The sequence below is a fragment of the Salvelinus alpinus genome, chromosome 1 (genome assembly GCF_045679555.1).
Source record: "Salvelinus alpinus chromosome 1, SLU_Salpinus.1, whole genome shotgun sequence".
Lineage (NCBI taxonomy): Eukaryota > Metazoa > Chordata > Actinopteri > Salmoniformes > Salmonidae > Salvelinus > Salvelinus alpinus.
This window is the reverse complement of record NC_092086.1, coordinates 496,330-557,847: the sequence shown is the minus strand read 5'-3', so window position 1 is coordinate 557,847 and position 61,518 is coordinate 496,330. Positions and strand designations below refer to the sequence as shown.

Sequence of the window (61,518 nt, the reverse complement as noted above, 5' to 3'; positions counted from 1 at the left end):
CACACACACACACACACACACACACAGAGAGAGAGGACGGGGTTACTACAGCAGTATGACTGTATGGTGTGTGATTGTAGAGGACAGGGTTACTACAGCAGTATGACTGTGTGTGATTGTAGGGGACAGGGTTACTACAGCAGTATGACTGTATGGTGTGATTGTAGGGGACAGGGTTACTACAGCAGTATGACTGTATGGTGTGTGATTGTAGAGGACAGGGTTACTACAGCAGTATGACTGTATGGTGTGTGATTGAGAGGACAGGGTTACTACAGCAGTATGACTGTATGGTGTGTGATTGTAGAGGACAGGGTTACTACAGCAGTATGACTGTGTGTGATTGTAGAGGACAGGGTTACTACAGCAGTATGACTGTATGGTGTGTGATTGTAGAGGACAGGGTTACTACAGCAGTATGCCTGTATGGTGTGTGATTGTAGAGGACAGGGTTACTACAGCAGTATGACTGTATGGTGTGATTGTAGAGGACAGGGTTACTACAGCAGTATGACTGTATGGTGTGTGATTGTAGAGGACAGGGTTACTACAGCAGTATGACTGTATGGTGTGTGATTGTAGGGGACAGGGTTACTACAGCAGTATGACTGTGTGATTGTAGAGGACAGGGTTACTACAGCAGTATGACTGTGTGTGATTGTAGAGGACAGGGTTACTACAGCAGTATGACTGTGTGTGATTGTAGGGGACAGGGTTACTACAGCAGTATGACTGTGTGTGATTGTAGGGGACAGGGTTACTACAGCAGTATGACTGTATGGTGTGTGATTGTAGAGGACAGGGTTACTACAGCAGTATGACTGTGTGTGATTGTAGAGGACAGGGTTACTACAGCAGTATGACTGTATGGTGTGTGATTGTAGGGGACAGGGTTACTACAGCAGTATGACTGTGTGTGTGATTGTAGAGGACAGGGTTACTACAGCAGTATGACTGTATGGTGTGTGATTGTAGAGGACAGGGTTACTACAGCAGTATGACTGTATGGTGTGTGATTGTAGGTGACAGGGTTACTACAGCAGTATGACTGTATGGTGTGTGATTGTAGGGGACAGGGTTACTACAGCAGTATGACTGTGTGTGATTGTAGAGGACAGGGTTACTACAGCAGTATGACTGTATGGTGTGTGATTGTAGAGGACATGATATATATATAGTATAGTATGACTGTATGGTTAGGGTTAGGGTGGTGGTGGTGTAGGGGTAGAGGGTTATAAGTTGATTGATATGATATATATATAGTATAGTATGACTGTATGGTGTAGAGGGTTAGGGTGGTGTCGGGGTAGAGGGTTATAGGTTGATTGATATGATATATATATAGTATAGTATGACTGTATGGTGTAGAGGGTTAGGGTGGTGTAGGGGTAGAGGGTTATAGGTTGATTGTAGGTGACAGGTTGAAGCTCACTGCTTTCTGTAGCTCTGTGTCTGTTCTCTTCAGCGCCTCTGAAACAGAAGAAAACAGTCTTTACAACACACAGGGACACATTGGGATTTCATACTGCGGTCACTCTGTTCAACGAGGCAGTAGTGTAGGGGTTAGGGTGTAAGGTACATACTGCGGTCACTCTGTTCTACGAGGCAGTAGTGTAGGGGTTAGGGTGTAGGGTACATACTGCGGTCACTCTGTTCAACGAGGCAGTAGTGTAGGGGTTAGGGTGTAGGGTACATACTGCGGTCACTCTGTTCTACGAGGCAGTAGTGTAGGGGTTAGGGTGTAGGGTACATACTGCGGTCACTCTGTTCAACGAGGCAGTAGTGTAGGGGTTAGGGTGTAGGGTACATACTGCGGTCACTCTGTTCTACGAGGCAGTAGTGTAGGGGTTAGGGTACATACTGCGGTCACTCTGTTTAACGAGGCAGTAGTGTAGGGGTTAGGGTGTAGGGTACATACTGCGGTCACTCTGTTCTATGAGGCAGTAGTGTAGGGGTTAGGGTGTAGGGTACATACTGCGGTCACTCTGTTCAACGAGACAGTAGTGTAGGGGTTAGGGTGTAGGGTACATACTGCGGTCACTCTGTTCTATGAGGCAGTAGTGTAGGGGTTAGGGTGTAGGGTACATACTGCGGTCACTCTGTTCTACGAGGCAGTAGTGTAGGGGTTAGGGTGTAGGGTACATACTGCGGTCACTCTGTTCTACGAGGCAGTAGTGTAGGGGTTAGGGTGTAGGGTACATACTGCGGTCACTCTGTTCTACGAGGCAGTAGTGTAGGGGTTAGGGTGTAGGGTACATACTGCGGTCACTCTGTTCTACGAGGCAGTAGTGTAGGGGTTAGGGTGTAGGGTACATACTGCGGTCACTCTGTTCTATGAGGCAGTAGTGTAGGGGTTAGGGTGTAGGGTACATACTGCGGTCACTCTGTTCTATGAGGCAGTAGTGTAGGGGTTAGGGTGTAGGGTACATACTGCGGTCACTCTGTTCTATGAGGCAGTAGTGTAGGGGTTAGGGTGTAGGGTACATACTGCGGTCACTCTGTTCTATGAGGCAGTAGTGTAGGGGTTAGGGTGTAGGGTACATACTGCGGTCACTCTGTTCTATGAGGCAGTAGTGTAGGGGTTAGGGTGTAGGGTACATACTGCGGTCACTCTGTTCTATGAGGCAGTAGTGTAGGGGTTAGGGTGTAGGGTACATACTGCGGTCACTCTGTTCTATGAGGCAGTAGTGTAGAGGTTAGGGTGTAGGGGACATACTGCGGTCACTCTGTTCTATGAGGCAGTAGTGTAGGGGTTAGGGTGTAGGGGACATACTGCGGTCACTCTGTTCTATGAGGCAGTAGTGTAGGGGTTAGGGTACATACTGCGGTCACTCTGTTCTATGAGGCAGTAGTGTAGGGGTTAGGGTGTAGGGTACATACTGCGGTCACTCTGTTCTATGAGGCAGTAGTGTAGGGGTTAGGGTGTAGGGGACATACTGCGGTCACTCTGTTCTATGAGGCAGTAGTGTAGGGGTTAGGGTGTAGGGTACATACTGCGGTCACTCTGTTCTACGAGACAGTAGTGTAGGGGTTAGGGTACATACTGCGGTCACTCTGTTCTATGAGGCAGTAGTGTAGGGGTTAGGGTGTAGGGTACATACTGCGGTCACTCTGTTCTATGAGGCAGTAGTGTAGGGGTTAGGGTGTAGGGGACATACTGCGGTCACTCTGTTCTATGTGGCAGTAGTGTAGGGGTTAGGGTACATACTGCGGTCACTCTGTTCTATGAGGCAGTAGTGTAGGGGTTAGGGTGTAGGGTACATACTGCGGTCACTCTGTTCTATGAGGCAGTAGTGTAGGGGTTAGGGTGTAGGGGACATACTGCGGTCACTCTGTTCTATGAGGCAGTAGTGTAGGGGTTAGGGTGTAGGGTACATACTGCGGTCACTCTGTTCTACGAGACAGTAGTGTAGGGGTTAGGGTACATACTGCGGTCACTCTGTTCTATGAGGCAGTAGTGTAGGGGTTAGGGTGTAGGGTACATACTGCGGTCACTCTGTTCTATGAGGCAGTAGTGTAGGGGTTAGGGTGTAGGGTACATACTGCGGTCACTCTGTTCTATGAGGCAGTAGTGTAGGGGTTAGGGTGTAGGGTACATACTGCGGTCACTCTGTTCTATGAGGCAGTAGTGTAGGGGTTAGGGTGTAGGGTACATACTGCGGTCACTCTGTTCTATGAGGCAGTAGTGTAGGGGTTAGGGTGTAGGGTACATACTGCGGTCACTCTGTTCTATGAGGCAGTAGTGTAGGGGTTAGGGTGTAGGGTACATACTGCGGTCACTCTGTTCTATGAGGCGTTGGCAGTACTGGAAACTCTTCTCTCTCAGACGTTCTTTAGGAGGAAGGAGTCTGCTGGAGGAGGACGTGGCTGAAACCATGGAAACCACAGAGCCGTCCACCTCCGACCTGTCATCTGGGAGAGAGGTCAAGGGTTAGAGGTCAGGGGTGGACTGGACTGACCAGTTAAAGCAACACACTGTAAGATGAGCGTAATGAAACAATTCCATGACATGTTTAATAGTTGAAGAGTCAGGTAGGCTGAAGGTCTGATCTAATAGACAGTCAGGTAGGAGGAAGGTCTGATCTAATAGACAGACAGCCAGGTAGGCTGAAGGTCTGATCTAATAGACAGTCAGTCAGGTAGGCTGAAGGTCTGATCTAATAGACAGTCAGTCAGGTAGGCTGAAGGTCTGATCTAATAGACAGTCAGTCAGGTAGGCTGAAGGTCTGATCTAATAGACAGTCAGTCAGGTAGGCTGAAGGTCTGATCTAATAGACAGTCAGTCAGGTAGGCTGAAGGTCTGATCTAATAGACAGTCAGTCAGGTAGGCTGAAGGTCTGATCTAATAGACAGTCAGTCAGGTAGGCTGAAGGTCTGATCTAATAGACAGTCAGTCAGGTAGGCTGAAGGTCTGATCTAATAGACAGTCAGTCAGGTAGGCTGAAGGTCTGATCTAATAGACAGACAGTCAGGTAGGCTGAAGGTCTGAGCCATCTAATAGACAGTCAGTCAGGTAGGCTGAAGGTCTGATCTAATAGACAGTCAGTCAGGTAGGCTGAAGGTCTGATCTAATAAACAGTCAGTCAGGTAGGCTGAAGGTCTAATCTAATAGACAGTCAGTCAGGTAGGCTGAAGGTCTAATCTAATAGACAGTCAGTCAGGTAGGCTGAAGGTCTGATCTAATAGACAGTCAGTCAGGTAGGCTGAAGGTCTGATCTAATAGACAGTCAGTCAGGTAGGCTGAAGGTCTGATCTAATAGACAGTCAGTCAGGTAGGCTGAAGGTCTGATCTAATAGACAGTCAGTCAGGTAGGCTGAAGGTCTGATCTAATAGACAGTCAGTCAGGTAGGCTGAAGGTCTGATCTAATAGACAGTCAGTCAGGTAGGCTGAAGGTCTGATCTAATAGACAGTCAGTCAGGTAGGCTGAAGGTCTGAGCCATCTAATAGACAGTCAGTCAGGTAGGCTGAAGGTCTGATCTAATAGACAGTCAGTCAGGTAGGCTGAAGGTCTGATCTAATAGACAGTCAGTCAGGTAGGCTGAAGGTCTGATCTAATAGACAGTCAGTCAGGTAGGCTGAAGGTCTGATCTAATAGACAGTCAGTCAGGTAGGAGGAAGGTCTGATCTAATAGACAGTCAGGTCAGGTAGGAGGAAGGTCTGATCTAATAGACAGTCAGGTAGGAGGAAGGTCTGATCTAATAGACAGTCAGCCAGGTAGGAGGAAGGTCTGATCTAATAGACAGTCAGTCAGGTAGGAGGAAGGTCTGATCTAATAGACAGTCAGGTAGGAGGAAGGTCTGATCTAATAGACAGTCAGTCAGGTAGGCTGAAGGTCTGATCTAATAGACAGTCAGTCAGGTAGGCTGAAGGTCTGATCTAATAGACAGTCAGTCAGGTAGGCTGAAGGTCTGATCTAATAGACAGTCAGTCAGGTAGGCTGAAGGTCTGATCTAATAGACAGTCAGTCAGGTAGGAGGAAGGTCTGATCTAATAGACAGTCAGTCAGGTAGGAGGAAGGTCTGATCTAATAGACAGTCAGGTAGGAGGAAGGTCTGATCTAATAGACAGTCAGCCAGGTAGGAGGAAGGTCTGATCTAATAGACAGTCAGTCAGGTAGGAGGAAGGTCTGATCTAATAGACAGTCAGCCAGGTAGGCTGAAGGTCTGATCTAATAGACAGTCAGTCAGGTAGGAGGAAGGTCTGATCTAATAGACAGTCAGTCAGGTAGGCTGAAGGTCTGATCTAATAGACAGTCAGTCAGGTAGGCTGAAGGTCTGATCTAATAGACAGTCAGTCAGGTAGGCTGAAGGTCTGATCTAATAGACAGTCAGCCAGGTAGGCTGAAGGTCTGATCTAATAGACAGTCAGCCAGGTAGGCTGAAGGTCTGATATAATAGACAGTCAGTCAGGTAGGCTGAAGGTCTGATCTAATAGACAGTCAGTCAGGTAGGCTGAAGGTCTGATCTAATAGACAGTCAGTCAGGTAGGCTGAAGGTCTGATCTAATAGACAGTCAGTCAGGTAGGCTGAAGGTCTGATCTAATAGACAGTCAGTCAGGTAGGCTGAAGGTCTGATCTAATAGACAGTCAGTCAGGTACGCTGAAGGTCTAATCTAATAGACAGTCAGTCAGGTAGGCTGAAGGTCTGATCTAATAGACAGTCAGTCAGGTAGGCTGAAGGTCTGATCTAATAGACAGTCAGTCAGGTAGGCTGAAGGTCTGATCTAATAGACAGTCAGTCAGGTAGGCTGAAGGTCTAATCTAATAGACAGTCAGTCAGGTAGGCTGAAGGTCTAATCTAATAGACAGTCAGTCAGGTAGGCTGAAGGTCTAATCTAATAGACAGTCAGTCAGGTAGGCTGAAGGTCTGAGCCATCTAATAGACAGTCAGTCAGGTAGGCTGAAGGTCTGAGCCATCTAATAGACAGTCAGTCAGGTAGGCTGAAGGTCTGAGCCATCTAATAGACAGTCAGTCAGGTAGGCTGAAGGTCTGATCTAATAGACAGTCAGTCAGGTAGGCTGAAGGTCTGATCTAATAGACAGTCAGTCAGGTAGGCTGAAGGTCTGAGCCATCTAATAGACAGTCAGTCAGGTAGGCTGAAGGTCTGAGCCATCTAATAGACAGTCAGTCAGGTAGGCTGAAGGTCTGAGCCATCTAATAGACAGTCAGCCAGCCAGCCAGTAGTCAGCCAGCCAGTAGTCAGCCAGCCAGCCAATGAAAGTCAGCCAGTGAAAGTCAGCCAGCCAGTCAGCCAGTACAGTCAGCCAGTACAGTCAGTAGTCAGCCAGCCAGTACAGCCAGCCAGTCAGCCAGTACAGTCAGCCAGTACAGTCAGCTGGCCAGCCAGTAGTCAGCCAGCAGCCAGCCAGTACAGTCAGCCAGCCAGCAGTCAGCCAGCCAGCCAGCCAGTCAGCCAGTACAGTCAGCCAGCCAGCCAGTAGTCAGCCAGTACAGTCAGTCAGCCAGCCAGCCAGTAGTCAGCCAGCCAGTACAGTCAGCCAGCCAGTACAGTCAGCCAGCCAGTCAGCCAGTACAGTCAGCCAGCCAGCCAGTAGTCAGCCAGCCAGCCAGCCAGCCAGTAGTCAGCCAGCCAGCCAGTAGTCAGCCAGCCAGTACAGTCAGCCAGCCAGTCAGTAGTCAGCCAGCCAGTAGTCAGCCAGACAGCCAGTAGTCAGCCAGCCAATAGTCAGCCAGCCAGCCAATAGTCAGCCAGCCAGCCAATAGTCAGCCAGTAGTCAGCCAGCCAGCCAGCCAGTACAGTCAGCCAGCCAGCCAGTACAGTCAGCCAGCCAGCCAGCCAGCCAGTACAGTCAGCCAGCAGTCAGCCAGCCAGTACAGTCAGCCAGTACAGTCAGTCAGTACAGTCAGCCAGTACAGTCAGCCAGCCAGCAGCCAGCCAGTACAGCCAGCCAGTACAGTCAGTCAGCCAGTACAGTCAGCCAGCCAGCCAGCAGCCAGCCAGCCAGCCAGTACAGTCAGCCAGCCAGCAGTCAGCCAGTCAGCCAGTACAGTCAACCAGCCAGCCAGCCAGTAGTCAGCCAGTCAGCCAGCCAGTACTGTCAGCCAGCCGTCAGCCAGCCAGCCAGTAGTCAGCCAGTACAGTCAGCCAGCCAACCAGTACAGTCAGCCAGCCAGCCAGTAGTCAGCCAGCCAGTAGTCAGCCAGTACAGTCAGCCAGCCAGTACAGTCAGCCAGCCAGTCAGCCAGCCAGCCAGTAGTCAGCCAGACAGTAGTCAGCCAGACAGCCAGTAGTTAGTTAGTCAGCCTGCCAGTAGTCAGCCAGTCAGCCAGTACAGTCAGCCAGCCAGCCAGTAGTCAGCCAGCCAGTACAGTCAGCCAGCCAGCCAGTCAGTCAGTAGCCAGCCAGTAGTCAGCCAGTACAGTCAGTAGTCAGCCAGTACAGCCAGCCAGTACAGTCAGCCAGCCAGTAGTCAGTCAGCCAGCAGTTAGTCAGTCAGCCAGCCAGCACAGTCAGCCAGCCAGTAGTCAGTCAGTCAGCCAGCCAGTAGTCAGCCAGCCAGTAGTCAGTCAGCCAGCAGTTAGTCAGTCAGCCAGCCAGCACAGTCAGCCAGCCAGCACAGTCAGCCAGCCAGCCAGTAGTCAGTCAGTCAGCCAGCCAGCACAGTCAACCAGCCAGTACAGTCAGCCAATCAGTCAGTTAGCCAATCAGTCAGCTAGACAGCCAATCAGTCAGCTAGGCAGCCAGTCAGTCAGCTAGCCAGTCAGTCAGCTAGCCAGCCAGTCAGCCAATCAGTCAGCCAGCTAGACAGCCAGCCAATCAGCCACCTAGACAGTCAATCAGCCAATCAGTCAGCTAGACAGCCAGTCAGCCAATCAGTCAGCCAGACAGCCAGCTAGACAGCCAGCCAGTCAGCCAATCAGTCACCTAGACAGCCAGTCAGCCAATCAGTCAGCTAGACAGCCAGTCAGCCAATCAGTCAGCCAGCTAGACAGCCAGCCAGTCAGCCACCTAGACAGCCAGCTAGACAGCCAGTCAGCCAGCAAGTCAACGAGACAGCCAGCTAGACAGCCAATCAGCCAGCTAGACAGCCAGTCAGTCAGCCAGAATAGACCAGCCAGTCAGTTATTCCACCCAGTCAGTCAGAACAGCCCAGCCAGTCAGTTATTCCACCCAGTCAGAACAGCCCAGCCAGCCAACCAACCAGAATAGACCAGCCAGTGTAGTAGTAACATAAGACACATGGATAACATATAAAGACATAAGACAGCTGAACATTAAAGTAACGAACCACATGTTCACGTTGATCATGAGACTGTGGTAATGGAGATATACTAAGGGACGTTCTGGCCCTCTTATTTTCTCCATTGTGCTGACAGACTGACCAGACACATGGGCACCTAAAACAATTGGACACACTAGACTTATAGTCTACACATTCCACTAAAAGCACACATACCAGAGAAATATGCCTAAGGCAACTGGACACTAATGATAAGAAGAGACATAGAGTCTGCCAATTCCAATAAGGACATACCAGAGAACATGCTGGGGCATTGAATTAAATACAGGGTTGAGTCATAGGCCTAGAGTATAGAGGGACATATATTATTTTTAAGACAAGCATGGGTCTGGCCACTATTATAATTTAACTGAAAGCAGATAATGGGCGTTAGTAGGCGTGAACAAGCAGGAAGCCTGAACTAAAAAGATAAGGATGGCAGGAAGAATTAGGGGAAGTATGCTTATTTGCATATGGGGTGGACCCATATGCTATTTATGTATAAATGTTGGAACTGGGGGTGTTCCGCGGGGTGTGTTCCGCGGGGACATGCCAGTTGGCTGTACAGTTGTAATAAAGAGCATGTTTGAATTTACAAGTTCTGATAAGCGTTGTATTTGAAATGATTTTCCACGACATAATTGGCGAGCTAGCCAGGAGCTGATAGGGACTGGGACGTTCTTGGCTGATGATGGGTTCTTTGGACAATCTAACAAACAGAGGTGGCCGCCCAACTAGACGGTAAGCAAGTTCTTACAATAGTTGAAATGTTTGTGTAAGATTGCTTCAGAGATACTGTCTCAGCGAGAGGAGCGCCACGTAAGTCTCTCTTTCAAATTTCCTAAAATGAAACCAGTAAATACAAAAGAACTTTTAAATTCAATGAATTTGCATGTATGTGTAATTTGGGGAATGGTATTAAATATAAATGTATGCGCATGTATAGAGAATGAGTGAATAGGTTTATTTGAACTGGAACTGTGAACTTTGCTTGTGTCGGGTGTTTGGCTGGGGGGAGCGGGCATTTGTTCTGGTTGGACTGCTCGAGACAGGTTCATGTGTCTGGTTTGATTGGGGGAGTTGTTCCGTCTGATTCTGCTTGGCCGGGTTCGACCGTATCAGGATCTGTTTTGGGATGTGCGTAAACACACCTCAGTCAACCTGAGCGGGCGACTCGTGTCGGGTGTGTGTGATTCGGACTGCCCCTCTCGTCGGACCATTCATTTTGAGCAGCCTTGTGTGGGCTGATCGGCGCAACTGTTTGTACTCTCTAGTTGAGCGGCTGGGCTCAGGCGCAGGGCTACAACTAGTAGCTGATACGGTCAAAGCATAAATCAGTAGGTTGTAGGAAAACGTTGGCCCGATTGTGCGGCGTTCAACTGCAAAAGTAGCTTATACGGTCAAAGCATAAATCAGTAGGTTGTAGGAAAACGTTGGCCCGATTGTGCGGCGTTCAACTGCAAAAGTAGCTTATACGGTCAAAGCATAAATCAGTAGGTTGTAGGAAAACGTTGGCCCGATTGTGCGGCGTTCAACTGCAAAAGTAACTTATACGGTCAAAACATAAATCAGTAGTTAAATAAATATTCATAGTTTCCGCTCTGAAAGGAGGACTGTATGGGTGAAGTAGTAGGTGCAGGAAAAACGTTGGCCCGATTGTGCGGCGTTCAAATGCAAAAGAAATCCTGCGAATAAAAAACCGCTCTGTCTAGCTACCAGGGTTTGGTAATTCAGTAGGTCACGCCACAATACTACTCTAATAATAGAAGAAAAGATAAGTATTGGGGGTTGAATAGGATATGAAGACAAGCTGATCCGATTAGACAGTAGTCTCGTCATATTGTAGAAGTCTAGGCTTATGTAGGAGGAAGTGAATTAAGTCAATAAAGAAAGACTAAGTTGTTTTGAGGTAAAAACAAAGGGATTGAATGAACCGGTGAAAAATAAAAAGGATGAATGAGAATGTTGTAAGAAATGAGTGGATCTGTGTAAAAATAGAACATTAGGAAAGACAAGTTGTGTGTGTGTAGGCAGAACGTCCAGAAGAGGGAGCTCGCAGCCTTCCTGTGAATAGAGTAGAACGTTGAGGAAGGGTGCTGTTAACTGCTATTAGGCAGAGGGAACGAAATTAAGAAACATCGAAGTAAAATAAGTTGTAATCAAGGATAAAAACACTGATGTGATAAAGTAATAAGCGACCATAGTAGAATTACTAAAAAAGGTGTCAAAACAAAGAATAAATAAAAATACTTAAAAAGGCGTTAACCGAATAGTATAAATACGGATAGAAAAGTGTGAAACAAAACAGAAAGTAGGAGCGCCAATAAATTGAAATTATACTATAAAGTTAAAAATGAATCTAGGTTGGTTAAGATAAATAGTGGAATCCAGGACACATTAAGAATTCGCGTACGGTGAAACAAAGAAGGAGGAAAAAACAGGCCGTCAGACACTCTGTGTCTACAGAAGCTACGGTCTAAAAATAGCCTGCAGGGTAGACAGCGGTGCAAAATGGAGTGGCCAGGATAAAAAGGAGAACAGGGGTGGCTTGACTCACTAGTAAATTGACCATAGGATCAAACAATAAGAATATGGAGAAGAGGTAAGAAAGTATAGACAAAATAAATAAATAAAGGTAAAAGTAAGACGTTAGATAGAGATCTTAATGGAACGGGCAGTGGACCTGTGTGGTTCAGTTGGTAGAGCATGGTGCTTGCAACGCCTGGGTTGAGGGTTCAATTCCCACGGGGGGACCAGGATGAATATGTATGAACTTTCCAATTTGTAAGTCGCTCTGGATAAGAGAGTCTGCTAAATGACTTAAATGTAATGTAAATGTAATCATAAAATTGATTAGAGCTATAAGAATAGAATAAACCAAACGGATAAAATGAATTAATAATGATATCCGTAAAGGGAAAAACACAGTGATATTTGAAGTACTGTACTAGAATAAGACATTAAGTCTTCTGTAGTATTCAGAAATAATGTCTGTACTATAAAGAGTAGGCTTTGATAAGAGAAATTAAGTGATGTGACAAATGAATTATTAATTGGAAAGGAGATTAGCTCTACCTCGGAAAAATAATAAATAAAAGGTGTATGGGAGTATTTAGGAAAAATAAATGAATAAATAGTGGCATGAAAACAAAAATGATTGTTTCTCCCTAGCATAGAGTTTTTTTTTGTTTTTTTTAATTTTTTTAAAAGCCATGGAGTCACTGAATGACGCGCACATTAGTTCTACCGACTTCGGATTGAATATGAAAAAACTGGATAATGGGGGACGCCATTACCCGGTAACATTCTATCTTCAGAAAATACATTACTATAAAAGGCTAATGTGGTTCCACTCGTCCTCGCAGACGTGCGGGTGATTAGTAGAACTATTGACAATATCTAAAAACAAATAAGAAAATAGCTCCCTGTTTTGAATATGGATATAGCGGGTTATGGGGAAAATTAGTGTAAGGTGACACTAGAACTTAGTGTGGTAGCAGGAAATGCCGATATACGAGAGTTTATTTCCTTGTCAAAATAACAAACAACTAATCGGTTTGAGGTTAGTGTGAATGGAATTTTTACTTGGCGGTGTATTGTCTCTGAGCGAACAATGAGTGGTTCATAGAGATTACAGTTTATATGTGGTCAAGACGAAGTATTAGATCACGTTTGACTTGACATATAGTAGAGTACAGATGGAATTTTAATTGTTAGACATTCTATACCGTCATTCTCTGAAAAATGTTAAGATGTTTATGGAATAAAAACTATTTGCAGATTAAAAGCTGACGTTGTGAAATTAACGATATGTATACTTTCTTTTCCAGAAAAAAAGGGTTTAATCTTCTCTGGTCAAAATATCATTGGAGTCTGCATTACTGTGGAAAGCAGTTAATTAAAGTCAGACGCTTTAAAAATAAAAATATCTGGATAAGGCTAATAAATGGAGTTCTGGATAAGTGAGTCCAGTCCCTGTGTGCTATTGGCTATGGTTTACTAGTAAGTGCACCGTGTACTGGGAATGAATATACATTAGTAGATTTATTGGAAGGGCTTTTTCCACTTCAGTTTCAATTTGGGTATGCAGAATGATGGAATTATTTTTTGAAAAATGTATTTAAGTTGCTCCTAAAGAAAGGGGGAGTGGAAACATATTAATGGTCTCAAAATGCCCTGAATCCTAGGAATTTCTTGTGAAAGACTGATCACCTTTTACTAGAAATTGTTGGAACAGGTGGGATATACTTATAAAATGTTTAAGACACCAGACTCTATTCAAACTGTATAATTACTTTGAAAATCTATTATGTCCCTGGGAAAATTATGAAGAGTTGTACCCTTAAATTGAATAAGTTATTCGAATAGGTTTATTTTAATTTTTATTTTCGATATAACATGGGTTCATAGGTAAAACTATCAGTTCTTTGGGGTTATGGTCTTTGGGGGTATACACAAATGTGTTTTGTTCATTATGCATATAAAAAGTGTTGAAAGTTATTCTAAAAGGGTTTATTGGAGTGTGGGTTTCTGTAAGGGTTTTGTTGATAAAAACATCATCTATAATTCATCTGAGAGAACACTGGTGGAATAAGGGAGTTATCATAAGAAGGTGACGTCAGAATGCTTTAAGGCATGGGAGAGAATATCACCACAAGTGGGTGTGGAGATCAAACCCACCCTAACCGACTGAACAGTGAGGGACAACTGTGTCTGATGACCTGTGAACTGTATCTAAAAAAAAGACATGCTGAAATGACATTATATTTGTTGGGAGAATAATGACTTAAAGTTATTGGGGTACTGGTAATTAAAGTGTATAGTATAAATGTTAGTTATTAAAGGGATGTTGTGTATTGAATAGATAAGGTCAAATTTGAGTTAAAGTAAACACTAAGGACTGTTATCCTGAATATTGGGTTGGAAAATGTATTTAAGAAATAACTGTTTAGTTATTTAGATATAGAACTGTTTAAATTTAATAGGCCTAGGGAAGCTCTGGAAACTAATCCTGAGACAAGGTGGTTGACAAAACTTACAGAATATTAGATTACAGTTTTTTTTTTTGTGTTTCTTTTGTTTTATGATGCCATTGGAATTGTAATGATAAAATGTAATAATATAAGTAATTGAATAAAAAGGTAGTCTGTTGTGCGATGATACCCAAGAATGAAGAAGAAAGAGACCAATAATAACATGGGCATAGAATGAAACAGATGGACGTTTTCTCCAGGTTTAATTACATTACGAATAGTGGAAATTTATTGCAAATGTGCAATTATTATAATTTTTTTTATTTTATTTTTATTTTTAATTTTTTATATATATATATATTTTTTTTTTCTTCTCTTTTTCTCGTTTGGTCACTTTATTTTTGTTTTGAGGAACATAATGTTGTGTATATGTTCCTGAGGAGGGACTGATACTGATATAAATGATATATAAATTGACTTAAGGATGTTTTAAGTATGTATCAAATAATGGCTGTTATGGGTTAGGGGACTCATAAATGAAGGTAATGGTAGTGAAGGGGTGTTATTTCTAGAAACTATGTATAATAATAGAGATAATTCACAGAAAAGGAAAGACAGCTGGCTGTGTAAAATATAGGGACAATTCTAAAGTAAATAGAACAATTCACATATCTAAAGATATGGTAAAAAGAATAAGTGGTGGCATTTTGAACACTAGAGCAAAAGTTTAAGAAACTTATTACTTAGTTTTGATAGGATTGGATATTAATCCAACTGGAAGACATTTGACTGATTACATGTTATTGTACAGCAGTTGATGTAGGAAACATCATTTGATTATCATTGAATATTTCTGTGGCAGGAGGCCAGGTATTTGAGGCAGAATGGTTACATAGGGCTGTTATTAAAAATTAAGATTTAGTGATCTTGCTAATGTTGTCAGGAAATAACCCATGTGTTAGTGTGTATGTCCTCAGGAAAAAACAGCCAGAAATGGAAGGGCTTGGGCTGCATTCTGGAGACTGAGTGTACATCAAGATACACCAGGCTGGTGGTATACTTCTTACAACACTGCAGTGGTAAAGTTCTTTATGTCTCTCTTTGGTGGGTGCATAAGTCTCACGAGAAGTAAGGTCCAGCTGAATAATGGGTGAGCTTGAAAACACCATGACAGAGGATGTGGAATCAGAGAGAGAAAGAGAGAGAGATTAGATTCCACTATAGACATACTGGGTTGAGTTTGGAGGCTACTTGTTTTATTTTTAATACATCATGTGAAAGAGAATGGATGATAGGATATTATACTCTAAACAAACATGTTAAAGGGATTGATATGAAAGCATATACAGTGTTGAATTAATTCAAGAAGAGAGAATGTTAATTGTAGGTTATGCACATGATTATCAGTTGAAATGGAGTAGATGGGAAACTAAGTAAAAATGACATGATTTGGGAACACCTCTCAGAACCTGTGGCCGAAAGGGGAAGACTGGGTGGAAGCATGAGGAAGCTTTTTAGGGCTTTTATTTTTGTGGAGTCCAGCAGAAAAGTATCCTGGAGGCATAGAGTCAGGTAAAGAGAGAGTGGGAATTGTCATGGTCTCAGATTTCAGTTTGCATGAATATATTTATGCATAACACATAACATTGTCAATGCTGTTATGTTTTGTCTGTTGTTTTCCAAGTCTTATGTTTAGGAAACCAGAAGGAGAGGGGTTCGCCAGCTTCAGCTGGAATGTCTGTTTGTTGTGTGATGAGTGATGGAAGTAAGAGGATGTATGGTGCAATCTTAGAACAGAGGCCATAAGTCTCTAAGTATGAATGCTTCACAGAAAGTAGGCAGAAACCTGAACCAGGATGAGAGGTTCTGCATCTGATGATCCAAGGGGACCAGAAGGACCTCTCTCAGTGGTACCAGGAGATCTAGTCCACGTTGGAGGGATCCGGAGGAAGTGGGATCAACCGAGGAGAGATGGACCCTATGAGGTGGCCAAAGCAACAAGAACGGCCGTCCAAGTGAAAAAGAAGCCAGACGTGGTACCATCTGAACCACTGCAGCTGAGTCCCAACAGAGAGAAGGACACAACCACATAGAGATGAGGACACAGAGGATGCTGATTCACCAGGAGGGAGCCTGGGGGGAGCAGGAGCAGCGGAAACGATTGAGATGCCGGGGAGGAGCCAAGAAAACAGCAAATCAAGTGAAAACCAAAATATGACACGTGCACCGACTAATGCACCCAGAAAAGGAGGAGAGGCCTCACAAGGAACAGAATAAGAACGTTTCTTCCCTAAAATTGAAACCCTTCCAGATGGAAGCTAAGTCCGGCCTGAGGAGGGAGCCTCAGGTGAAGAAAGAGGAGGAAAAGTCCCGCAAGCTGAAGAAAATGGGGATTACCCCACAATTGACTTTTAAACTTTTGAATGGCCTCCTTTACAGACAATTGATGTTAGAACAACAAAAGAATAATGACATTGACATAACAGAAGTAACAGTGAATGCTAGTATAGAAACAACAGACTAATGCACAATCAAGATGTATGGTGGGAGCAGGAAGAGAAGAATGGAATCAGCCGAACAATCCAAAAAGACTGACAAGGTTAGAATCTATGTTCCACCTCAACTTATAACAGAAGCAGGAGAACTGAAGTCTATCTCAATCATAAGGATCAAACCCTTACCGGAGATGGCACTCTGTGGATGGACACATCACCAAACAAAGGGACAAGTCGTTTGGGATCCGAAAGGATGTGACCTGACATTAATCAAAGAAAAAGACGAGAGGGTGCTCATCATGAATCAGATTGAACCAGTTGAAGGTGAAGAATTAATAGTTGAAATAACAAGAACAACAGTGACCGAAGGGAGTAGCACCACGGTCATTAAGATTGATCCCACCCCTGCACCTGAACAGGAAGAACCTGTGACAACAACAAGGGTGGCGGCTGCTGTGACGACCACAGTAGTTACCACTAGATGACATCGACTGCCCTTACCAAGCAGACCACCGTGCCAACAAAGCAACCTGAGACATCAGTCAGGAGAATTTTTACTGATATTTGAAACTTTCTGATAAACTCTAATGATCTACCTCAAAATAAGAACATTGAAAAAGCAACAGAATTAGATATATCAGAATCAGAAGCACTCAAGGACACCACACGAGAAGAAGTAGTGAAGAAGAAGTGATACGAATGGGCTAAGAATATGGCAAACAGACACAGAATGGACAATTGTATTTTGTGAAGAAAATCACCTTTGTCTGATCTTTTAATAGTCTCTGAACCAGCATCATTTAAAAACTGTGTAAGTTGGAAAAATGACTATTGTACCAATAGAAAGTATTCTATTCCCTTGTGTGACATAAAATGTAGGATTGCTCTGGGTAGGCACTAGGGGTAAAACTATGTTGAATGAAACCATGCTGGGAGACAATGATTGTGCTGCCTATAACATTAGAACTGAATTAAATGTACCTCAATTAGACAGAGGTACCGTGGTTAATGGAAAATATGAATGATTTTACAGACACCACACCGAAGGAATTGATGTAGGAAACACCACTGTAGAATGTGATACTATTTGGGTGTTAGAGAATGCGGGAGTTCGTAAAAGTAATGATAAAGGGTTGATTATGAATAGAAAAGGGTTGTGTAGTTACATAACTCAGGTTGCGCCATCTCTTACTATGTTGAAAAATCAAGACAGAGGTATTGCTGATAGTTTCTGGATGTGTGGAAAAAAACTAACTGTTGAATGTATTGCCTGATGGATGGATTGGTCCTTGTGCCTTAGTTAGAGCAATTAAATAGGTTACTATTATTGAATCACTCCATGATGACTATGTTAAACCTAGAGTTAAAATGGCTTATGATAAGGATCCTGAGGTATACCTTAATGCAATTGGACTGCTTAGAGGTCTACCTAGGGATTTCAAGGCCAGAGATGAGGTTAAATCAGGATTTGAATCTATATTTTTGTGGATAACACCAAATATGAACGTAGAATGGATTAATTATATATGCTATAATCAACAGGGATTCATTAACTATACTTAATTGGCTCTTAGTGGAGAAGGGTGGAGTTTGTGTCATGTTTGGGGATGACTGTTGCACCTTTATTCCCAATATTGCTATGGACAAACTCAAAGGATTATGAGCAGAAGTAAAGGCTAATACTGGTTTAGACTCCCTTATATGGGATTGGTTAGTCCTAGCGTTAGGAAAGTGGGGAGCCATGTTTGCTAGGATGGCCATCGTGTTGGAAGGAGGGTTATTGACTCTGGGTATTGTAGTTTGTTGTGTTATACCCCTGGTAAAGTTAATTGTGGTTCAGACAACAGTTAAACAGATGTCTGTAATGAGAGATGACTCTCCTGTGGTGATTAATTTTGTACCAGGAAGCCCAGGCAATTATACCAATAAGTATGGAAAGCCTAGCAATGCGGTTGGAGGACCTCTTGACTGCCCCTTTGGTAACCTTAACTGTCTCTATGAAGTGATTGGGGGGTTGGTCATGCGTGTCACGATTTTCGTAAGGATGATTTCCATGTATATGTTCAATTACCCAGTTCAGATATATGTTTACTTATACATGTCCACAAAAAGTGTCATTTGCGTCACTATTGCAAGTGGTGTACAAAATTTCATGAGGATGGTCATAACCATCACCCAGAACCTTTTTTCTGTGCCAAGTGTTAAAGAGGAGATTGTCTTATTTGTAAGGATGTTGTTGAAATGTTTGGTCTCGTTAGGTTTTCTTTAATGTTTCTGATTGGATCTTTTACTCTTATGAATATTGGAGATGTTTGGTCTAGTTGGTTTATATGCTTCACTTTGTTTTTATTTTTTGTATTTTCTTGTTTATCATAGGTATTTTCATTTACTATCCCAAAGTCTTATTTGTATCATTTATGTGGCTAAATAGCCCCAGAGGGGGGATTGTAGTAGTAACATAAGACACATGGATAACATATAAAGACATAAGACAGCTGAACATTAAAGTAACGAACCACATGTTCACGTTGATCATGAGACTGTGGTAATGGAGATATACTAAGGGACGTTCTGGCCCTCTTATTTTCTCCATTGTGCTGACAGACTGACCAGACACATGGGCACCTAAAACAATTGGACACACTAGACTTATAGTCTACACATTCCACTAAAAGCACACATACCAGAGAAATATGCCTAAGGCAACTGGACACTAATGATAAGAAGAGACATAGAGTCTGCCAATTCCAATAAGGACATACCAGAGAACATGCTGGGGCATTGAATTAAATACAGGGTTGAGTCATAGGCCTAGAGTATAGAGGGACATATATTATTTTTAAGACAAGCATGGGTCTGGCCACTATTATAATTTAACTGAAAGCAGATAATGGGCGTTAGTAGGCGTGAACAAGCAGGAAGCCTGAACTAAAAAGATAAGGATGGCAGGAAGAATTAGGGGAAGTATGCTTATTTGCATATGGGGTGGACCCATATGCTATTTATGTATAAATGTTGGAACTGGGGGTGTTCCGCGGGGTGTGTTCCGCGGGGACATGCCAGTTGGCTGTACAGTTGTAATAAAGAGCATGTTTGAATTTACAAGTTCTGATAAGCGTTGTATTTGAAATGATTTTCCACGACACCAGTCAGTCAGAACAGCCCAGCCAGCCAGAATAGACCAGCCAGTCAATTATTCCACCCAGTCAGAACAGCCCAGCCAGCCAGAATAGACCAGCCAGTCAGTTATTCCACCCAGTCAGCCAGAATAGACCAGCCAGCCAGTCAGTCAGTCAGTACAGCCCAGCTGAGAGGCTCAACGATGTAAGGATTTACACAGTGGTGTGGTGCCTGGCTTTACAATGTGATTTAAATCAGAGCAGTGGAGTGTGAGTACAGCTTAGACACCTTACCATGGAAGAAGACCTAATATAACCCCCCCACACACCTTACCATGGAAGAAGACCTAATATAACCCCCCCACACACCTTACCATGGAAGAAGACCTAATATAACCCCCCCACACACCTTACCATGGAAGGAGACCTAATATAACCCCCCCACACACCTTACCATGGAAGGAGACCTAATATAACCCCCCCACACACCTTACCATGGAAGAAGACCTAATATAACCCCCCCACACACACCTTACCATGGAAGGAGAACCCCCCCACACACCTTACTACGGAAGGAGACCTAATATAACCCCCCCACACACACCTTACCATGGAAGAAGACCTAATATAACCCCCCCACACACCTTACCATGGAAGGAGACCTAATATAACCCCCCCCACACACCTTACCATGGAAGGAGACCTAATATAACCCCCCCACACACCTTACCATGGAAGAATACCTAATATAACCCCCCCACACACCTTACCATGGAAGAAGACCTAATATAACCCCCCCACACACCATACCATGGAAGGAGACCTAATATAACCCCCCCACACACCTTACCATGGAAGAAGACCTAATATAACCCCCCCACACACCTTACCATGGAAGAAGACCTAATATAACCCCCCCACACACCTTACCATGGAAGGAGACCTAATATAACCCCCCCCCCCCCCCCACACACCTGCGTCTGTGCTGTTGTTGCCGTCCGCTACGTTGTGGTACGTGATCAGCCAATGGCGTAGCAGAGAGAAACAGTAGAGGTTCATCCATTGGTCGTCTGAGAAGGCTTGGCTGACACACAGCACTGTGAAGAAATCACCACACACACAGCCGTCCAGCTCCACCACCGGCCCCGGCTACACACACACACACACACACACACACACACACACACACACACACACACACACACACACACACACACACACACACACACACACACACACACACACACACACACACACACACACACAAAATTTAGAAAATCCAGACATTTCATTACAGTTGTGCATGTAAAAATATGCAGTGATTTGATTGGTTAATTAGAGGTCACCTGACGTATTCGAGGGCCAGTGAAAAACCCTCCTGATGAAGCCACACCTCCCTGCTGAACGCTGGCGTAGCGCAGCCAATCAACAAGCCTCTTACTGAGCAGGGTCACATGATCTACACACACACACACACACGTTAGTCATTTAGCAGACAATCTTATCTAGAGAGACTTACAGTTACATTAACATGTTAGTATATTCAGATAGCTAGGTGGGACAACCACATACCACAGTAGTTAGTATATTCAGATAGCTAGGTGGGACAACCACATATCACAGTAGTTAGTATATTCAGATAGCTAGGTGGGACAACCACATATCACAGTAGTTAGTATATTCAGATAGCTAGGTGGGACAACCACATATCACAGTAGTTAGTATATTCATATAGCTAGGTGGGACAACCACATATCACAGTAGTTAGTATATTCAGATAGCTAGGTGGGACAACCACATATCACAGTAGTTAGTATATTCATATAGCTAGGTGGGACAACCACATATCACAGTAGTTAGTATATTCAGATAGCTAGGTGGGACAACCACATATCACAGTAGTTAGTATATTCAGATAGCTAGGTGGGACAACCACATATCACAGTAGTTAGTATATTCAGATAGCTAGGTGGGACAACCACATATCACAGTAGTTAGTATATTCAGATAGCTAGGTGGGACAACCACATATCACAGTAGTTAGTATATTCAGATAGCTGGGTGGGACAACCACATATCACAGTAGTTAGTATATTCAGATAGCTAGGTGGGACAACCACATATCACAGTAGTTAGTATATTCAGATAGCTAGGTGGGACAACCACATATCACAGTAGTTAGTATATTCAGATAGCTAGGTGGGACAACCACATATCACAGTAGTTAGTATATTCAGATAACTAGGTGGGACAACCACATATTACAGTAGTTAGTATATTCAGATAGCTAGGTGGGACAACCACATATCACAGTAGTTAGTATATTCAGATAGCTAGGTGGGACAACCACATATCACAGTAGTTAGTATATTCAGATAGCTAGGTGGGACAACCACATATCACAGTAGTTTGTATATTCAGATAGCTAGGTGGGACAACCACATATCACAGTAGTTAGTACATTCAGATAGCTAGGTGAGACAACCACATATTACAGTAGTTAGTATATTCATAGCAAGTACATTTTTCCTCAATAAAGTCGTTTTTGGAAGATGCCAGAACCCTGTCTCTGTTGTCCTAGCTTCAGGGGGAAGATGGGCAGGGTCTCTGTTGTCCTAGCTTCAGGGGGAAGATGGGCAGGGTCTCTGTTGTCCTAGCTTCAGGGGGAAGATGGGCAGGGTCTCTGTTGTCCTAGCTTCAGGGGGAAGATGGGCAGGGTCTCTGTTGTCCTAGCTTCAGGGGGAAGATGGGCAGGGTCTCTGTTGTCCTAGCTTCAGGGGGAAGATGGGCAGGGTCTCTGTTGTCCTAGCATCAGAGGGAAGATGGGCAGGGTCTCTGTTGTCCTAGCTTCAGGGGGAAGCTGGTTCCACCATTGGGGTACCAGGACAGAGACGAGCTTGGACTGGGCTGAGAGGGAGCTGCCTCCCGTAGGGGTGGGAGGGCCAAGAGACCAGAGGTGGCAGAACGGAGTGCTCTGTTTGGGGTGTAGGGTTGGAGCATAACCTGAAGGAGGGAGGGGCAGCTCCTCTTGCTGTTCCTTAGTGAAGCACCATGGTGTTGTAGTGGATATGAGTTCTGACTGGAGACCAGTGGAGTGTTCAGAGGTTTTCCCCTGAAGGAGGGAGGGGCAGCTCCTCTTGCTGTTCCTTAGTGAAGCACCATGGTGTTGTAGTGGATATGAGTTCTGACTGGAGACCAGTGGAGTGTTCAGAGGAGCAGGGTGACATGGGAGAACTTGGGAAGGTTGAAAACCAGGCGGGCTGCAGCGTTCTGGATAAGTTGCAGGGGTTTGATGGCACAAGCAGGGAGCCCTGCCAACAGAGAGTTGCAGTAGTCCAGACGGGAGATGACACGTGTCTGGATTAGAAGTAGGGGTCGTACTCTACGGATGTTGTAGACCAGAGGTATTCAACTCTGACCCTACGAGGTCTGGACCCTCTGTTTCTGTTCCACCTGATCATTAACTTCTCTAGGGTAGGGGGCAGCATTCGGAATTTTGGATGAAATGCCCAAATGAAACTGCCTGCATCTCGGGTCCAGAAGATATGATATGCATATAACTGGTCGATTTGGATAGAAAACACTCTTAAGTTTCCAAAACTGTTAAAATAGTGTCTGAGTATAACAGAACTGATTTGGCAGGCGAAAACCTGAGAAAAATCCATTCAGGAAGTGGTTTTGTAGTTTACTATTCAATGCCATTACAGTATCCATTGACTTAGGACTCAACTTGCACTTCCTATGCCTTCCACTAGATGTCAACAGTCTTTAGAAATTGTTTCAGGCTTGTATTTAGAAAAATGAGGAAGTAAGAGCAGTCTGAATGAGTGGACCCTAAAGTGTCACAGAGCTTTTTCATGTGCGAGACCGAGAGATTGCGTTTCTTGTTTACCTTTTAAATTGACGACATTATTGTCCGGTTGAAATATTATCGATTATTTAGGCTGAAAACATCCTGAGGGTTGAATATAAACATTGTTTGACATGTTTCTATGAACTTTACGGATACAATTTGGATTTTTTTGTCTGCCTGTTTTGACTGCGTTTGAGCCTGTGGATTACTGAAGAAAACGTGCGAACAAAACGGAGGTTTTTGGATATAAAGAGACTTTATCAAACAAAAGGAACATTTATTGAGTAAATGAATGTCTGCTGAGTGCAACCATGTGAAGATCATCAAAGGTAAGGGATTAATTTTATCTCTATTTCTGACTTGTGTAACTCTTCTACTTGGCTGGTTACTGTTTGTAATGATTTATCTAGTGGGCTATGTTCTCAAATAGTCGTACGGTATGCTTTCGCCGTAAAGCATTTTTTAAATCTGACACCGTGGTTGGATTCACAAAAAGTTCATCTTTAAACCTATGTAAAATATGTTTTGTTTTCTGAATTTTTATAATGAGTATTTCTGTATTTGAATTTGGCGCCCAGCAGTTTCACTGGCTGTTGAGAGGTTAATTACACCCACCTGGCATCTCATGTCTAAATCAGTCCCTGTTCAGAGGGGAATCACCCACCTGGTGCCCCAGGTCTAAATCAGTCCCTGTTCAGAGGGGAACAACGACAAAAAGGAGTGGAACTGGCTTCCAGGTCCAGAGTTGAGTTTGAATGTTGTAGAGCATGAACCTGAAGGAGCAAGTTACTGCTTTGATGTTTGCAGAGAACGACAGACACACAACAAGGGAGAATCACATAATTACATTTACATTTACATTTAAGTCATTTAGCAGACGCTCTTATCCAGAGCGACTTACAAGTTGGATCACAAGCTCTATGCAATTTCTCACACACAGATACACGCCTGTGTTTGTTTTACCTTCAGTAAGGCTCTCTGGGCAGTAGGTGATGATGGTGTTGAGAAGAGGCAGAGTGTGAAGGTGAGAGAGTATGCCTGCTGGTCGTCCCTCCAAACTTCGCAGGAGGAGAGAGGAGAGAGCTGACAGGTCTTCTTTAGACCCCGTCTGAGAAAGAGAGAGAGAGAGACAGAGAGAGAGAAATAGAGAGACAGAGAGAGAGAAAGAGACAGAAAGAGTGACAGAGAGAGAGAAACAGAGAGAGACAGAGAGACAGAGAGAGTGACAGAGAGAGACAGAGCGACAGAGACAGACAGAGAGACAGAGCGACAGAGAGACAGACAGAGACAGTGAAAGAGACAGAGAGACAGAGTTTCATAGGCTAGTGGCCAATCCTCCAAAAGGGCTTTATGTTTTGAGACACCTCTACCCGAGGTATAACAAAGCCCAACCTTATATGGAATGGACGGTTGAGTGAAAAGCTCTGATATCGGTCAAATGAGGAATACAAGCAGTCAGTTGTCTGCCCTACATACACAAACAAACAGCGTTAGAATATCTTAAAGCATTGTGGACCTGTAAACACACAGATACAATATTTCTTAAATATCAACTAGGAATATTTATAATGAATGTAAACTTCCCTTTACAGTAGCTGTTCAATACACACCTTTCTGAGTCAGATGTTCTCTCATTCATTCCTGTATGGTCCTGTCTGATGTTCTCTCATTTGTTCCTGTATGGTCCTGCCTGATGTTCTCTCATTCATTCCTGTATGGTCCTGTCTGATGTTCTCTCATTCATTCCTGTATGGTCCTGCCTGATGTTCTCTCATTCATTCCTGTATGGTCCTGCCTGATGTTCTCTCATTCATTCCTGTATGGTCCTGCCTGATGTTCTCTCATTCATTCCTGTATGGTCCTGCCTGATGTTCTCTCATTCATTCCTGTATGGTCCTGTCTGATGTTCTCTCATTCGTTCCTGTATGGTCCTGTCTGATGTTCTCTCATTCGTTCCTGTATGGTCCTGTCTGATGTTCTCTCATTCGTTCCTGTATGGTCCTGTCTGATGTTCTCTCATTCATTCCTGTATGGTCCTGCCTGATGTTCTCTCATTCATTCCTGTATGGTCCTGTCTGATGTTCTCTCATTCATTCCTGTATGGTCCTGCCTGATGTTCTCTCATTCATTCCTGTATGGTCCTGCCTGATGTTCTCTCATTCATTCCTGTATGGTCCTGCCTGATGTTCTCTCATTCATTCCTGTATGGTCCTGCCTGATGTTCTCTCATTCATTCCTGTATGGTCCTGCCTGATGTTCTCTCATTCATTCCTGTATGGTCCTGCCTGATGTTCTCTCATTCATTCCTGTATGGTCCTGCCTGATGTTCTCTCATTCATTCCTGTATGGTCCTGTCTGATGTTCTCTCATTCATTCCTGTATGGTCCTGTCTGATGTTCTCTCATTCATTCCTGTATGGTCCTGCCTGGCAGAAATACACACAGTATCAGCTGTTTTACAGATTCCAACAGCTACTGACACAAGGTGCTACTGTATTATTCGTTGTCAGGCAGGAGAACCACACAGCACTGAACCAGAGGACATCTGACAGGACCACACAGCACTGAACCAGAGGACATCTGACAGGACCACACAGCACTGAACCAGAGGACATCTGACAGGACCACACAGCACTGAACCAGAGGACATCTGACAGGACCACACAGCACTGAACCAGAGGACATCTGACAGGACCACACAGCACTGAACCAGAGAACATCTGACAGGACCACACAGCACTGAACCAGAGGACATCTGACAGGACCACACAGCACTGAACCAGAGAACATCTGACAGGACCACACAGCACTGAACCAGAGGACATCTGACAGGACCACACAGCACTGAACCAGAGGACATCTGACAGGACCACACAGCACTGAACCAGAGGACATCTGACAGGACCACACAGCACTGAACCAGAGGACATCTGACAGGACCACACAGCACTGAACCAGAGGACATCTGACAGGACCACACAGCACTGAACCAGAGGACATCTGACAGGACCACACAGCACTGAACCAGAGGACATCTGACAGGACCACACAGCACTGAACCAGAGGACATCTGACAGGACCACACAGCACTGAACCAGAGGACATCTGACAGGACCACACAGCACTGAACCAGAGGACATCTGACAGGACCACACAGCACTGAACCAGAGGACATCTGACTTGTGTATTGAACGCCTACCAAAAATAATGAGTTAAAGGAGGTGTGTCACAATATCTATCAATTTAACCACCTTTACAGTAAAATATTTTGACACGACCATCCATTTCATATATGAGAGATGTTAAGAGATATGGAAGGACGTGGTTGGGCTTTGCTATACCTCGGGTAGGGGTATCAACATGTTTGTAGGGGACTCGGCACTAGCCTATTCAGTACGGATGTGTACCTGTGACAGCGCTACGGCAGCAGTGTGACTGGTTAAAGGGCTGGAGTCATGTAGGGTGTAGATCTGCCCCGGACCAGAGGGGGGCAGTGTTTCTCTGAGGACTGCTGAGGTCAACACAGTCAGATGCTCCACAGAGGAAGACACACAAAGCGACAGGAGACGCTGATGCAGCTCCACTGGCAGCCTGTGGACAACACGTATACACAGGTTACCGTGACAACATGCTACCGTGACAACACGCCTCTGACCACCCAATACCACGGGGAAGGCAAGCGTGCAGGTTTTTGTTCCAGCCCAGCTATAATACACATGAAAATTAAACTATGGTCTTCCATTCTTTACAGATATGACAGACTGCAACCCTCTCCAGGACCAGAGACACAGGCTTACATCCAGGTGGACTTGGTGCTAGGGTTTAGGGTGTAGGGTACCTCCTAGTGTACTAGGTGGAGGCCATGATCAGGTGTAGTCAGTTAGGGTTTAGGGTGTAGGGTGTAGGGTACCTCCTAGTGTACTTGGTGCTAGGAGGCCATGATCAGGTGTAGTCAGTTAGGGTTTAGGGTGTAGGGTACCTCCTAGTGTACTTGGTGGAGGCCATGATCAGGTGTAGTCAGTTAGGGTTTAGGGTTTAGGGTGTAGGGTGTAGGGTACCTCCTAGTGTACTTGGTGGAGGCCATGATCAGGTGTAGTCAGTTAGGGTTTAGGGTGTAGGGTGTAGGGTACCTCCTAGTGTACTTGGTGGAGGACATGATCAGGTGTAGTCAGTTAGGGTGTAGGGTGTAGGGTACCTCCTAGTGTACTTGGTGGAGGCCATGATCAGGTGTAGTCAGTTAGGGTTTAGGGTTTAGGGTGTAGGGTACCTCCTAGTGTACTAGGTGGAGGCCATGATCAGGTGTAGTCAGTTAGGGTGTAGGGTTTAGGGTGTAGGGTACCTCCTAGTGTACTAGGTGGAGGCCATGATCAGGTGTAGTCAGTTAGGGTGTAGGGTGTAGGGTACCTCCTAGTGTACTAGGTGGAGGCCATGATCAGGTGTAGTCAGTTAGGATGTAGGGTGTAGGGTACCTCCTAGTGTACTTGGTGGAGGCCATGATCAGGTGTAGTCAGTTAGGGTTTAGGGTGTAGGGTGTAGGGTACCTCCTAGTGTACTAGGTGGAGGCCATGATCAGGTGTAGTCAGTTAGGGTGTAGGGTTTAGGGTGTAGGGTACCTCCTAGTGTACTAGGTGGAGGCCATGATCAGGTGTAGTCAGTTAGGGTTTAGGGTTTAGGGTACCTCCTAGTGTACTAGGTGGAGGCCATGATCAGGTGTAGTCAGTTAGGGTGTAGGGTTTAGGGTGTAGGGTACCTCCTAGTGTACTAGGTGGAGGCCATGATCAGGTGTAGTCAGTTAGGGTGTAGGGTGTAGGGTACCTCCTAGTGTACTAGGTGGAGGCCATGATCAGGTGTAGTCAGTTAGGGTGTAGGGTTTAGGGTGTAGGGTACCTCCTAGTGTACTAGGTGGAGGCCATGATCAGGTGTAGTCAGTTAGGGTGTAGGGTGTAGGGTACCTCCTAGTGTACTAGGTGGAGGCCATGATCAGGTGTAGTCAGTTAGGGTGTAGGGTGTAGGGTACCTCCTAGTGTACTAGGTGGAGGCCATGATCAGGTGTAGTCAGTTAGGGTGTAGGGTACCTCCTAGTGTACTTGGTGGAGGCCATGATCAGGTGTAGTCAGTTAGGGTTTAGGGTGTAGGGTGTAGGGTACCTCCTAGTGTACTAGGTGGAGACCATGATCAGGTGTAGTCAGTTAGGGTTTAGGGTGTAGGGTGTAGGGTACCTCCTAGTGTACTTGGTGGAGGCCATGATCAGGTGTAGTCAGGTAGGGTGTAGGGTACCTCCTAGTGTACTAGGTGGAGGCCATGATCAGGTGTAGTCAGTTAGGGTTTAGGGTGTAGGGTGTAGGGTACCTCCTAGTGTACTAGGTGGAGACCATGATCAGGTGTAGTCAGTTAGGGTTTAGGGTGTAGGGTGTAGGGTACCTCCTAGTGTACTTGGTGGAGGCCATGATCAGGTGTAGTCAGGTAGGGTGTAGGGTACCTCCTAGTGTACTAGGTGGAGGCCATGATCAGGTGTAGTCAGTTAGGGTTTAGGGTGTAGGGTGTAGGGTACCTCCTAGTGTACTAGGTGGAGGCCATGATCAGGTATAGTCAGTTAGGGTTTAGGGTGTAGGGTGTAGGGTACCTCCTAGTGTACTAGGTGGAGGCCATGATCAGGTGTAGTCAGTTAGGGTGTAGGGTTTAGGGTGTAGGGTACCTCCTAGTGTACTAGGTGGAGGCCATGATCAGGTGTAGTCAGTTAGGGTGTAGGGTGTAGGGTACCTCCTAGTGTACTAGGTGGAGGCCATGATCAGGTGTAGTCAGTTAGGGTGTAGGGTGTAGGGTACCTCCTAGTGTACTTGGTGGAGGCCATGATCAGGTGTAGTCAGTTAGGGTTTAGGGTGTAGGGTGTAGGGTACCTCCTAGTGTACTAGGTGGAGGCCATGATCAGGTGTAGTCAGTTAGGGTGTAGGGTACCTCCTAGTGTACTTGGTGGAGGCCATGATCAGGTGTAGTCAGTTAGGGTTTAGGGTGTAGGGTGTAGGGTACCTCCTAGTGTACTAGGTGGAGACCATGATCAGGTGTAGTCAGTTAGGGTTTAGGGTGTAGGGTGTAGGGTACCTCCTAGTGTACTTGGTGGAGGCCATGATCAGGTGTAGTCAGGTAGGGTGTAGGGTACCTCCTAGTGTACTAGGTGGAGGCCATGATCAGGTGTAGTCAGTTAGGGTTTAGGGTGTAGGGTGTAGGGTACCTCCTAGTGTACTAGGTGGAGGCCATGATCAGGTGTAGTCAGTTAGGGTGTAGGGTACCTCCTAGTGTACTTGGTGGAGGCCATGATCAGGTGTAGTTAGTTAGGGTTTAGGGTGTAGGGTACCTCCTAGTGTACTTGGTGGAGGCCATGATCAGGTGTAGTCAGTTAGGGTTTAGGGTTTAGGGTACCTCCTAGTGTACTTGGTGGAGGCCATGATCAGGTGTAGTCTCTGGAGTGAGTCGATGACATCATGGCCGTGTTCTTTACCCGTCAGCTGCTTGGTGATCCTGCTGTAGAACTTCTGTAGCTCCTCCTCCCCGATCTCCCTGGAAACAACATCACAGCCGTCACCTTCATGCAGCTCCGGGTCAGTGCTGAACGACTCCAGAGAGGTATACGACAAGGCAGGGTCAAGGAGATAGCTAACGTTGATTATCAACCACAAATAACTGGTGATTTTCTGATTCATTAAGAAACCTAAACGTGTTGGTTGTTGAGTCAATTTGACCCCACCCATTTCAAGCTTATCTTTAAAAAAATAAATCAGAATAGTTTGGCAAGTTAGCTGCCTAAAGGCGACTACAAGCTCCTCTCTGTTGATCTACGTGCGTAAAAGGCACATGGGTGGAATCGTTTGCTGCGTCCCACCCAGAGAGGAAGTCAGTGTAGTGGATATCCACTAGAGGGAGCCAGAGTAGCCGAGTATTTTTGACTCTAGCTAACGACGACGTTTCAACTTCTGGATCCGGTGTTATACGCCTGTTTACAGATGCTAGCTACATGTCAGGCTAGTCTGGTGTTATACGCCTGTTTACAGATGCTAGCTACATGTCAGGCTAGTCTGGTGTTATACGCCTGTTTACAGATGCTAGCTACATGTCAGGCTAGTCTGGTGTTATACGCCTGTTTACAGATGCTAGCTACATGTCAGGCTAGTCTGGTGTTATACGCCTGTTTACAGATGCTAGCTACATGTCAGGCTAGTCTGGTGTTATACGCCTGTTTACAGATGCTAGCTACATGTCAGGCTAGTCTGGTGTTATACGCCTGTTTACAGATGCTAGCTACATGTCAGGCTAGTCTGGTGTTATACGCCTGTTTACAGATGCTAGCTACATGTCAGGCTAGTCTGGTGTTATACGCCTGTTTACAGATGCTAGCTACATGTCAGGCTAGTCTGGTGTTATATGCCTGTTTACAGATGCTAGCTACATGTCAGGCTAGTCTGGTGTTATACGCCTGTTTACAGATGCTAGCTACATGTCAGGCTAGTCTGGTGTTATACGCCTGTTTACAGATGCTAGCTACATGTCAGGCTAGTCTGGTGTTATACGCCTGTTTACAGATGCTAGCTACATGTCAGGCTAGTCTGGTGTTATGTGCCTGTTTACAGATGCTAGCTACATGTCAGGCTAGTCTGGTGTTATATGCCTGTTTACAGATGCTAGCTACATGTCAGGCTAGTATGGTGTTATATGCCTGTTTACAGATGCTAGCTACATGTCAGGCTAGTCTGGTGTTATGTGCCTGTTTACAGATGCTAGCTACATGTCAGGCTAGTCTGGTGTTATATGCCTGTTTACAGATGCTAGCTACATGTCAGGCTAGTATGGTGTTATATGCCTGTTTACAGATGCTAGCTACATGTCAGGCTAGTCTGGTGTTATATGCCTGTTTACAGATGCTAGCTACATGTCAGGCTAGTCTGGTGTTATATACCTGTTTACAGATGCTAGCTACATGTCAGGCTAGTCTGGTGTTATGTGCCTGTTTACAGATGCTAGCTACATGTCAGGCTAGTATGGTGTTATGTGCCTGTTTACAGATGCTAGCTACATGTCAGGCTAGTATGGTGTTATGTGCCTGTTTACAGATGCTAGCTACATGTCAGGCTAGTCTGGTGTTATGTGCCTGTTTACAGATGCTAGCTACAGGTCAGGCTAGTCTGGTGTTATATGCTTGTTTACAGATGCTAGCAACATGTCAGGCTAGTCTGGTGTTATATGCCTGTTTACAGATGCTAGCTACATGTCAGGCTAGTATGGTGTTATATGCCTGTTTACAGATGCTAGCTACATGTCAGGCTAGTCTGGTGTTATATGCCTGTTTATAAATGCTAGCTACATGTCAGGCTAGTCTGGTGTTATGTGCCTGTTTACAGATGCTAGCTACATGTCAGGCTAGTCTGGTGTTATGTGCCTGTTTACAGATGCTAGCTACATGTCAGGCTAGTATGGTGTTATGTGCCTGTTTACAGATGCTAGCTACATGTCAGGCTAGTATGGTGTTATGTGCCTGTTTACAGATGCTAGCTACATGTCAGGCTAGTCTGGTGTTATACGCCTGTTTACAGATGCTAGCTACATGTCAGGCTAGTCTGGTGTTATGTGCCTGTTTACAGATGCTAGCTACATGTCAGGCTAGTATGGTGTTATATGCCTGTTTACAGATGCTAGCTACATGTCAGGCTAGTCTGGTGTTATGTGCCTGTTTACAGATGCTAGCTACATGTCAGGCTAGTCTGGTGTTATATGCCTGTTTACAGATGCTAGCTACATGTCAGGCTAGTATGGTGTTATATGCCTGTTTACAGATGCTAGCTACATGTCAGGCTAGTCTGGTGTTATGTGCCTGTTTACAGATGCTAGCTACATGTCAGGCTAGTCTGGTGTTATATGCCTGTTTACAGATGCTAGCTACATGTCAGGCTAGTCTGGTGTTATATGCTTGTTTACAGATGCTAGCTACATGTCAGGCTAGTCTGGTGTTATGTGCCTGTTTACAGATGCTAGCTACATGTCAGGCTAGTATGGTGTTATGTGCCTGTTTACAGATGCTAGCTACATGTCAGGCTAGTATGGTGTTATGTGCCTGTTTACAGATGCTAGCTACATGTCAGGCTAGTCTGGTGTTATATGCCTGTTTATAAATGCTAGCTACATGTCAGGCTAGTCTGGTGTTATATGCCTGTTTATAAATGCTAGCTACATGTCAGGCTAGTCTGGTGTTATGTGCCTGTTTACAGATGCTAGCTACATGTCAGGCTAGTATGGTGTTATGTGCCTGTTTACAGATGCTAGCTACATGTCAGGCTAGTATGGTGTTATGTGCCTGTTTACAGATGCTAGCTACATGTCAGGCTAGTCTGGTGTTATACGCCTGTTTACAGATGCTAGCTACATGTCAGGCTAGTCTGGTGTTATATGCCTGTTTATAAATGCTAGCTACATGTCAGGCTAGTCTGGTGTTATATGCCTGTTTACAGATGCTAGCTACATGTCAGGCTAGTCTGGTGTTATGTGCTTGTTTACAGATGCTAGCTACAGGTCAGGCTAGTCTGGTGTTATATGCCTGTTTACAGATCCTAGCTACATGTCAGGCTAGTCTGGTGTTATACGCCTGTTTACAGATGCTAGCTACATGTCAGGCTAGTCTGGTGTTATGTGCCTGTTTATAAATGCTAGCTACATGTCAGGCTAGTCTGGTGTTATATGCCTGTTTACAGATGCTAGCTACATGTCAGGCTAGTCTGGTGTTATATGCTTGTTTACAGATGCTGGCTACATGTCAGGCTAGTCTGGTGTTATATGACTGTTTACAGATGCTAGCTACATGTCAGGCTAGTCTGGTGTTATATGCTTGTTTACAGATGCTAGCTACAGGTCAGGCTAGTCTGGTGTTATACGCTTGTTTACAGATGCTAGCAACATGTCAGGCTAGTCTGGTGTTATACGCCTGTTTACAGATCCTAGCTACATGTCAGGCTAGTCTGGTGTTATACGCCTGTTTACAGATGCTAGCTACATGTCAAGCTAGTCTGGTGTTATATGCCTGTTTATAAATGCTAGCTACATGTCAGGCTAGTCTGGTGTTATATGCCTGTTTACAGATGCTAGCTACATGTCAGGCTAGTCTGGTGTTATGTGCTTGTTTACAGATGCTAGCTACAGGTCAGGCTAGTCTGGTGTTATATGCTTGTTTACAGATGCTAGCAACATGTCAGGCTAGTCTGGTGTTATATGCCTGTTTACAGATCCTAGCTACATGTCAGGCTAGTCTGGTGTTATATGCCTGTTTACAGATGCTAGCTACATGTCAGGCTAGTCTGGTGTTATGTGCTTGTTTACAGATGCTAGCTACAGGTCAGGCTAGTCTGGTGTTATATGCTTGTTTACAGATGCTAGCAACATGTCAGGCTAGTCTGGTGTTATATGCCTGTTTACAGATGCTAGCTACATGTCAGGCTAGTATGGTGTTATATGCCTGTTTACAGATGCTAGCTACATGTCAGGCTAGTCTGGTGTTATGTGCCTGTTTACAGATGCTAGCTACATGTCAGGCTAGTCTGGTGTTATATGCCTGTTTACAGATGCTAGCTACATGTCAGGCTAGTATGGTGTTATGTGCCTGTTTACAGATGCTAGCTACATGTCAGGCTAGTCTGGTGTTATGTGCCTGTTTACAGATGCTAGCTACATGTCAGGCTAGTCTGGTGTTATATGCCTGTTTACAGATGCTAGCTACATGTCAGGCTAGTCTGGTGTTATATGCCTGTTTACAGATGCTAGCTACATGTCAGGCTAGTCTGGTGTTATGTGCCTGTTTACAGATGCTAGCTACATGTCAGGCTAGTATGGTGTTATGTGCCTGTTTACAGATGCTAGCTACATGTCAGGCTAGTATGGTGTTATGTGCCTGTTTACAGATGCTAGCTACATGTCAGGCTAGTCTGGTGTTATACGCCTGTTTACAGATGCTAGCTACATGTCAGGCTAGTCTGGTGTTATATGCCTGTTTATAAATGCTAGCTACATGTCAGGCTAGTCTGGTGTTATATGCCTGTTTACAGATGCTAGCTACATGTCAGGCTAGTCTGGTGTTATGTGCTTGTTTACAGATGCTAGCTACAGGTCAGGCTAGTCTGGTGTTATATGCTTGTTTACAGATGCTAGCAACATGTCAGGCTAGTCTGGTGTTATATGCCTGTTTACAGATCCTAGCTACATGTCAGGCTAGTCTGGTGTTATACGCCTGTTTACAGATGTTAGCTACATGTCAGGCTAGTATGGTGTTATGTGCCTGTTTACAGATGCTAGCTACATGTCAGGCTAGTCTGGTGTTATACGCCTGTTTACAGATGCTAGCTACATGTCAGGCTAGTCTGGTGTTATGTGCCTGTTTATAAATGCTAGCTACATGTCAGGCTAGTCTGGTGTTATATGCTTGTTTACAGATGCTGGCTACATGTCAGGCTAGTCTGGTGTTATATGACTGTTTACAGATGCTAGCTACATGTCAGGCTAGTCTGGTGTTATATGCTTGTTTACAGATGCTAGCTACAGGTCAGGCTAGTCTGGTGTTATGTGCTTGTTTACAGATGCTAGCTACAGGTCAGGCTAGTCTGGTGTTATATGCTTGTTTACAGATGCTAGCAACATGTCAGGCTAGTCTGGTGTTATATGCCTGTTTACAGATCCTAGCTACATGTCAGGCTAGTCTGGTGTTATACGCCTGTTTACAGATGCTAGCTACATGTCAGGCTAGTATGGTGTTATGTGCCTGTTTACAGATGCTAGCTACATGTCAGGCTAGTCTGGTGTTATACGCCTGTTTACAGATGCTAGCTACATGTCAGGCTAGTCTGGTGTTATGTGCCTGTTTATAAATGCTAGCTACATGTCAGGCTAGTCTGGTGTTATATGCCTTTTTACAGATGCTAGCTACATGTCAGGCTAGTCTGGTGTTATATGCTTGTTTACAGATGCTGGCTACATGTCAGGCTAGTCTGGTGTTATATGCCTGTTTACAGATGCTAGCTACATGTCAGGCTAGTCTGGTGTTATATGCTTGTTTACAGATGCTAGCTACAGGTCAGGCTAGTCTGGTGTTATACGCTTGTTTACAGATGCTAGCAACATGTCAGGCTAGTCTGGTGTTATACGCCTGTTTACAGATCCTAGCTACATGTCAGGCTAGTCTGGTGTTATACGCCTGTTTACAGATGCTAGCTACATGTCAAGCTAGTCTGGTGTTATAAGCCTGTTTATAAATGCTAGCTACATGTCAGGCTAGTCTGGTGTTATATGCCTGTTTACAGATGCTAGCTACATGTCAGGCTAGTCTGGTGTTATGTGCTTGTTTACAGATGCTAGCTACAGGTCAGGCTAGTCTGGTGTTATATGCTTGTTTACAGATGCTAGCAACATGTCAGGCTAGTCTGGTGTTATATGCCTGTTTACAGATCCTAGCTACATGTCAGGCTAGTCTGGTTTATACGCCTGTTTACAGATGCTAGCTACATGTCAGGCTAGTATGGTGTTATGTGCCTGTTTACAGATGCTAGCTACATGTCAGGCTAGTCTGGTGTTATGTGCCTGTTTATAAATGCTAGCTACATGTCAGGCTAGTCTGGTGTTATATGCCTGTTTACAGATGCTAGCTACATGTCAGGCTAGTCTGGTGTTATATGCTTGTTTACAGATGCTAGCTACAGGTCAGGCTAGTCTGGTGTTATACGCTTGTTTACAGATGCTAGCAACATGTCAGGCTAGTCTGGTGTTATACGCCTGTTTACAGATCCTAGCTACATGTCAGGCTAGTCTGGTGTTATACGCCTGTTTACAGATGCTAGCTACATGTCAAGCTAGTCTGGTGTTATGTGCTTGTTTACAGATGCTAGCTACAGGTCAGGCTAGTCTGGTGTTATATGCTTGTTTACAGATGCTAGCAACATGTCAGGCTAGTCTGGTGTTATATGCCTGTTTACAGATCCTAGCTACATGTCAGGCTAGTCTGGTGTTATACGCCTGTTTACAGATGCTAGCTACATGTCAGGCTAGTCTGGTGTTATGTGCCTGTTTATAAATGCTAGCTACATGTCAGGCTAGTCTGGTGTTATATGCCTGTTTACAGATGCTAGCTACATGTCAGGCTAGTCTGGTGTTATATGCCTGTTTACAGATGCTAGCAACATGTCAGGCTAGTCTGGTGTTATACGCCTGTTTACAGATGCTAGCTACATGTCAAGCTAGTCTGGTGTTAATTGCCTGTTTATAAATGCTAGCTACATGTCAGGCTAGTCTGGTGTTATATGCCTGTTTACAGATGCTAGCTACATGTCAGGCTAGTCTGGTGTTATATGCTTGTTTACAGATGCTAGCTACAGGTCAGGCTAGTCTGGTGTTATACGCTTGTTTACAGATGCTAGCAACATGTCAGGCTAGTCTGGTGTTATACGCCTGTTTACAGATCCTAGCTACATGTCAGGCTAGTCTGGTGTTATACGCCTGTTTACAGATGCTAGCTACATGTCAAGCTAGTCTGGTGTTATAAGCCTGTTTATAAATGCTAGCTACATGTCAGGCTAGTCTGGTGTTATATGCCTGTTTACAGATGCTAGCTACATGTCAGGCTAGTCTGGTGTTATATGCTTGTTTACAGATGCTAGCTACAGGTCAGGCTAGTCTGGTGTTATACGCTTGTTTACAGATGCTAGCAACATGTCAGGCTAGTCTGGTGTTATACGCCTGTTTACAGATCCTAGCTACATGTCAGGCTAGTCTGGTGTTATACGCCTGTTTACAGATGCTAGCTACATGTCAAGCTAGTCTGGTGTTATGTGCTTGTTTACAGATGCTAGCTACAGGTCAGGCTAGTCTGGTGTTATATGCTTGTTTACAGATGCTAGCAACATGTCAGGCTAGTCTGGTGTTATATGCCTGTTTACAGATCCTAGCTACATGTCAGGCTAGTCTGGTGTTATACGCCTGTTTACAGATGCTAGCTACATGTCAGGCTAGTCTGGTGTTATGTGCCTGTTTATAAATGCTAGCTACATGTCAGGCTAGTCTGGTGTTATATGCCTGTTTACAGATGCTAGCTACATGTCAGGCTAGTCTGGTGTTATATGCCTGTTTACAGATGCTAGCAACATGTCAGGCTAGTCTGGTGTTATACGCCTGTTTACAGATGCTAGCTACATGTCAAGCTAGTCTGGTGTTAATTGCCTGTTTATAAATGCTAGCTACATGTCAGGCTAGTCTGGTGTTATATGCCTGTTTATAAATGCTAGCTACATGTCAGGTTCTTGCCATAATATAGACTTGGTCTTTTACCAGATATGGCTATCTTCTGTATACCACTCCTACCTTGTCACTACTGACTGGCTCAAATGCATTAAGAAGGAAAGAAATTACACACCTGTTAATTGAAATGAATGTAAATTATGTACTGTAAATGTACTGTAAATACAGTACCAGCACTGTGTCAATACAGTACCAGCACTGTGTCAATACAGTACCAGCACTGTGTCAATACAGTACCAGCACTGTGTCAATACAGTACCAGCACTGTGTCAATACAGTACCAGCACTGTGTCAATACAGTACCAGTACTATGTCAATACAGTACCAGTACTATGTCAATACAGTACCAGCTGATGAAACTGAGTTTGCACAACCAAATAACTTCCTGCTCAAACTGTCAGAAACAGTCTCAGGGAAGCTCATTCGTGTGCTCGTCATCCTCACCCCAGGGGTCGTGCTCGTCATCCTCACCCCAGGGTCGTGACCGTCATCCTCACCCCAGGGGTCGTGCTCGTCATCCTCACCCCAGGGGTCGTGCTCGTCATCCTCACCGGGGTCGTGACCGTCATCCTCACCCCAGGGGTCGTGCACGTCATCCTCACCCCAGGGGTCGTGCTTGTCATCCTCATCAGGGTCGTGACCGACTCACCTTCGATGGCCACTGGAGAAGTGTGCTCTTCACGTATTAATCCACGTTTCAGCTGTACCGGGCTGATGGCGAGCGGTTTGCTGATGGCGAGCGGTTTGCTGATGGCGAGCGGTTTGCTGATGGCGAGCGGTTTGCTGATGTCAATACTGTGAACAGAGTTCCCCATGGTGGCGGTGGGGTTATCGTATGGGCAGGCGTAAGCTACGGACAACCAACACAATTGCATTTTATCAATGGCAATTTTAATGTACAGAGATACCGTGGCCCATCGCCATTCATTTAATTTGTTATTTATTTAATTAGACAAGTCAGTTAAGAACAAATTCTTATTTTTTAATGACGGCCTACCCCGGCCAAACACGGACGACGCTGGGCCAATTTTGCTCCACCCTATGGGACTCCCAATCACAGCCGGATGTGATACAGCCTGGATTCAGCCCAGGGACTGTAGTGACGCCTCTTGCACTGAGATGCAGTGCCTTAGACCGCTGCGCCACTCGGGAGCCAAAATTCATCCACCGCCATCACCTCATGTTTCAGCATGATAAAGCACGGCCCCACATCGCAAGGATATGAACACAATTCCTGGCAGCTGAAAATGTCCCAGTTCTTCCATGACCTGCATCCTCATCAGACATGTCACCCACTGAGCATGTTTGGGATGCTCTGGATCTACGTTTGACAGCGTGTTCCAGTTCCCGCCAATATCCAGCAACTTCTCACAGCCATTTATATTGTATTTGTTTTATTTAACATTGAAGAGTGGGACAACATTCCACAATCAACAGCCTGATCAACTCTATGCGAAGGAGATGCGCTGCACGAGGACAATTGTGGTCACAACAGATACTGACGCGTTTTCTTATCCACGCCCCTTTTTTAAAGTATCTGTTACCAACAGATCTGTATTCTCAGTCACGTGAAATATATTGATCAGGGCCTAAAATATTTTCATTTCAATTGACTGATTTCCTTATATTCCTGTAACTCACTAAAATCTTTGAAATTGTTGCGTTTATATTTATGTTCCAGTGTACCTTGCAACTCGGTTTGTGTTTGCGCAGTGACAAGAGCAAGCTAACACCAAACAACATGACAGCAGCGGGGTACGACGGACAGAAGCAGGCGGAGAACAGTGTTCTTTCCCCGGCTTGACTCTGTTCTGAACACCGCTAACTGCCGGTGCTGGGTCTTACCTGGCTTGTTTGATCAAACTCTCTGTTCCTGCTGAATACATCGCAGCCGTCCAGACAAGTTGTAAATTGTCCGCTGGGGAAACATGTCCGACTGACAATCACGTGAATCCTCTACTAGTTCCGCGTTGTCAGCGAGTCTGCCCAGTAATGCCCCGTTAACATCGTGACGTATTTCATTACGCTGTAGTTTTTAACCGTTATTTAATTAGGCAAGTCAGAACAAATACTTATTTACAATGACGGCCTACCCCGGCCAAAACCGGACGATGCTGGGCCAATTGTGCGCCGCCCTATAGGGACCCCCATTCATGGCCGTATGTGATACATCCTGGATTTGAACCAGGGACTGTAGTGATACCTCTTGCACTGTGATGCAGTACCTTAGACCGCTGCGCCACCCGGACATCTACACAGACGTGGTCACTGTTCCAGGGACATCAGCGTATACAAAATCCAATATGGCTGCCAACGAATTACAAAAATATACATATTATTTTGTATTATTATTATTTTATTAACATCAAATCGATACAAAAAGTATATGGGGAACACAAGTATATATATAGAATATAAAAAGGACATTTGGTCTAAGGGCGGGGCTAGGGGCGGGGCTAAGGGCGGGGCTAAGGGTACAATATCACATTACACAAAGACCTTAACATACACACTGATAATTCTAACAGCTTTTTTGTCACCAGAGTATTTAATTGTCTTAAAATAATGTTCAATTTATTTTTGCAAGGTAATAAAATGTTTTGTATGTACATTTGTGAATATGAAATTTGGTCAAAAGAATAATGAAATGAATTACATAAAATAGTTTCAACTTCTTTCTATCCTAAGTAAAGAATCCAAGCAGTACATCTCTCCATAATATTGTAAAATCTTCATAAATGTGTTTGATTATAAATCAAATGAATACAATGCCCCAAAAAGACACAACACTGTTTCTTAAGCTGCTCTGACAGCTGATGCTTAAAGCTAGTGAGGGAGATATAAGTCTCCAGCTTCAGTGATTTTTGCAATTTGTTCCAGTCATTGGCAGCAGAGAACTGGAAGGAAAGGCGGCCAAAGGAGGTGTTGGCTTTGGGGATGACCAGTGAGATATACCTGCTGGAGCGCGTGCTACGGGTGGGTGTTGCTATGGTGACCAGTGAGCTGAGATAAGGCGGGGCTTTACCTAGCAAAGACTTATAGATGACCTGAAGCCAGTGCGTTTGGCGACGAATATGTAGCGAGGACCAGACAACGAGAGCATACAGGTCGCAGTAGTGGGTAGTATATGGGGCTTTGGTGACAAAACGGATGGCACTGTGATAGACTGCATCCAATTTGCTGAGTAGGGTGTTGGAGTAATGGTAATACTATTGCATTATCCTCTGGGTGGCGTACTGGTAATACTATTGCATTATCCTCTGGGTGGCGTCCTAGTAATACTACTGCATTATCCTCTGGGTGGCGTCCTGGTAATACTATTGCATTATCCTCTGGGTGGCGTCCTGGTAATACTATTGCATTATCCTCTGGGTGGCGTCCTGGTAATACTATTGCATCATCCTCTGGGTGGCGTCCTGGTAATACTATTGCATTATCCTCTGGGTGGTGTCCCGGTAATACTATTGCATTATCCTCTGGGTGGTGTCCCGGTAATACTATTGCATTATCCTCTGGGTGGTGTCCCGGTAATACTATTGCATTATCCTCTGGGTGGCGTCCTGGTAATACTATTGCATTATCCTCTGGGTGGCGTCCTGGTAATACTATTGCATTATCCTCTGGGTGGCGTCCTGGTAATACTATTGCATTATCCTAATTTGTTTATTAATAACTTTTCATGTTCAAAATTGGGCACTCTCTTCAAACAATAGCATGGTATTCTTTCATTGTAATAGCTACTGTAAATTGGACAGTGCAGTTAGATTAACAAGAATTTAAGCTTTCTGCCAATATCAGATATGTCTATGTCCTGGTAGGTTTTCTTGTTACTTACAATCTCATGCTAATCGCATTAGCCTACGCTGGCTCAACCGTCCCATGGAAGGGACACTGATCCCGAAGAAGTTTTGAATGGACATTTCTGTGAACTGTCTTGTGCAATTTTTAAATTGACACAATACCTGTTAACAAAGGTGTCAGTTAGAGATGACCTGTAGGATCAATACCTGTTAGAGATGACCTACAGGATCAATACCTGTTAGAGATGACTTGCAGGATCAATACCTGTTAGAGATGAACTGCAGGATCAATACCTGTTAACAAAGGTGTCAGCTAGAGATGACCTGCAAGATCAATACATGTTAACAAAGGTGTCAGCTAGAGATGACCTGCAGGATCAATACCTGTTAGAGATGACCTGCAGGATCAATACCTGTTAGAGATGACCTGCAGGATCAATACCTGTTAGAGATGACCTACAGGATCAATACCTGTTAGAGATGACCTGCAGGATCAATACCTGTTAGAGATGAACTGCAGGATCAATACCTGTTAACAAAGGTGTCAGCTAGAGATGACCTGCAAGATCAATACCTGTTAACAAAGGTGTCAGCTAGAGATGACCTGCAGGATCAATACCTGTTAGAGATGACCTGCAGGATCAATACCTGTTAGAGATGACCTGCAGGATCAATACCTGTTAGAGATGAACTGCAGGATCAATACCTGTTAGAGATGACCTGCAGGATCAATACCGGATCAATACCTGTTAGAGATGACCTGCAGGATCAATACCTGTTAGAGATGACCTGCAAGATCAATACCTGTTAACAAAGGTGTCAGCTAGAGATGACCTGCAGGATCAATATCTGTTAGAGATGACCTGCAGGATCAATACCTGTTAGAGATGACCTGCAGGATCAATACCTGTTAGAGATGACCTGCAGGATCAATACCTGTTAGAGATGACCTGCAGGATCAATACCTGTTAGAGATGACCTGCAGGATCAATACCTGTTAGAGATGACCTACAGGATCAATACCTGTTAGAGATGACCTGCAGGATCAATACCTGTTAGAGATGACCTGCAGGATCAATACCTGTTAGAGATGACCTGCAGGATCAATACCTGTTAGAGATGACCTGCAGGATCAATACCTGTTAGAGATGACCTGCAGGATCAATACCTGTTAGAGATGACCTGCAGGATCAATACCTGTTAGAGATGACCTGCAGGATCAATACCTGTTAGAGATGACCTACAGGATCAATACCTGTTAGAGATTACCTGCAGGATCAATACCTGTTAGAGATGACCTGCAGGATTAATACCTGTTAGAGATGACCTGCAGGATCAATACCTGTTAACAAAGGTGTCAGCTAGAGATGACCTGCAGGATCAATACCTGTTAGAGATGACCTGCAGGATCAATACCTGTTAGATATGGCCTGCACGATCAATACCTTTTAGAGATGACCTGCAGGATCAATACCGGATCAATACCTGTTAGAGATGACCTGCAGGATCAATACCTGTTAGAGATGACCTGCAGGATCAATACCTGTTAGAGATTACCTACAGGATCAATACCTGTTAGAGATTACCTGCAGGATCAATACCTGTTAGAGATGACCTGCAGGATCAATACCTGCTAGAGATGACCTGCAGGATCAATACCTGTTAGAGATGACCTACAGGATCAATACCAGTTAGAGATGACCTGCAGGATCAATACCTGTTAACAAAGGTGTCAGCTAGAGATGACCTGCAGGATCAATACCTGTTAGAGATGACCTGCAGGATCAATACCTGTTAGAGATGACCTGCAGGATCAATACCTGTTAGAGATGACCTGCAGGATCAATACCTGTTAGAGATGACCTGCAGGATCAATACCTGTTAGAGATGACCTGCAGGATCAATACCTGTTAGAGATGACCTGCAGGATCAATACCTGTTAGAGATGACCTGCAGGATCAATACCTGTTAGAGATGACCTACAGGATCAATACCTGTTAAAGATGACCTGCAGGATCAATACCTGTTAGAGATGACCTGCAGGATCAATACCTGTTAGAGATGACCTACAGGATCAATACCTGTTAGAGATGACCTGCAGGATCAATACCTGTTAGAGATGACCTGCAGGATCAATACCTGTTAGAGATGACCTGCAGGATCAATACCTGTTAGAGATGACCTGCAGGATCAATACCTGTTAGAGATGACCTGCAGGATCAATACCTGTTAGAGATGACCTGCAGGATCAATACCTGTTAGAGATGACCTGCAGGATCAATACCTGTTAGAGATGACCTACAGGATCAATACCTGTTAGAGATTACCTGCAGGATCAATACCTGTTAGAGATTACCTGCAGGATCAATACCTGTTAGAGATGACCTGCAGGATCAATACCTGCTAGAGATGACCTGCAGGATCAATACCTGTTAGAGATGACCTACAGGATCAATACCAGTTAGAGATGACCTGCAGGATCAATACCTGCTAGAGATGACCTGCAGGATCAATACCTGTTAGAGATGACCTGCAGGATCAATACCTGTTAGATATGGCCTGCACGATCAATACCTGTTAGAGATGACCTGCAGGATCAATACCGGATCAATACCTGTTAGAGATGACCTGCAGGATCAATACCTGTTAGAGATGACCTGCAGGATCAATACCTGTTAGAGATGACCTACAGGATCAATACCTGTTAGAGATTACCTGCAGGATCAATACCTGTTAGAGATGACCTGCAGGATTAATACCTGTTAGAGATGACCTGCAGGATCAATACCTGTTAACAAAGGTGTCAGCTAGAGATGACCTGCAGGATCAATACCTGTTAGAGATGACCTGCAGGATCAATACCTGTTAGATATGGCCTGCACGATCAATACCTTTTAGAGATGACCTGCAGGATCAATACCGGATCAATACCTGTTAGAGATGACCTGCAGGATCAATACCTGTTAGAGATGACCTGCAGGATCAATACCTGTTAGAGATTACCTACAGGATCAATACCTGTTAGAGATTACCTGCAGGATCAATACCTGTTAGAGATGACCTGCAGGATTAATACCTGTTAGAGATGACCTGCAGGATCAATACCTGTTAGAGATGACCTGCAGGATCAATACCTGTTAGAGATGACCTGCAGGATCAATACCTGTTAGAGATGACCTGCAGGATCAATACCTGTTAGAGATGACCTGCAGGATCAATACCTGTTAGAGATGACCTGCAGGATCAATACCTGTTAGAGATGACCTACAGGATCAATACCTGTTAGAGATTACCTGCAGGATCAATACCTGTTAGAGATTACCTGCAGGATCAATACCTGTTAGAGATGACCTTCAGGATCAATACCTGCTAGAGATGACCTGCAGGATCAATACCTGTTAGAGATGACCTACAGGATCAATACCTGTTAGAGATGACCTGCAGGATCAATACCTGTTAACAAAGGTGTCAGCTAGAGATGACCTGCAGGATCAATACCTGTTAGAGATGACCTGCAGGATCAATACCTGTTAGATATGGCCTGCACGATCAATACCTGTTAGAGATGACCTGCAGGATCAATACCGGATCAATACCTGTTAGAGATGACCTGCAGTATCAATACCGGTTAGCGATGACCTACAGGATCAATACCTGTTAGAGATGACCTGCAGGATCAATACCTGTTAGAGATGACCTGCAGGATTAATACCTGTTAACAAAGGTGTCAGCTAGAGATGACCTGCAGGATCAATACCTGTTAGAGATGACCTGCAGGATCAATACCTGTTAGAGATGACGTACAGGATCAATACCTGTTAGAGATGACCTACAGGATCAATACCTGTTAGAGATGACCTGCAGGATCAATACCTGCTAGAGAGGACCTGCAGGATCAATACCTGTTAGAGATGACCTGCAGGATCAATACCTGTTAGAGATGATCTGCAGGATCAATACCTGTTAGAGATGACCTGCAGGATCAATACCTGTTAGAGATGACCTACAGGATCAATACCTGTTAGAGATGACCTGCAGGATCAATACCTGTTAGAGATGACCTGCAGGATCAATACCTGTTAGAGATGACCTACAAGATCAATACCTGTTAGAGATGACCTGCAGGATCAATACCTGTTAGAGATGACCTGCAGGATCAATACCTGTTGGTGATGACCTGCAGGATCAATACCTGTTAGTGATGACCTGCAGGATCAATACCTGTTAGAGATGACCTGCAGGATCAATACCTGTTAGAGATGACCTACAGGATCAATACCTGTTAGAGATGGCCTACAGGATCAATACCTGTTAGAGATGACCTGCAGAATCAATACCTGTTAGAGATGACCTGCAGGATCAATACCTGTTAACAAAGGTGTCAGCTAGAGATGACCTGCAGGATCAATACCTGTTAGAGATGACCTGCAGGATCAATACCTGTTAGAGATGACCTGCAGGATCAATACCTGTTAACAAAGGTGTCAGCTAGAGATGACCTGCAGGATCAATACCTGTTAGAGATGACCTGCAGTATCAATACCTGTTAGAGATGACCTGCAGGATCAATACCTGTTAGAGATGACCTAAAGGATCAATACCTGTTAGAGATTACCTGCAGGATCAATACCTGTTAGAGATGACCTGCAGGATCAATACCTGTTAGAGATGACCTGCAGGATCAATACCTGCTAGAGATGACCTGCAGGATCAATACCTGTTAGAGATGACCTGCAGGATCAATACCTGTTAGAGATGACCTGCAAGATCAATACCTGTTAGAGATGACCTGCAGGATCAATACCTGTTAGTGATGACCTGCAGGATCAATACCTGTTAGAGATGACCTGCAGGATCAATACCTGTTAGAGATGACCTGCAGGATCAATACCTGTTAGAGATGACCTGCATGATCAATACCTGTTAAAGATGACCTGCAGGATCAATACCTGTTAGAGATGACCTGCAGGATCATAACCTGTTAGAGATGACCTGCAGGATCAATACCGGATCAATACCTGTTAGAGATGACCTGCAGGATCAATACCGGATCAATACCTGTTAGAGATGACCTACAGGATCAATACCTGTTAGAGATGACCTAAAGGATCAATACCTGTTAGAGATTACCTGCAGGATCAATACCTGTTAGAGATGACCTGCAGGATCAATACCTGCTAGAGATGACCTGCAGGATCAATACCTGTTAGAGATGACCTACAGGATCAATACCAGTTAGAGATGACCTGCAGGATCAATACCTGTTAACAAAGGTGTCAGCTAGAGATGACCTGCAGGATCAATACCTGTTAGAGATGACCTGCAGGATCAATACCTGTTAGATATGGCCTGCACGATCAATACCTGTTAGAGATGACCTGCAGGATCAATACCGGATCAATACCTGTTAGAGATGACCTGCAGGATCAATACCTGTTAGAGATGACCTTCAGGATCAATACCTGCTAGAGATGACCTGCAGGATCAATACCTGTTAGAGATGACCTACAGGATCAATACCTGTTAGAGATGACCTGCAGGATCAATACCTGTTAACAAAGGTGTCAGCTTGAGATGACCTGCAGGATCAATACCTGTTAGAGATGACCTGCAGGATCAATACCTGTTAGATATGGCCTGCACGATCAATACCTGTTAGAGATGACCTGCAGGATCAATACCTGTTAGAGATGACCTACAGGATCAATACCTGTTAGAGATGACCTGCAGGATCAATACCTGTTAGAGATGACCTGCAGGATCAATACCTGTTAACAAAGGTGTCAGCTAGAGATGACCTGCAGGATCAATACCTGTTAGAGATGACCTGCAGGATCAATACCTGTTAGAGATGACCTACAGGATCAATACCTGTTAGAGATGACCTACAGGATCAATACCTGTTAGATATGGCCTGCACGATCAATACCTGTTAGAGATGACCTGCAGGATCAATACCGGATCAATACCTGTTAGAGATGACCTGCAGGATCAATACCTGTTAGAGATGACCTGCAGGATCAATACCTGTTAGAGATGACCTGCAGGATCAATACCTGTTAGAGATGACCTACAGGATCAATACCTGTTAGAGATGACCTGCAGGATCAATACCTGTTAGAGATGACCTGCAGGATCAATACCTGTTAACAAAGGTGTCAGCTAGAGATGACCTGCAGGATCAATACCTGTTAGAGATGACCTGCAGGATCAATACCTGTTAGAGATGACCTACAGGATCAATACCTGTTAGAGATGACCTACAGGATCAATACCTGTTAGATATGGCCTGCACGATCAATACCTGTTAGAGATGACCTGCAGGATCAATACCGGATCAATACCTGTTAGAGATGACCTGCAGGATCAATACCTGTTAGAGATGACCTGCAGGATCAATACCTGCTAGAGATGACCTGCAGGATCAATACCTGTTAGAGATGACCTACAGGATCAATACCAGTTAGAGATGACCTGCAGGATCAATACCTGTTAACAAAGGTGTCAGCTAGAGATGACCTGCAGGATCAATACCTGTTAGATATGACCTGCAGGATCAATACCTGTTAGATATGGCCTGCACGATCAATACCTGTTAGAGATGACCTGCAGGATCAATACCGGATCAATACCTGTTAGAGATGACCTGCAGGATCAATACCTGTTAGAGATGACCTGCAGGATCAATACCTGTTAACAAAGGTGTCAGCTAGAGATGACCTGCAGGATCAATACCGGATCAATACCTGTTAGAGATGACCTGCAGGATCAATACCTGTTAGAGATGACCTGCAGGATCAATACCTGCTAGAGATGACCTGCAGGATCAATACCTGTTAGAGATGACCTACAGGATCAATACCAGTTAGAGATGACCTGCAGGATCAATACCTGTTAACAAAGGTGTCAGCTAGAGATGACCTGCAGGATCAATACCTGTTAGATATGACCTGCAGGATCAATACCTGTTAGATATGGCCTGCACGATCAATACCTGTTAGAGATGACCTGCAGGATCAATACCGGATCAATACCTGTTAGAGATGACCTGCAGGATCAATACCTGTTAGAGATGACCTGCAGGATCAATACCTGTTAGAGATGACCTGCATGATCAATACCTGTTAGAGATGACCTGCAGGATCAATACCTGTTAGAGATGACCTGCAGGATCATAACCTGTTAGAGATGACCTGCAGGATCAATACCGGATCAATACCTGTTAGAGATGACCTGCAGGATCAATACCGGATCAATACCTGTTAGAGATGACCTACAGGATCAATACCTGTTAGAGATTACCTACAGGATCAATACCTGTTAGAGATTACCTGCAGGATCAATACCTGTTAGAGATGACCTGCAGGATCAATACCTGCTAGAGATGAGCTGCAGGATCAATACCTGTTAGAGATGACCTACAGGATCAATACCAGTTAGAGATGACCTGCAGGATCAATACCTGTTAACAAAGGTGTCAGCTAGAGATGACCTGCAGGATCAATACCTGTTAGAGATGACCTGCAGGATCAATACCGGATCAAAACCTGTTAGAGATGACCTGCAGGATCAATACCTGTTAGAGATGACCTGCAGGATCAATACCTGTTAGAGATGACCTACAGGATCAATACCTGTTAGAGATTACCTGCAGGATCAATACCTGTTAGAGATGACCTGCAGGATTAATACCTGTTAGAGATGACCTGCAGGATCAATACCTGTTAGAGATGACCTGCAGGATCAATACCTGTTAGAGATGACCTGCAGGATCAATACCTGTTAGAGATGACCTGCAGGATCAATACCTGTTAGAGATGACCTGCAGGATCAATACCTGTTAGAGATTACCTGCAGGATCAATACCTGTTAGAGATGACCTGCAGGATCAATACCTGTTAGAGATGACCTACAGGATCAATACCTGTTCGAGATTACCTGCAGGATCAATACCTGTTAGAGATTACCTGCAGGTTCAATACCTGTTAGAGATGACCTTCAGGATCAATACCTGCTAGAGATGACCTGCAGGATCAATACCTGTTAGAGATGACCTACAGGATCAATACCTGTTAGAGATGACCTGCAGGATCAATACCTGTTAACAAAGGTGTCAGCTTGAGATGACCTGCAGGATCAATACCTGTTAGAGATGACCTGCAGGATCAATACCTGTTAGATATGGCCTGCACGATCAATACCTGTTAGAGATGACCTGCAGGATCAATACCGGATCAATACCTGTTAGAGATGACCTGCAGGATCAATACCTGTTAGAGATGACCTACAGGATCAATACCTGTTAGAGATGACCTGCAGGATCAATACCTGTTAGAGATTACCTGCAGGATCAATACCTGTTAACAAAGGTGTCAGCTAGAGATGACCTGCAGGATCAATACCTGTTAGAGATGACCTGCAGGATCAATACCTGCTAGAGATGACCTGCAGGATCAATACCTGTTAGAGATGACCTACAGGATCAATACCTGTTAGAGATGACCTACAGGATCAATACCTGTTAGAGATGACCTGCAGGATCAATACCTGCTAGAGAGGACCTGCAGGATCAATACCTGTTAGAGATGACCTGCAGGATCAATACCTGTTAGAGATGATCTGCAGGATCAATACCTGTTAGAGATGACCTGCAGGATCAATACCTGTTAGAGATGACCTACAGGATCAATACCTGTTAGAGATGACCTGCAGGATCAATACCTGTTAGAGATGACCTGCAGGATCAATACCTGTTAACAAAGGTGTCAGCTTGAGATGACCTGCAGGATCAATACCTGTTAGAGATGACCTGCAGGATCAATACCTGTTAGATATGGCCTGCACGATCAATACCTGTTAGAGATGACCTGCAGGATCAATACCGGATCAATACCTGTTAGAGATGACCTGCAGGATCAATACCTGTTAGAGATGACCTACAGGATCAATACCTGTTAGAGATGACCTGCAGGATCAATACCTGTTAGAGATGACCTGCAGGATCAATACCTGTTAACAAAGGTGTCAGCTAGAGATGACCTGCAGGATCAATACCTGTTAGAGATGACCTGCAGGATCAATACCTGCTAGAGATGACCTGCAGGATCAATACCTGTTAGAGATGACCTGCAGGATCAATACCTGTTAGAGATGACCTACAGGATCAATACCTGTTAGAGATGACCTACAGGATCAATACCTGTTAGAGATGACCTGCAGGATCAATACCTGCTAGAGAGGACCTGCAGGATCAATACCTGTTAGAGATTACCTGCAGGATCAATACCTGTTAGAGATGATCTGCAGGATCAATACCTGTTAGAGATGACCTGCAGGATCAATACCTGTTAGAGATGACCTACAGGATCAATACCTGTTAGAGATGACCTGCAGGATCAATACCTGTTAGAGATGACCTGCAGGATCAATACCTGTTAGAGATGACCTGCAGGATCAATACCTGTTAGAGATGACCTACAGGATCAATACCTGTTAGAGATGACCTGCAGGATCAATACCTGTTAGAGATGACCTGCAGGATCAATACCTGTTGGTGATGACCTGCAGGATCAATACCTGTTAGTGATTACCTGCAGGATCAATACCTGTTAGAGATGACCTGCAGGATCAATACCTGTTAGAGATTACCTGCAGGATCAATACCTGTTAGAGATGACCTGCAGGATCAATACCTGTTAGAGATGACCTGCAGGATCAATACCTGTTAGAGATGACCTGCAGGATCAATACCTGCTAGAGATGACCTGCAGGATCAATACCTGTTAGAGATGACCTGCAGGATCAATATCTGTTAGAGATGACCTGCAAGATCAATACCTGTTAGAGATGACCTGCAGGATCAATACCTGTTAGTGATGACCTGCAGGATCAATACCTGTTAGAGATGACCTGCAGGATCAATACCTGTTAGAGATGACCTGCAGGATCAATACCTGTTAGAGATGACCTGCATGATCAATACCTGTTAGAGATGACCTGCAGGATCAATACCTGTTAGAGATGACCTGCAGGATCATAACCTGTTAGAGATGACCTGCAGGATCAATACCGGATCAATACCTGTTAGAGATGACCTGCAGGATCAATACCGGATCAATACCTGTTAGAGATGACCTACAGGATCAATACCTGTTAGAGATGACCTACAGGATCAATACCTGTTAGAGATTACCTGCAGGATCAATACCTGTTAGAGATGACCTGCAGGATCAATACCTGCTAGAGATGAGCTGCAGGATCAATACCTGTTAGAGATGACCTACAGGATCAATACCAGTTAGAGATGACCTGCAGGATCAATACCTGTTAACAAAGGTGTCAGCTAGAGATGACCTGCAGGATCAATACCTGTTAGAGATGACCTGCAGGATCAATACCGGATCAATACCTGTTAGAGATGACCTGCAGGATCAATACCTGTTAGAGATGACCTACAGGATCAATACCTGTTAGAGATTACCTGCAGGATCAATACCTGTTAGAGATGACCTGCAGGATTAATACCTGTTAGAGATGACCTGCAGGATCAATACCTGTTAACAAAGGTGTCAGCTAGAGATGACCTGCAGGATCAATACCTGTTAGAGATGAACTGCAGGATCAATACCTGTTAGTGATGACCTGCAGGATCAATACCTGTTAGAGATGACCTGCAGGATCAATACCTGTTAGAGATGACCTGCAGGATCAATACCTGTTAGAGATGACCTGCAGGATCAATACCGGATCAATACCTGTTAGAGATGACCTACAGGATCAATACCTGTTAGAGATGACCTACAGGATCAATACCTGTTAGAGATTACCTGCAGGATCAATACCTGTTAGAGATGACCTGCAGGATCAATACCTGCTAGAGATGAGCTGCAGGATCAATACCTGTTAGAGATGACCTACAGGATCAATACCAGTTAGAGATGACCTGCAGGATCAATACCTGTTAACAAAGGTGTCAGCTAGAGATGACCTGCAGGATCAATACCTGTTAGAGATGACCTGCAGGATCAATACCTGTTAGATATGGCCTGCACGATCAATACCTTTTAGAGATGACCTGCAGGATCAATACCGGATCAATACCTGTTAGAGATGACCTGCAGGATCAATACCTGTTAGAGATGACCTGCAGGATCAATACCTGTTAGAGATGACCTACAGGATCAATACCTGTTAGAGATTACCTGCAGGATCAATACCTGTTAGAGATGACCTGCAGGATCAATACCTGTTAGAGATGACCTGCAGGATCAATACCTGTTAGAGATGACCTGCATGATCAATACCTGTAGAGATGACCTGCAGGATCAATACCTGTTAGAGATGACCTGCAGGATCATAACCTGTTAGAGATGACCTGCAGGATCAATACCGGATCAATACCTGTTAGAGATGACCTGCAGGATCAATACCGGATCAATACCTGTTAGAGATGACCTACAGGATCAATACCTGTTAGAGATGACCTACAGGATCAATACCTGTTAGAGATTACCTGCAGGATCAATACCTGTTAGAGATGACCTGCAGGATCAATACCTGCTAGAGATGAGCTGCAGGATCAATACCTGTTAGAGATGACCTACAGGATCAATACCAGTTAGAGATGACCTGCAGGATCAATACCTGTTAACAAAGGTGTCAGCTAGAGATGACCTGCAGGATCAATACCTGTTAGAGATGACCTGCAGGATCAATACCGGATCAATACCTGTTAGAGATGACCTGCAGGATCAATACCTGTTAGAGATGACCTACAGGATCAATACCTGTTAGAGATTACCTGCAGGATCAATACCTGTTAGAGATGACCTGCAGGATTAATACCTGTTAGAGATGACCTGCAGGATCAATACCTGTTAACAAAGGTGTCAGCTAGAGATGACCTGCAGGATCAATACCTGTTAGAGATGACCTGCAGGATCAATACCTGTTAGTGATGACCTGCAGGATCAATACCTGTTAGAGATGACCTGCAGGATCAATACCTGTTAGAGATGACCTGCAGGATCAATACCTGTTAGAGATGACCTGCAGGATCAATACCGGATCAATACCTGTTAGAGATGACCTACAGGATCAATACCTGTTAGAGATGACCTACAGGATCAATACCTGTTAGAGATTACCTGCAGGATCAATACCTGTTAGAGATGACCTGCAGGATCAATACCTGCTAGAGATGAGCTGCAGGATCAATACCTGTTAGAGATGACCTACAGGATCAATACCAGTTAGAGATGACCTGCAGGATCAATACCTGTTAACAAAGGTGTCAGCTAGAGATGACCTGCAGGATCAATACCTGTTAGAGATGACCTGCAGGATCAATACCTGTTAGATATGGCCTGCACGATCAATACCTTTTAGAGATGACCTGCAGGATCAATACCGGATCAATACCTGTTAGAGATGACCTGCAGGATCAATACCTGTTAGAGATGACCTGCAGGATCAATACCTGTTAGAGATGACCTACAGGATCAATACCTGTTAGAGATTACCTGCAGGATCAATACCTGTTAGAGATGACCTGCAGGATTAATACCTGTTAGAGATGACCTGCAGGATCAATACCTGTTAGAGATGACCTGCAGGATCAATACCTGTTAGAGATGACCTGCAGGATCAATACCTGTTAGAGATGACTTGCAGGATCAATACCTGTTAGAGATGACCTGCAGGATCAATACCTGTTAGAGATGACCTGCAGGATCAATACCTGTTAGAGATGACCTGCAGGATCAATACCTGTTAGAGATGACCTACAGGATCAATACCTGTTAGAGATTACCTGCAGGATCAATACCTGTCAGAGATTACCTGCAGGATCAATACCTGTTAGAGATGACCTTCAGGATCAATACCTGCTAGAGATGACCTGCAGGATCAATACCTGTTAGAGATGACCTACAGGATCAATACCTGTTAGAGATGACCTGCAGGATCAATACTTGTTAACAAAGGTGTCAGCTAGAGATGACCTGCAGGATCAATACCTGTTAGAGATGACCTGCAGGATCAATACCTGTTAGATATGGCCTGCACGATCAATACCTGTTAGAGATGACCTGCAGGATCAATACCGGATCAATACCTGTTAGAGATGACCTGCAGGATCAATACCTGTTAGAGATGACCTACAGGATCAATACCTGTTAGAGATGACCTGCAGGATCAATACCTGCTAGAGATGACCTGCAGGATCAATACCTGTTAGAGATGACCTACAGGATCAATACCTGTTAGAGATGACCTGCAGGATCAATACCTGCTAGAGATGACCTGCAGGATCAATACCTGTTAGAGATGACCTGCAGGATCAATACCTGTTAGAGATGACCTGCAAGATCAATACCTGTTAGAGATGACCTGCAGGATCAATACCTGTTAGTGATGACCTGCAGGATCAATACCTGTTAGAGATGACCTGCAGGATCAATACCTGTTAGAGATGACCTGCAGGATCAATACCTGTTAGAGATGACCTGCAGGATCAATACCTGTTAGAGATGACCTGCAGGATCATAACCTGTTAGAGATGACCTGCAGGATCAATACCGGATCAATACCTGTTAGAGATGACCTGCAGGATCAATACCGGATCAATACCTGTTAGAGATGACCTACAGGATCAATACCTGTTAGAGATGACCTACAGGATCAATACCTGTTAGAGATTACCTGCAGGATCAATACCTGTTAGAGATGACCTGCAGGATCAATACCTGCTAGAGATGAGCTGCAGGATCAATACCTGTTAGAGATGACCTACAGGATCAATACCAGTTAGAGATGACCTGCAGGATCAATACCTGTTAACAAAGGTGTCAGCTAAAGATGACCTGCAGGATCAATACCTGTTAGAGATGACCTGCAGGATCAATACCTGTTAGATATGGCCTGCACGATCAATACCTGTTAGAGATTACCTGCAGGATCAATACCTGTTAGAGATGACCTGCAGGATCAATACCTGTTAGAGATTACCTGCAGGATCAATACCTGTTAGAGATTACCTGCAGGATCAATACCTGTTAGAGATGACCTTCAGGATCAATACCTGCTAGAGATGACCTGCAGGATCAATACCTGTTAGAGATGACCTACAGGATCAATACCTGTTAGAGATGACCTGCAGGATCAATACCTGTAAACAAAGGTGTCAGCTTGAGATGACCTGCAGGATCAATACCTGTTAGATATGGCCTGCACGATCAATACCTGTTAGAGATGACCTGCAGGATCAATACCGGATCAATACCTGTTAGAGATGACCTGCAGGATCAATACCTGTTAGAGATGACCTACAGGATCAATACCTGTTAGAGATGACCTGCAGGATCAATACCTGTTAGAGATGACCTGCAGGATCAATACCTGTTAACAAAGGTGTCAGCTAGAGATGACCTGCAGGATCAATACCTGTTAGAGATGACCTGCAGGATCAATACCTGTTAGAGATGACCTACAGGATCAATACCTGTTAGAGATGACCTACAGGATCAATACCTGTTAGAGATGACCTGCAGGATCAATACCTGCTAGAGAGGACCTGCAGGATCAATACCTGTTAGAGATGACCTGCAGGATCAATACCTGTTAGAGATGATCTGCAGGATCAATACCTGTTAGAGATGACCTGCAGGATCAATACCTGTTAGAGATGACCTACAGGATCAATACCTGTTAGAGATGACCTGCAGGATCAATACCTGTTAGAGATGACCTGCAGGATCAATACCTGTTAGAGATGACCTGCAGGATCAATACCTGTTAGAGATGACCTACAGGATCAATACCTGTTAGAGATGACCTGCAGGATCAATACCTGTTAGAGATGACCTGCAGGATCAATACCTGTTGGTGATGACCTGCAGGATCAATACCTGTTAGTGATGACCTGCAGGATCAATACCTGTTAGAGATGACCTGCAGGATCAATACCTGTTAGAGATGACCTGCAGTATCAATACCTGTTAGAGATGACCTGCAGGATCAATACCTGTTAGAGATGACCTACAGGATCAATACCTGTTAGAGATGACCTGCAGGATCAATACCTGTTAGAGATGACCTGCAGGATCAATACCTGTTAGAGATGACCTGCATGATCAATACCTGTTAGAGATGACCTGCAGGATCAATACCTGTTAGTGATGACCTGCAGGATCAATACCTGTTAGAGATGACCTGCAGGATCAATACCTGTTAGAGATGACCTGCAGGATCAATACCTGTTAGAGATGACCTGCAGGATCAATACCTGTTAGAGATGACCTGCAGGATCAATACCTGTTAGAGATGACCTGCATGATCAATACCTGTTAGAGATGACCTGCAGGATCAATACCTGTTAGAGATGACCTGCAGGATCATAACCTGTTAGAGATGACCTGCAGGATCAATACCGGATCAATACCTGTTAGAGATGACCTGCAGGATCAATACCGGATCAATACCTGTTAGAGATGACCTACAGGATCAATACCTGTTAGAGATGACCTACAGGATCAATACCTGTTAGAGATTACCTGCAGGATCAATACCTGTTAGAGATGACCTGCAGGATCAATACCTGCTAGAGATGAGCTGCAGGATCAATACCTGTTAGAGATGACCTACAGGATCAATACCAGTTAGAGATGACCTGCAGGATCAATACCTGTTAACAAAGGTGTCAGCTAGAGATGACCTGCAGGATCAATACCTGTTAGAGATGACCTGCAGGATCAATACCGGATCAATACCTGTTAGAGATGACCTGCAGGATCAATACCTGTTAGAGATTACCTACAGGATCAATACCTGTTAGAGATTACCTGCAGGATCAATACCTGTTAGAGATGACCTGCAGGATTAATACCTGTTAGAGATGACCTGCAGGATCAATACCTGTTAACAAAGGTGTCAGCTAGAGATGACCTGCAGGATCAATACCTGTTAGAGATGACCTGCAGGATCAATACCTGTTAGATATGGCCTGCACGATCAATACCTTTTAGAGATGACCTGCAGGATCAATACCGGATCAATACCTGTTAGAGATGACCTGCAGGATCAATACCTGTTAGAGATGACCTGCAGGATCAATACCTGTTAGAGATTACCTGCAGGATCAATACCTGTTAGAGATGACTTGCAGGATCAATACCTGTTAGAGATGACCTGCAGGATCAATACCTGTTAGAGATGACCTGCAGGATCAATACCTGTTAGAGATGACCTGCAGGATCAATACCTGTTAGAGATGACCTACAGGATCAAAACCTGTTAGAGATTACCTGCAGGATCAATACCTGTTAGAGATTACCTGCAGGATCAATACCTGTTAGAGATGACCTTCAGGATCAATACCTGCTAGAGATGACCTGCAGGATCAATACCTGTTAGAGATGACCTACAGGATCAATACCTGTTAGAGATGACCTGCAGGATCAATACCTGTTAACAAAGGTGTCAGCTAGAGATGACCTGCAGGATCAATACCTGTTAGAGATGACCTGCAGGATCAATACCTGTTAGATATGGCCTGCACGATCAATACCTGTTAGAGATGACCTGCAGGATCAATACCTGTTAGAGATGACCTGCAGGATCAATACCTGTTAGAGATGACCTGCAGGATCAATACCTGTTAGAGATGACCTACAGGATCAATACCTGTTCGAGATTACCTGCAGGATCAATACCTGTTAGAGATTACCTGCAGGTTCAATACCTGTTAGAGATGACCTTCAGGATCAATACCTGCTAGAGATGACCTGCAGGATCAATACCTGTTAGAGATGACCTACAGGATCAATACCTGTTAGAGATGACCTGCAGGATCAATACCTGTTAACAAAGGTGTCAGCTTGAGATGACCTGCAGGATCAATACCTGTTAGAGATGACCTGCAGGATCAATACCTGTTAGATATGGCCTGCACGATCAATACCTGTTAGAGATGACCTGCAGGATCAATACCGGATCAATACCTGTTAGAGATGACCTGCAGGATCAATACCTGTTAGAGATGACCTACAGGATCAATACCTGTTAGAGATGACCTGCAGGATCAATACCTGTTAGAGATTACCTGCAGGATCAATACCTGTTAACAAAGGTGTCAGCTAGAGATGACCTGCAGGATCAATACCTGTTAGAGATGACCTGCAGGATCAATACCTGCTAGAGATGACCTGCAGGATCAATACCTGTTAGAGATGACCTACAGGATCAATACCTGTTAGAGATGACCTACAGGATCAATACCTGTTAGAGATGACCTGCAGGATCAATACCTGCTAGAGAGGACCTGCAGGATCAATACCTGTTAGAGATGACCTGCAGGATCAATACCTGTTAGAGATGATCTGCAGGATCAATACCTGTTAGAGATGACCTGCAGGATCAATACCTGTTAGAGATGACCTACAGGATCAATACCTGTTAGAGATGACCTGCAGGATCAATACCTGTTAGAGATGACCTGCAGGATCAATACCTGTTAACAAAGGTGTCAGCTTGAGATGACCTGCAGGATCAATACCTGTTAGAGATGACCTGCAGGATCAATACCTGTTAGATATGGCCTGCACGATCAATACCTGTTAGAGATGACCTGCAGGATCAATACCGGATCAATACCTGTTAGAGATGACCTGCAGGATCAATACCTGTTAGAGATGACCTACAGGATCAATACCTGTTAGAGATGACCTGCAGGATCAATACCTGTTAGAGATGACCTGCAGGATCAATACCTGTTAACAAAGGTGTCAGCTAGAGATGACCTGCAGGATCAATACCTGTTAGAGATGACCTGCAGGATCAATACCTGCTAGAGATGACCTGCAGGATCAATACCTGTTAGAGATGACCTGCAGGATCAATACCTGTTAGAGATGACCTACAGGATCAATACCTGTTAGAGATGACCTACAGGATCAATACCTGTTAGAGATGACCTGCAGGATCAATACCTGCTAGAGAGGACCTGCAGGATCAATACCTGTTAGAGATTACCTGCAGGATCAATACCTGTTAGAGATGATCTGCAGGATCAATACCTGTTAGAGATGACCTGCAGGATCAATACCTGTTAGAGATGACCTACAGGATCAATACCTGTTAGAGATGACCTGCAGGATCAATACCTGTTAGAGATGACCTGCAGGATCAATACCTGTTAGAGATGACCTGCAGGATCAATACCTGTTAGAGATGACCTACAGGATCAATACCTGTTAGAGATGACCTGCAGGATCAATACCTGTTAGAGATGACCTGCAGGATCAATACCTGTTGGTGATGACCTGCAGGATCAATACCTGTTAGTGATTACCTGCAGGATCAATACCTGTTAGAGATGACCTGCAGGATCAATACCTGTTAGAGATTACCTGCAGGATCAATACCTGTTAGAGATGACCTGCAGGATCAATACCTGTTAGAGATGACCTGCAGGATCAATACCTGTTAGAGATGACCTGCAGGATCAATACCTGCTAGAGATGACCTGCAGGATCAATACCTGTTAGAGATGACCTGCAGGATCAATATCTGTTAGAGATGACCTGCAAGATCAATACCTGTTAGAGATGACCTGCAGGATCAATACCTGTTAGTGATGACCTGCAGGATCAATACCTGTTAGAGATGACCTGCAGGATCAATACCTGTTAGAGATGACCTGCAGGATCAATACCTGTTAGAGATGACCTGCATGATCAATACCTGTTAGAGATGACCTGCAGGATCAATACCTGTTAGAGATGACCTGCAGGATCATAACCTGTTAGAGATGACCTGCAGGATCAATACCGGATCAATACCTGTTAGAGATGACCTGCAGGATCAATACCGGATCAATACCTGTTAGAGATGACCTACAGGATCAATACCTGTTAGAGATGACCTACAGGATCAATACCTGTTAGAGATTACCTGCAGGATCAATACCTGTTAGAGATGACCTGCAGGATCAATACCTGCTAGAGATGAGCTGCAGGATCAATACCTGTTAGAGATGACCTACAGGATCAATACCAGTTAGAGATGACCTGCAGGATCAATACCTGTTAACAAAGGTGTCAGCTAGAGATGACCTGCAGGATCAATACCTGTTAGAGATGACCTGCAGGATCAATACCGGATCAATACCTGTTAGAGATGACCTGCAGGATCAATACCTGTTAGAGATGACCTACAGGATCAATACCTGTTAGAGATTACCTGCAGGATCAATACCTGTTAGAGATGACCTGCAGGATTAATACCTGTTAGAGATGACCTGCAGGATCAATACCTGTTAACAAAGGTGTCAGCTAGAGATGACCTGCAGGATCAATACCTGTTAGAGATGAACTGCAGGATCAATACCTGTTAGTGATGACCTGCAGGATCAATACCTGTTAGAGATGACCTGCAGGATCAATACCTGTTAGAGATGACCTGCAGGATCAATACCTGTTAGAGATGACCTGCAGGATCAATACCGGATCAATACCTGTTAGAGATGACCTACAGGATCAATACCTGTTAGAGATGACCTACAGGATCAATACCTGTTAGAGATTACCTGCAGGATCAATACCTGTTAGAGATGACCTGCAGGATCAATACCTGCTAGAGATGAGCTGCAGGATCAATACCTGTTAGAGATGACCTACAGGATCAATACCAGTTAGAGATGACCTGCAGGATCAATACCTGTTAACAAAGGTGTCAGCTAGAGATGACCTGCAGGATCAATACCTGTTAGAGATGACCTGCAGGATCAATACCTGTTAGATATGGCCTGCACGATCAATACCTTTTAGAGATGACCTGCAGGATCAATACCGGATCAATACCTGTTAGAGATGACCTGCAGGATCAATACCTGTTAGAGATGACCTGCAGGATCAATACCTGTTAGAGATGACCTACAGGATCAATACCTGTTAGAGATTACCTGCAGGATCAATACCTGTTAGAGATGACCTGCAGGATCAATACCTGTTAGAGATGACCTGCAGGATCAATACCTGTTAGAGATGACCTGCATGATCAATACCTGTAGAGATGACCTGCAGGATCAATACCTGTTAGAGATGACCTGCAGGATCATAACCTGTTAGAGATGACCTGCAGGATCAATACCGGATCAATACCTGTTAGAGATGACCTGCAGGATCAATACCGGATCAATACCTGTTAGAGATGACCTACAGGATCAA

The 61,518-nt window shown here is 44.5% G+C and overlaps 1 protein-coding gene across 2 annotated transcripts; it reads right to left on the bottom strand.

Annotated features, from left to right (window-relative positions):
- Nucleotides 1–1,255: 1,255 nt before the first annotated feature.
- On the bottom strand, nucleotides 1,256–39,495 carry LOC139568484 (AP-5 complex subunit zeta-1-like). 2 transcript variants are annotated; one of them, XM_071390333.1, is made up of 8 exons: nucleotides 39,342–39,460; nucleotides 29,601–29,786; nucleotides 26,591–26,774; nucleotides 24,148–24,292; nucleotides 20,678–20,790; nucleotides 20,306–20,480; nucleotides 3,772–3,912; nucleotides 1,256–1,470 (listed from the first exon to the last, which is right to left on the bottom strand). In XM_071390333.1, the coding sequence occupies exons 1-8, from the start codon at nucleotides 39,380–39,382 to the stop codon at nucleotides 1,397–1,399; spliced, it is 1,059 nt and encodes a 352-aa protein (XP_071246434.1). In that variant the 5' UTR covers nucleotides 39,383–39,460; the 3' UTR covers nucleotides 1,256–1,396. The 2 variants fall into 2 exon arrangements, with proteins under 2 accessions (XP_071246434.1, XP_071246444.1); XM_071390343.1 differs by having other exon boundaries at nucleotides 1,262–1,470; nucleotides 29,601–29,738; nucleotides 39,342–39,495.
- Nucleotides 39,496–61,518: the final 22,023 nt, after the last annotated feature.

Coding starts and splice junctions, on each gene's coding strand:
- LOC139568484 (XM_071390333.1), bottom strand. CDS start 39,382: ATGTATTCAGCAGGAACAGAGAGTTTGATCAAACAAGCCAG. Junction 20,791..24,147: donor CCCAGAGAGCCTTACTGAAG/GTAAAACAAACA, acceptor GTGTGTGTGTAG/ATCATGTGACCCTGCTCAGT. Junction 20,481..20,677: donor CTGGCCCTCGAATACGTCAG/GTGACCTCTAAT, acceptor GTGTGTGTGTAG/CCGGGGCCGGTGGTGGAGCT.